Source organism: Triticum urartu, chromosome 6 (assembly GCF_003073215.2).
Source record: "Triticum urartu cultivar G1812 chromosome 6, Tu2.1, whole genome shotgun sequence".
Lineage (NCBI taxonomy): Eukaryota > Viridiplantae > Streptophyta > Magnoliopsida > Poales > Poaceae > Triticum > Triticum urartu.
Genome location: NC_053027.1, coordinates 15082344 through 15143291, shown reverse-complemented (window position 1 = coordinate 15143291; position 60948 = coordinate 15082344). Strand labels below are relative to the sequence as shown.

The 60948-nt window shown below is 43.9% G+C and overlaps 1 pseudogene; it reads right to left on the bottom strand.

The window, feature by feature from the left end:
- Positions 1–6425: 6425 nt before the first annotated feature.
- Positions 6426–7490, bottom strand: LOC125516387 (annotated as a pseudogene).
- Positions 7491–60948: the final 53458 nt, after the last annotated feature.

Here is a 60948-nt window from a genome sequence, read left to right as displayed (position 1 = left end):
AGTTACACTATGGTTATGTTCCAATGTCAGTTAACACTAATTTCAGTTAAACTAGTTGCAAATATTTTCTGCTAACACTACTTACACTTAATAGTGCATTCAGTTAAACTACATTCATTTAAACTATAATACATGTCAAAACAAATTCATTTAACACTAAATTCAGTTAAACTTTAATTTATGTCACACTTAAATTCAGTTAACACTATATTCAGTTACACTATGGTTCTGTTCCAATGTTAGTTAACACTACTTACACTTAAACTATAGTTCAGTTCCAAATAATTTAAAATAACACTACAATGTATATCGAGTACACCTCAAGATAGCTAAGACATACAGGAACAAATAAACATGAACAATTCAGTTAACCCTAATTCCTAAATTCAGTTGGCTAAGAGCAAAGTATAGACTACACGAAAAATTATACAGAGCTAAGCACTCCTAGCCAATTCAGAGAGTTAAGAGGAAGAAGAAGAAGACTCACTCCACACCGCCTAGGCCAGAGGTGAAGTGGTGGCTCTGCGCGGGATTTGCCGTCCAGACCTGGGCCAATGATGCTGCCGCCCGCGAAAAAATGTCGTCGGATGTGGGCTTGAACTTGCTGCCTCCTTGCTCGTCGAGCTCCTCTCCGTCGTCGGTGAAAGATCCACCATTGCCAGCAACCCTAGCAGGGGGGCGGTGGGAGAGCAAGGAAGGGCCGTGGGAGAGAGAGGAAGGGCCGTGGGAGAGCGAGGAAAGGCGGAGCGGGCACCGGATTCGACGAATCTGAGGTCACTGTCGGCACATCCGCCGCCGCCGCCGCCGGTGGCCATGGGGGAGATGTGAGCACGAGCGGGTAGCCAGGGGGAGTCGAGATGCGATTTGGGGGAAAGTGGTGGTAGGGTTCGAGATGGTTAGGTTTAGACCGACGCCGTCTAACGGCGCGTCACGGCCGCCGTCTCGCCCTGGCCACGTGGCACCTGACAAAGGGACCCACCCGTCAGAAATCCACTCAAATGCTCTAAATCACGGTATCAGCGTTTTCTGAAAACTGTCACCCCAATGTTGGTGGTTTTTTGAAAAAAAACTGAATGCTGGCGGTTTTCTGAATTAGGGTCCTCAATTGTGGTGGTTTTTTGCAATTTACTCCCTGAGACACGGCTATCATTACATGTTCCCATTCTACCTCCTGGACAAGGAAAGCGTATCCTGCCTAGAGTATCTGCAACTTAGCTTTGTATGCTTCAAACCTCCTTCGCACTTCATAGGTCTCCAAACCTAAGAAAGCTCGATCTCTATTTACTGAAAGGCACCACTAGGCAGGATCTGGAGAACATCTTGGGCAACTGCTGTAAACTCGAGTGGCTGAGCCTAGTCAGATGCCACCTGAACGATGAGCTGACGGTCGTTCAGCAATTGTCGCACCTGCACTACTTGAAGGTTATTTACTGTGAAATAACCAAGATAGAGTTCCACGCTGCAAGTCTCTCCACCTTTTTGTACCATGGAACATACATACCTATTGCCCTCCGTCATGCTTCCAAACTGGAAAAATGCAAAGATTTCGCTCCGCGGTGCAGTTTTTCAGCATGCTGCCGCGTCACTCCTCGACAGGCTTCCAGATGTACAAAATCTAACACTGGATGTTTTAATTCTACATCTAGAGGTATTTCATTCTGACGATATTCAAGTTAGGGTTTAGCGTGTGCAACTCATTTGTGTAGTAGTAATAATAACCTCTGCTTTTATCTTTCAGACCCGATGGACATTAAATAGTCCTCGCGTGTTTTCTCGGCTCAGGCATGTGCAGATAATGTTGATGATATCTTATGAAGATCATGATAAAATTCTCTACATTGTTTCGTTTCTAAGGGTTGCTCTGCTTATTGAAAGGCTGGAAGTACATGTAAGTAATATTCCCGAACTGGTTCCTCTTTTGCCACATAGTATTATTTTCAACCTGCATGCAGATGGTAATTAACCAGATACCCCATGTTACATGCATCTTGAATGGTATTTCGTTCCAGCATTGTTTCTCTCTGTGCTGAATTCGAATACCATCGTATATGTACTTTTTTTTGCAGTTTCATGGGATTGCTACTATGTGGTTTGCAAATGAGGGACCTTTCAGACAAGAGGTCCCGCCATCTGAATACACGCATCTGAAGAACATCCGTGTCACGGGTTTCAGGGGTGAGAGAGGCCAAGTTGAATTCCTTATGCACGTTGTGGAGAATGCCCCCGCGTTACAGGTTGTGACTATGGATACAACTCAAAGACTGAGTGATGCTTTTTTTAAACCAGGCATTACCCCTTTCCATTACTCTCATAACGGAAATAACATCAGTTGAAAAGATCCAGGAAACCTAGAAAGGGGAAGCGGGTTCAACGCATCACTGGGAAACCCACGATGGGCACCCGTCATCGGGCAGCCCACCATGGGGCGAAAACCCAGTGACACCTACGAAGCTATGACCAGAAAAGTTCAGCCATTACAAGCCTGATTCAGATAGGCCACCCACACAAAAGCTCGCGCAGGAGCATGAACCACTCACATAACCAAACTAGTCTTTCACCAAAACGCCAACTTCATGCGCCATGACCAGGATACAGGAGCCAAAAGAAGCGCATGCGGAGAAGAAGAAGCACTGCCTCCCGCCCTTGGCCACCTGAACTTCAACTTTCACCCGCTCCGCGTCGCATCTCTCGGTGTTGCACAGATTCTCATCATGTTTGTGGCGTTGATCCTCAGCATCTTCAATCCATGCTCCATCGCCTCCCGATCTTCACCCGACAGCAGACCTGCCCAATAATATATGTATTCACAAGCAGAATATATCACCTCAAAAGGAGACTTCAAATCCTTGAATTCGAAGATTCTTTTGTTACGACAGTTCCACATCGCCCAACATAACGCAGCCAGGCCAAACGTGTAAAACCTCTCACCATCAGGGAGGTAACAATGACACCAAGCAAAGTATTGCCACAAGTTGTTAGGGCAACACTCAGTGCCCAAAACACACCCCACTGTTCTCCACATAACTCTAGCGACAGGGCAGGTAAAGAAGAGGTGCTGAGAGGTTTCTCTGCCGTCACAGAAGGCGCACACCGGCCTTCCCAGCCACCCGCGTCTGCACATTACATCCCTGGTCAGGACAGAATCCTGAAACAATTGCCAAAAAAATCTGATTTTTAGGGGAATTTTTGCTCTCCAAATCCATCTAAAGTTGCATCCAGCTAGGGGTCTCTCCAAGTATTCATAAACGGATTTTGTGGTAAATTTCTTCTTCTTCCCCATGGACCAAACAACCTGATCTGGATCGTTAGATAGGGGCCAGCCCCGCACCTTATCTCGCACATCCCTCCATTGTTCGAGAAGTGTGGGGTTGAGACTTCTTCTAAAGAAGTTCACCTCCACATTCTCCCTGAACTTAGCCACCATTATCTCTTGATTATCACATATGCTGAACAGAACAGGAAACTGGACATATAGCGGTTGCTCATCGCCAAAAGGATCCAACCACAATCCGGCAAGATTGCCAGAGTTCAAGATTACTTTGCTGCCAATCATATAGTGCTCCTTAACTTTCATGATAGCTTTTCAGATGTGAGAGTCCCCAAATCTGGTCTTAATGGATGCCACCGTATCCTTTTTGAAATATTTTGCCCGGATCACCTCCTGCCAAAGCCCATTCCGGGTCTCTAACTTCCACCACCACTTGGTGAGCAGACTTATATTCTGTTTACGTAAATCTTTCACCCCTAGGCCCCCTTCTCTTTCGATCGACAAATTCTGGACCATTTGACCAGGTGATACCGCTTGCGTCCATCATGTTCTTGCCAGAAAAAGCGCTTGCGATGTTTATCCAGTTTACTAATCACTCCCTTAGTTAGTAGGAACATGGACATGTAGAAGTACACAATGCTAGTTAAAGAGGAGTTAAGGAGAATGAGACGCCCTCCCGAGGAGGCTGCATTGCCAATCCACGATTCACAACACTTGAGGAATCTTTCATCCACAAAATCCCAATGCTAGTTAAAGACTGAGTGATGCTTGGTATCCAGATGAAGTGAAGCCAGAACTCAATAGTGATGCGCTTGATATTGTTAGAGGCCCTCTGCTCGAGAGACTCCCGTCGGGTGCAAAGCTTTTTCTCGCTTAAGGTAGCGAGAGATCAACGTTCCGAGAGCTGTGGAAGGACATCGTCTTCAACCAGACAGCAGCGGCCTTGGGGAGACCGGCCCATGCATGGTCGTGTTCTTCGGAGCGGAGGCTGGGCTTCTTCGTATCGATCTCGAGGCCTTCTCTTTCGGTCATCGAGCGGGTAGATGTTGTTAGACGAGTTGTTCTATACGAGGTGCACCATTGCTGCGTTTATAGCATGATAACATTTGTGTTGGATGGATTTTGTTCCTGTGCTGTACAAGTAGCAGATTTAATGTTGTTCTTTGGTACACCTTTTCAAGTGTTTGAATTGCCAATTTGGGGACAAATTCGTTTTTGTTTTTACGAGGAAAATACGTCAGGTCCAGAGTGCTTCGTCACCCGGCCGATTACAACACGCACCATCCACCGCTTCAGTCATAACCACATAACCAATCCAATTGCAAATTAACTGTCGCGAAAATTCAGTCATAACCACATAAGAGATCTCATAACAGAAATTAAACTCGTTGCCTTTGGATAGATTCATAGTGTATGAGTCAACCTCTTCCAGTCTCTTCTCTCAAAAGGAGACCTGAAAAATATCATCACATGAACATCGATCCCAAAAACAAATGGAAAGGAAGGGGCCACTCACCAGTGGCAACCACGGCTAGGTCTGGGTTTTGGCGGGCAAAGAGACACTACAAGAGGAAGGAGGTGGACACGGAAAATATGGCGCTTCTCGCTGCCGCCGCCACTGAAAAGGAGCTTGTACGGATGGGTCTTGCATTGCCTTCTCATCTCCACCAACATAGTATCAGCACAACTTCTTCAACAGAAGGCATGTGAGCAGAAGGAACATAGTGAAGGTAAGGTGATTTTACCTGGAATTTGTGCGAAGACCCTCGGCCTCCCTGCATCGATATTCCTACGCACCTGGTACGTTGTCTATGGGTGAAGTATACCTAGCCATCCCTCGGGCCGGGCCAACCAAAGCCCAACGCAAAAAACCCAGGCATGAGCCCGGCCTGGCCCGGCTGTCGGGCCTAAAAATCAGGCCCGAGCCCGGCCCATCATGCTAAAAGCCTGTTGGGCCTCGGGCCATGGGCCGGGCCTCTTACTTAAACGACAAAAACGACGGGCCCAGCCCCGGCCCAGGCTTCGGGCTCAAAACCTAGGCCCAAGCCCGGCCCATGGTCAAGGTCGGGTCGGGCCGACCAGGCCGGGCTGCCCATGGCCAGGACTAGGGTGAAGCCTCGGGCATGGAGAGTTGGGGACACCGTGATGACGTCGAGCAGACCTAGGGCGGACGCTGTAGCAGAGGTCATGATGTGAGAGGAGAGATATGGGGGACTGAAGCAGCAACATTTGCTTCTCCTTCTCTCCATCATCGCACTCGGCAAGCGAGTCCAGTCGGCGGCGAGCGACTGCTCACCCAGTCACCTGGGACTGCCAATAAACACAGAAAGATGGAAAGTTAGGGTTAGTCGTTCCGTTCGTGGGCTTCACACGGAAGAAGGCCCAATCAACCACAAGCTTTAGATTTTTCTACTGTAGCAGCAGCCCCTTAGGACAGCCATCCAACCGCCAAAAATGATCGGGACCCGAGATCTGACGACGAAAATCGCTTAGTGCGTGAGAGGGCTAGCTTTTGGCTCGGTTTTCTACTGTCCTAGATAAGATATAAGAGTAGTAATTGTGTACGTGCACTCATGTCCTATTTGACAGTAATACTATTTCCATGTTTATCTGCAATTAATGTTGATTCCAAGATTAGTTGTGCTTAATGCAAATTAATGTCGTTTTAAAATTACGATCTGTGTAATTAACATATTTCCAAATTATTGATTATGTGATGGATACATCATTCGTGTAGGGTGAGACGCTGGATATAGGTGGTTGGATGGCTCAGTTCATTTGGATTCACCAAACTCAAGCTTTTATAAATAACATTCTCTCCGTTTCTAAATATAGGTCTTTTTAGATATTTCAATACAAACTACATACAGATGTATATAGACATATTTTAGAGTGTGGATTCACTCATTTGCTCCGTATGCAGTCCTTATTGGAATCTCTATAAAAAACTTATATTTAGGAAGGGAGGAAGTAGTAGTGAAATCAAATATAAGAAGACAAATAGAGGGAAATGAGAAATACAATCAATAGTTGTTATAGTAGTTGAGGTAGCGGTGAATCAAATGAAAGAAGACATCATTGGATACATGTGCATTAGTTTGCTTTTTCAGATAGACTCCATTAAATTATTTTCATCATATTATTCCCACGTTTCATACTAATTTTTCACTGGGTAAAACGCTTCCATCAGTATGCCACATAAGCCCTCCTTGGTAGGACCAGCTCCACGTGCCATACAGATGTAGCCATTTTCACCCCATTTTGACCCCCATGAGTTTTTTATGATCCAGTAATCTATGCGTCTCTTGGGGTCATGGTCATCGGTGGTGCCGTAGCCCACCACCAACATTGAGTGGGTCCGATCCGTACCACATGGACCCACAAAGACGCCTCCTCCATAGCGCCTGAAGGCGTTCGGGTCAACCACCACAACAACGGGTTGGGCTGCCACCGCCTGCATCAATGCCACCTCATCCTTTTGCGGCACCTCTTTGATGCCATCGATGGTGACGACAGGGTTACGTTTCGACACCAAGCAATAGCTATGCTTATAGGCAACGTATGGGTAGCTAGCCTCTGTGGTGATGCCGCCGTGGTTATAAATGTATTTTAAGGCCACTAGTGCGCCGCCGCCAACACAACCAGTACTTCCCTTGTCGCAGTCTACGAGTTGTTGCGCAGACAATGACACCAGGTTCCTCGTCCTGATGGAGTTGATGCCCTCCACTACTGCTGCCGCCGCAAAAGCCCAACAAGACCCGCACCCTCCTTGTCTCTTCACACTCGTCACAGCCGACGGACGTTGGTCGTAGCCTGTCATGCGCCAGTCCACATACATTGGTAAGTTGTCACGCGCGACAACAACTCCGTGTGTGAACTGGTCTTGGCTCCGCTTCCCGCCGTCCGGCCTAATGTTGGAGCAGCGACCATACATGTGGTCGACCTCTTCATCAGTCATGTCGCCGAAGAGGTTGAGGCTCAGCTTGTAGGGTGCGTCACCTTGGTTGAATTAATGGATCATGCGAGCGTTCTTCTTAAACACTTTGAAGCGCCGGGCTTTGTCACTGAGGTCGTCTCCCACATTGTGATGCTTGCACCAGCGCTCATATAGTGCCCATAGGGACTCCTCAGACGCCAAGTCCCTATCTTTGATGTCCATGGCGTGTGTCGTCGGCGTAGTGGTAACAAGCACGATGGCCATGAGTAATATCATTACAATTGCTCTTGCCATTGTAAGTACTAAGTGGTTGCTTATAGTGTCTTAGATATCTATTGGGTTGTGTGGAGTGTGCTAGGTAGCTTTGGTCCTCCTTATATAGCAAAATTCTTGTAGTGCACGTGCAGTTTTTGTGTACACCCTTAATTAACTCGGAAATGCTGAAATAGTGGACTGACCCACAGGCAAGGTCGCCACTAGAAGATTTTGAGCTAGACGGTGAATCTAGCAGTAATTATTCGAGATACTTGTGCATATCTAGAACATATATCTTTCTATCTCTATCTCTATCCTATCTCTATATCTATATCTGTATCTATCTATATTTATCTATATCTATCTATACTAGTCGTCAACCCGTGCATCCGCACGACCTAGCTAATTCATGTGCATTTCTTATTGAAATAAATATGTGACAACCTATATTTTGTTTGTAATGATAGAACTATTTTTTTGTGATACACATTTGAATTCATTTTGGGATGCCCGTTTGAAATATTTGGGGAGATGTAATAGCCTGCAGCATTTGAAGGAAAAGGGATAAAATTTCTCCAAAGATTTTGCAAAATATGATTTCCACGTCTTTATGTGTTTCATAGTCTTAAAGGAGCATGCACTTCATAAGTAAACTCAGCACATGAAAAATAATAATCTGTAAACCAAATGTGAAATGTTGCCTCATCAAATTTGCTAAGACAATAATATTGGACAACATTCAGTTACTAATTTATTATATGCAGGATGTTTAGGAAGTATATTGTAGATATGTTTTTTATAAATTAATTCAGATAAAAAAGTTTGTTATATATCTATGACACACTTGTATATGGCATATATAGTCTGCATGTGCATGTGATCTTTGTGACAGATAATACTCAACGTAATATTCTCATGGAATTCCTATACTTGATGATGTTTTAAAAAACACACATCTCTGCTAGTTATAAGTCTAGCATAAGATAAAGACATTGATGGCACTATATTACTTAATGGAATAATTAATTAATGTACAACTCAGATTTTTTTAAGTCTCATCATGAAAATTATGATAATACTAAGAGAATATTATATCCCAAGTATTTAAGTGTAAGTCAGCAAAATTTACGATTATCTGTAAGAAACATCTCATATGAGTTAATTCTCCTCTCTTCGGCTTTCATGCTCCGAGATATAGCTTACGCATATATCAATCGATTTTGCAATCGGAATGTCTCCTTGATGTTAAAGAACTATGTACGCATGTACTTAGGTTATTTCCTACTTCCCTAGAGGACCACTTATGAGGAGTAGTAGGCAACACTCTCGACGGTGCAAAATCTAAACTTTTACAGAGAGACTATCATCTATGTTTAATGGATGATGACAATCATGTTTTCCAAGATTGAGGGAAACATGTTCACAGTAGGAGATGACGGATTGGACTATACCTCCTTTTAGATTTATTCTAGCGGTTGATGGAACACTAAAGGTGGCACCGATGGCCTAAAGAATAGATGATGCGGCAAGGCAGAGGATTAGGAAGAGCTGCCGTAGGGAGGGATTAGATGATGCGCCATTGGGACGGGTGGCAAACTGAAGAAGAATTTTTGCAGCAACATGCTAATGTGTTTTTCTTTCTTTGGATTTGAAATCAATCAGGAGATTTTTTTTTTTTTGGAAAGGAAATCAACCGGGAGAGTTGAGCAGACATAAGTGTGGCTTTCAAGAAAGAAAACGTGCTTGTGGGAGAATATGATAGGTCGTTGTACTTTTTTTTGGCTTGAAGTTGTAGCTTATTTCTTTTTAATTCCACTGTAATTCTTTTAAAGGGACGTTGTTCATCTTTTCTTTTGATACATGTGCGTGTGACCTTTTAAAAGAAACAAAACATGCTTGTGGGAGAACATGATAGGACACTGTACATTTTTTGGATGGGATGTTGTAATTTTATGTTCATGCATGATTTTTCTGTCCATGACATTTGATGTAAATTTTTCTAGTAATGTTACAACAACACGATTTCTCATATTACACAAATAGAATCGGTCTAGGTTTAATGAGGTGATTTCACGTAATAAAAGAATCGACTGTGAATTTATTTCATAAGGTAGGTTTGAATTTTTTTTGAGCATTTAGACACAATTTTTTTTTGTGCTGCCATTGTCTTTTTTTTGTAACATGATGCTCGAACAGTATTTAATTGTACGTGTCTTTTTTTTTCAAGCAACATGTATGTTAATGATTTTTTGAACAGGACCGAGACCCCTTCTTTTATGGTGGGGAAATGGGGACGTGGACTCTTTCCCTTTTTTTAAACGGACGTGCTCTTTCCTTTTATTTTAATCACGTGGACTCTTTCCTGATGGTAAAAATTGTGGTTGTGACGTGGCCTCTTCCCTTTTTTTTTGTTCAAACGGACATGGACTCTTTCGTTTAAGAAAAAACCAGAGGTGGGACTCTTTCCTGATGGTACAAATTGTGGTTCTTGGTGTCGTGTCAGGCTGTCCTTATTTCTTCCAGCAGTGCAACGTAAATCGTAGGGTTAAGATAGATCATTATATAGATTGAATGGTTAAGATATTTTTAATGATGTTGATTAATACGAAGGCTTGTTTGGTGCCCCCAATATATATATATATATATATATATATATATATATATATATATATATATAAGATTTATCTATCACTAGTAGAAAACAGGCTTTGGTTGGGGCCTGGCCAGCCCATTAGTCCCGATTCTGTCACGAACTGGGACCCATGGGAGGCATTTGTCCTGGTTCGTGTGGACCCTTCTGTTCCGGTTCTAGGCACGAACCGGAACCAATGAGCCTCGCTCCTGGCCCACAGCTATTGGTCCCGGTTCGTGTCTAGAACCGGGACAGAAGGGGAGCCTTTAGTCCCGGTTCCAGCCACGAACCGGGACCAATGAGGTGGCTATATATACCCCTTGTTCGCGAGCAAAGCACTCCACACTGCTCTGTTTTTTGGCCGGCGAGGGGAGAGCTTTGTGGTGCTCTAGCTCACCTCCTATGCACAGGTGTTCGATGAAATGCCCGAGCCACACTAGTTAAGCTTTCTCCTCTCGAAGCTCGACCTCCAAACTCCATTTTCCCCGAGATTTGTCTAGGTTTAGCGGTTCGTTATGTCCCGTCCCCATCTTCACCGCCGTCGATCGCCCGTGCCGATATCGTCGCCGGCACCACCGTGGTGAACTTGTTCTTATGCTGGCGGTTTTCTGAATTAGGGTCCTCAATTGTGGTGGTTTTTTGCAATTTACTCCCTGAGACACGGCTATCATTACACGTTCCCATTCGACCTCCTAGACAAGGAAAGCGTATCCTGCCTAGAGTATCTGCAACTTAGCTTTGTATGCTTCAAACCTCCTTCGCACTTCGTAGGTCTCCAAACCTAAGAAAGCTCGATCTCTATTTACTGAAAGGCACCACTAGGCAGGATCTGGAGAACATCTTGGGCAACTGCTGTAAACTCGAGTGGCTGAGCCTAGTCAGATGCCACCTGAACGATGAGCTGACGGTCGTTCAGCAATTGCCGCACCTGCACTACTTGAAGGTTATTTACTGTGAAATAACCAAGATAGAGTTCCACGCTGCAAGTCTCTCCACCTTTTTGTACCATGGAACATACATACCTATTGCCCTCCGTCATGCTTCCAAACTGGAAAAATGCAAAGATTTCGCTCCGCGGTGCAGTTTTTCAGCATGCTGCCGCGTCACTCCTCGACAGGCTTCCAGATGTACAAAATCTAACACTGGATGTTTTAATTCTACATCTAGAGGTATTTCATTCCGACGATATTCAAGTTAGGGCTTAGCGTGTGCAACTCATTTGTGTAGTAGTAATAATAACCTCTGCTTTTATCTTTCAGACCCGATGGACATTAAATAGTCCTCGCGTGTTTTCTCGGCTCAGGCATGTGCAGATAATGTTGATGATATCTTATGAAGATCATGATAAAATTCTCTACATTGTTTCGTTTCTAAGGGTTGCTCTGCTTATTGAAAGGCTGGAAGTACATGTAAGTAATATTCCCGAACTGGTTCCTCTTTTGCCACATAGTATTATTTTCAACCTGCATGCAGATGGTAATTAACCAGATACCCCATGTTACATGCATCTTGAATGGTATTTCGTTCCAGCATTGTTTCTCTCTGTGCTGAATTCGAATACCATCGTATATGTACTTTTTTTTGCAGTTTCATGGGATTGCTACTATGTGGTTTGCAAATGAGGGACCTTTCAGACAAGAGGTCCCGCCATCTGAATACACGCATCTGAAGAACATCCGTGTCACGGGTTTCAGGGGTGAGAGAGGCCAAGTTGAATTCCTTATGCACGTTGTGGAGAATGCCCCCGCGTTACAGGTTGTGACTATGGATACAACTCAAAGACTGAGTGATGCTTTTTTTAAACCAGGCATTACCCCTTTCCATTACTCTCATAACGGAAATAACATCAGTTGAAAAGATCCAGGAAACCTAGAAAGGGGAAGCGGGTTCAACGCATCACTGGGAAACCCACGATGGGCACCCGTCATCGGGCAGCCCACCATGGGGCGAAAACCCAGTGACACCTACGAAGCTATGACCAGAAAAGTTCAGCCATTACAAGCCTGATTCAGATAGGCCACCCACACAAAAGCTCGCGCAGGAGCATGAACCACTCACATAACCAAACTAGTCTTTCACCAAAACGCCAACTTCATGCACCATGACCGGGATACAGGAGCCAAAAGAAGCGCATGCGGAGAAGAAGAAGCACTGCCTCCCGCCCTTGGCCACCTGAACTTCAACTTTCACCCGCTCCGCGTCGCATCTCTTGGTGTTGCACAGATTTTCATCATGTTTGTGGCGTTGATCCTCAGCATCTTCGATCCACGCTCCATCGCCTCCCGATCTTCACCCGACAGCAGACCTGCCCAATAAGATATGTATCCACAAGCAGAATATATCACCTCAAAAGGAGACTTCAAATCCTTGAATTCGAAGATTCTTTTGTTACGACAGTTCCACATCGCCCAACATAACGCAGCCAGGCCAAACGTGTAAAACCTCTCACCATCAGGGAGGTAACAATGACACCAAGCAAAGTATTGCCACAAGTTGTTAGGGCAACACTCAGTGCCCAAAACACACCCCACTGTTCTCCACATAACTCTAGCGACAGGGCAGGTAAAGAAGAGGTGCTGAGAGGTTTCTCTGCCGTCACAGAAGGCGCACACCGGCCTTCCCAGCCACCCGCGTCTGCACATTACATCCCTGGTCAGGACAGAATTCTGAAACAATTGCCAAAAAAAATCTTATTTTTTAGGGGAATTTTTGCTCTCCAAATCCATCTAAAGTTAATACAAGAGAAGCATCACACCCATATAAAGGAAACAAGCCAGTTTTTTGCAACAGTTCACAAGAATGTGATGAGGGAGAACTATGAGAAGATTATGCAGGATAGTGATGTTGAGAAAGCTGTAGTTGAAGCCCAGGAAGAGAAGGCTAGGCTTGAGAAAGAGAATATGGATCTGAAGCTAGCACTTCAAGTTATTAAGCAGAGCAATGATGAACTGATCACCAATTGGAAGAAGGCTGTAGCAGATCAAGGTATGGAAGAGCTGAAGCAAGAGAAGAAAAGGCTGGAGTACATCATAGCTGATTTGCTGAAGGCTGGGGAGCAGAACAAGAGTAAGATCAATAGAATCAAGGATATTTGTGATGAGTAAATGTTGGTGGTTTATGTATTATGTATTATGTATGGTTGTGGTGGCTACTAATGTTAGAAGCAAGAACAATGTGTGGGTGTTGTAGTATGTGAACCTATATCATGTATGGTTGTGGACGATGACAACTATGTGCCCCTTGAATACGGTGATGCCGCAACAGGGGAAGCTGCTGAAGATCAAGAGGAACCAGACGATGTGCCCAGCGATGATGATCTCTGCCGGGTCATTGTTGATGCAAGGACATAGTGCGAAAGTCAAAAGGAGAAGCTGAAGTTCGATCGCATGTTAGAGGATCACAAGAAAGGGTTGTACCCCAATTGCGAAGATGGCAACACAAAGCTCGGTACCGTACTGGAATTGATGCAGTGGAAGGCAGAGAATGATGTGCCTGACAAAGGATTTGAGAAGCTACTGAAAATATTGAAGAAGAAGCTTCCAAATGATAACGAATTGCCCGACAGTACGTACGTAGCAAAGAAGGTCGTATGCACTCTAGGATTGGAGGTGCAGAAGATACATGCATGCCCTAATGACTGCATCCTCTACCGCGGTGCGTACGAGGATTTGAACACATGCCTGGTATGCGGTGCATTGCGGTATAAGATCAGACGAGATGACCCTGGTGATGTTGACGGCGAGCCCCCCAGGAAGAGGGTTCCTGCGAAAGTGATGTGGTATGCTCCTATAATACCACGGTTGAAACGTCTGTTCATAAACGAAGAGCATGCCAAGTTGATGCGATGGCACAGAGAGGACCGTAAGAAAGACGAGAAGTTGAGAGCACCCGCTGATGGGTCGCAGTGGAGAAAAATCGAGAGAAAGTACTGGGCTGATTTTTTAGGTGACCCAAGGAACGTATGGCATTAATCCTTTCGGGGAGCAGAGCAGCAATCACAGCACCTGGCCCATGACTCTATGTATGTATAACCTTCCTCCTTGGATGTGCATGAAGTGGAAGTTCATTATGATGCCAGTTCTCATCCAAGGCCCTAAGTGAAGGAAATATGCCCTAGAGGCAATAATAAAATTGTTATTTATATTTCCTTATATCATGATAAATGTTTATTATTCATGCTAGAATTGTATTAACTGGAAACTTAGTACATGTGTGAATACATAGACAAACATAATGTCACTAGTATGCCTCTACTTAACTAGCTCATTGAATCAATGATGGTTATGTTTCCTAATCTTAGACATGAGTTGTCATTTGATTAACGGGATCACATCATTAGAGAATGATGTGATTGACTTGACCCATCTGTTAGCTTAGCACGATGATCGTTTAGTTTGTTGCTATTGCTTTCTCCATAACTTATACATGTTCGTATGACTATGAGATCATGCAACTCCCGAATACCGGAGGAACACTTTGTGTGCTACCAAACGTCACAACGTAACTGGGTGATTATAAAGGTGCTCTACAGGTGTCTCCAAAGGTGTTTGTTGAGTTGGCATAGATCGAGATTAGGATTTGTCACTCCGATTATCGAAGAGGTATCTCTGGGCCCTCTCGGTAATGTACATCACTATAAGCCTTGCAAGCAATGTAGCTAATGAGTTAGTTATGGGATATAGCATTACGGAACGAGTAAAGAGACTTGCCGGTAATGAGATTGAACTAGGTATGAGGATACCGACGATCGAATCTCGGGCAAGTAACATACCGATGACAAAGGGAACAACGTATATCATTATGCGGTTTGACCGATAAAGATCTTCATAGAATATGTGGGAGCCAATATAAGCATCCAGGTTCCACTATTGGTTATTGACCGAAGATGAGTCTCGGTCATGTCTACATAGTTCTCAAACCCGTAGGGTTCGCACGCTTAACGTTCGATGACGATTAGTATTATGAGTTTATGTGTTTTGGTGTACCGAAGGTTGTTCGGAGTCCCAGATGAGATCACGGACATGACGAGGAGTCTCGGAATGGCCAAGAACTAAAGATTGATATATTGGAAGGTTATATTCGGACACCGGAAAGGTTCTGGGGGTCATCAGATAAATACCGGAGTACCGGGGTGTTACCGGAACCCCCCCCCCCCCGGGGGGGGGGGGGGGTCAATGGGCCTTCATGGGCCTTAGTGGAAATAGAGGGCAGCAAGGGAGCTGTCAGGCGCGCCCCCTATGCCCAAACCGAATTGGTTTAGGGCTTGGGGGGCTGGCCCCCTCTTTCCTTCTCCCCTCCTCCTCTTTCCTTCCCCTCCTAGTTGGACTAGGAAAGGGGGAACCTACTCTTAGTAGGAGTAGGATTTCCCCCTTGGGGCGCACCCTATGAAGCCGCCGGCCCCCTCCCTTTGCTCCTTTATATACGGGGGCAGGGGGAACCCTAGAACACACAAGTTGATCATTGATCTTTTAGCCGTGTGCGGTGCCCCCCTCCACCATAATCCACTTTGGTAATATCGTAGCGGTGCTTAGGCGAAGCCCTGTTCCGACAGCAACATCATCACCGTCATCACCCCGTCGTGCTGACGAAACTCTCCCTCGAAGCTCTACTGGATCGTGAGTTCGCGGGACGTCACCAAGCTGAACGTGTGCAGATCGCAGAGGTGCCGTATCTTCGGTATTAGATTGGTCGATCGTGAAGACGTACGACTACATCAACCGCGTTGTCATAACGCTTCCGCTTACGGTCTACGAGGGTACGTAGACGATACTCTCCCCTCTCGTTGCTATGCATCACCATGATCTTGTGTGTGCGAAGGAATTTTTTTGAAATTACTATGTTCCCCAACACTAAGCAACCTGGCAACGACATTGATGTGTACCTAAGGCAATTAGTTGAAGAGCTTTTACAGTTGTGGAATGGAAACGGTGTACGTGTGTGGGATGGGCACAAACAGGAGGAATTTAACCTGCACGTGTTGCTATTTGTAACCATCAACGATTGACCCGCTCTCAGTAACCTTTCAGGACATACAAACAAGGGATACCACGCATGCACGCACTATTTAGCTGACACCAAAAGTATATACCTGGACAAATGCAGGAAGAATGTGTACTTGGGCCATCGCCGATTTCTTCCGACTAACCATCAATGTCGAAAGAAAGGCAAGCATTTCAAAGGCGAGGCAGATCACCAGAAGATGTTGGAAATATGCCCTAGAGGCAATAATAAAATGGTTATTATTATATTTCCTTGTTCATGATAATTTTCTATTGTTCATGCTATAATTGTATTAACCGGAAACCGTAATACATGTGTGAATACATAGATCGTAATATGTCCCTAGTAAGCCTCTAGTTGACTAGCTCGTTGATCAAGAGATGGTCGTGGTTTCCTGACCATGCACATTGGATGTCATTGATAACGGGATCACATCATTAGGAGAATGATGTGATGGACAAGACCCAATCTTAGCGTAGCACAAGATCGTGTAGTTCGTTTGCTAAAGCTTTTCTAATGTCAAGTATCATTTCCTTGGACCATGAGATTGTGTAACTCCCGGATACCGTAGGAATGCTTTGGGTGTACCAAATGTCACCACATAACTGGGTGGCTATAAAGGTGCACTATAGGTATCTCCGAAAGTGTCTGTTGGGTTGGCACGAATCGAGACTGGGATTTGTCACTCCGTATGACGGAGAGGTATCTCTGGGCCCACTCGGTAATGCATCATCATAATGAGCTCAATGTGACTAAGTAGTTAGTCACGGGATCATGCATTACGGAACGAGTAAAGTGACTTGCCGGTAACGAGATTGAACGAGGTATTGGGATACTGACGATCAAATCTCGGGCACGTAACATACCGATTGACAAAGGTAATTGTATACGGGATTGATTGAATCCCCGACATTGTGGTTCATCCGATGAGATCATCGTGGAACATTGATACGTCTCCAACGTATCTATAATTTTTGATTGCTCCATGCTATATTATCTACTGTTTTGGACATTATTGGGCTTTATTATCCACTTTTATATTATTTTTGGGACTAACCTATTAACCGGAGGCCCAGCCCAGAATTGCTGTTTTTTGCCTGTTTTAGGGTTTCAAAGAAAAGGAATATCAAACGGAGTCCAAACGGAATGAAACCTTCGGGAACGTGATTTTCTCAACGAACAAGACCCGGGAGACTTGGACCCTACGTCAAGAAAGGAAACAGGAGGCCACGAGGTAGGGGGGCGCGCCCACCCCCACCAGGCGCGCCCTCCACCCTCGTGGGCCCCCTGTTGCTCCACCGACGTACTCCTTCCTCCTATATATATCCACGTACCCCCAAACGATCAGATACGGAGCCAAAACCCTAATTCCACTGCCGCAACTTTCTGTATCCACGAGATCCCATCTTGGGGCCTGTTCCGGAGCTCCGCCGGAGGGGGCATCGATCACGGAGGGCTTCTACATCAACACCATAGCCCCTCCGATGAAGTGTGAGTAGTTTACCTCAGACCTACGGGTCCATAGTTAGTAGCTAGTGTTCGAAATATGCCCTAGAGGCAATAATAAATTGGTTATTATTACATTTCCTTGTTCATGATAATCGTTTATTATCCATGCTAGAATTGTATTGGTAGGAAACTCAGATACATGTGTGGATACATAGACAACACCATGTCCCTAGTAAGCCTCTAGTTGACTAGATCGTTGATCAATAGATGGTTACGGTTTCCTGACCATGGACATTGGATGTCGTTGATAACGGGATCGCATCATTAGGAGAACGATGTGATGGACAAGACCCAATCCTAAGCCTAGCACAAGATCGTGTAGTTCGTATGCTAAAGCTTTTCTAATGTCAAGTATCATTTCCTTAGACCATGAGATTGTGCAACTCCCGGATACCGTAGGAGTGCTTTGGGTGTGCCAAACGTCACAATGTAACTGTGTGGCTATAAAGGTGCACTACGGGTATCTCCGAAAGTGTCTGTTGGGTTGGCACGAATCGAGACTGGGATTTGTCACTCCGTGTAACGGAGAGGTATCTCTGGGCCCACTCGGTAGGACATCATCATAATGTGCACAATGTGACCAAGGAGTTGATCACGGGATGATGTGTTACAGAACGAGTAAAGAGACTTGCCGGTAACGAGATTGAACAAGGTATCGGGATACCGACGATCGAATCTCGGGCAAGTATCGTACCGATAGACAAAGGGAATTGTATACGGGATTGATTGAATCCTTGACATCGTGGTTCATCTGATGAGATCATCGTGGAGCATGTGGGAACCAACATGGGTATCCAGATCCCGCTGTTGGTTATTGACCGGAGAGTTGTCTCGGCCATGTCTGCATGACTCCCGAGCCCGTAGGGTCTACACACTTAAGGTTCGATGACGCTAGGGTTATAGGGAAAGTATGTACGCGGTTACCAAATGTTGTTCGGAGTCCCGGATGAGATCCCGGACGTCACGAGGAGTTCCAGAATGGTCCGGAGGTAAAGATTGATATATAGGAAGTATGGTTTTGGCCACCGGAAGTGTTCCGGGCATCACCGGTAGTGTACCGGGACCACCGGAGGGGTCCGGGGGTCCACCAGAAGGGGCCACGGGCCCTGGAGGCATACATGGGCCTATAGTGGGAAGGGACCAGCCCCTAGGTGGGCTGGGGTGCCTCCCACCAAGGCCCAAGGCGCCTCCAAGAGGGGAGGGGGGCAAACCCTAGGGCAGATGGGCCCTAAGGCCCACCCCAGGTGCGCCTCCCCCTCTCCCCCTTGTGGCCGCCACCCTAGATGGGATCAGGGGCTACCGCACCCCTTGGGGTGGGAACCCTAGAAGGGGCGCAGCCCCCTCCCCTCCCCCTATATATACTTGAGGTATGGGGGCTGCCCAACACACGATTCGATCTCTCTCTTGGCGCAGCCCTACCTCTCTCCCTCCTCGTCTCTCGTAGTGCTTGGCGAAGCCCTGCTGGAGTCCCGCGCTCCTCCACCACCACCACGCCGTCATGCTGCTGCTGGACGGAGTCTTCCCTAACCTCTCCTTCTCCCCTTGCTGTATCAAGGCGTAGGAGACGTCACCGGGCTGCACGTGTGTTGAACGCGGAGGCGTCGTTGTTCGGCGCTTAGATCGGAATCAACCGCGATCTGAATCGCTGCGAGTACGACTCCTTCATCCGCGTTCTTGCAACGCTTCCGCTTAGCGATCTACAAGGGTATGTAGATGCACTCTCCTTCCCCATGTTGCTAGATTACTCCATAGATTGATCTTGGTGATGCGTAGAAAATTTTAAATTTCTGCTACGATCCCCAACAGTGGCATCATGAGCTAGGTCTATGCATAGTTTCTATGCACGAGTAGAACACAAAGCAGTTGTGGGCGTCGATATTGTCAATTTACTTGCCGTTACTAGTCTTATCTTGATTCGGCGGCATCGTGGGATGAAGCGGCCCGGACCGACCTTACAGGTACGCTTACGTGAGACTGGTTCCACCGACTAACATGCACTAGTTGCATAAGATGGCTAGCGGGTGTCTGTCTCTCCCACTTTAGTCATATCGGATTCGATGAAAAGGGTCCTTATGAAGGGTAAATATAAATTGGCATATCACGTTGTGGTTTTTGCGTAGGTAAGAAACGTTCTTGCTAGAAACCTATAGCAGCCACGTAAAAACTTGCAACAACAATTAGAGGACGTCTAACTTGTTTTTGCAGCATGTGCCGTGTGATGTGATATGGCCAAAAGGATGTGATGAATGATATATGTGATGTATGAGATTGATCATGTTCTTGTAATAGGAATCATGACTTGCATGTCGATGAGTATGACAACCGGCAGGAGCCATAGGAGTTGTCTTAATTTATTCATGACCTGCGTGTCAACTTAAACGTCATGTAATTACTTTACTTTATTGCTAAAGCGTTAGCCATAGTAGTATAAGTAATAGATGACGAGACAAATTCGAGAAGACACGATGATGGAGATCATGATGATGGAGATCATGGTGTCATGACGGTGACAACGATGATCATGGAGCCCCAAAGATGGAGATCATAAGGAGCAAAATGATATTGGCCATATCATGTCACTATTTGATTGCATGTGATGTTTATCATGTTTTACATCTTATTTGCTTAGAACGACGGTAGCTTAAATAAGATGATCCCTCGTAATAATTTCCAGAAAGTGTTCCCCCTAACTGTGCACCGTTGCGAAGGTTCGTTCTTTCGAAGCACCACGTGATGATCGGGTGTGATAGATTCTAACATTCGAATACAACGGGTGTAAGCCAGATTTACACACGCAATACACTTAGGTTGACTTGACGAGCCTAGCATGTACAGACATGGCCTTGGAACATGGAAGACCGAAAGGTCGAGCATGAGTCGTATAGAAGATACGATCAACATGAAGATGTTCACCGATGTTGACTAGTCCGTCTCACGTGATGATCGGACATGGCCTAGTTGACTCGGATCATGTTTCACTTAGATGACTAGAGGGATGTCTATCTGAGTGGGAGTTCATTAAATAATTTGATTAGATGAACTTAATTATCATAAACATAGTCTAAATTGTATTTGCAAATATGTTATAGATAAATAGCTCACATTGTAGCTCCCTGTTTCAATACGTTCCTAGAGAAAGACCAAGTTAAAAGATATTGTAAGCAATGATGCGGACTGGGTCCGTAGTCCGAGGAGTGTCCTCACTGCTACACAGAAGGCTTACGTCTTTGATGCACCGCTCGATGTGCAAACCCCTACAACGTCGTCTGTGGATGTTGTGAACACCTGACAGACACATCCTGATGACTACTTGATAGTTTGTGCACCATACTTTACGGCTTAGAATCGGGATTCCAATGACGTTTTGAACGCCATAAGACATATGAGATGTTCCAAGAGCTGAAATTGGGATTTCAGGCTCATGCCCGTATTGAGAGGTATGAGACCTCTGACAAGTTCTTTTGCCAACAAGATGGAGGAGAATAGCTCAACTAGTGAGCATGTGCTCAGAATGTCTGAGTGATACAATCACTTAAATCAAGTGGGAGTTAAACTTCCAGATAAGATAGTGATTGATAGAGTTCTCTAGTCACTATCACTAAGGTACTAGATCTTCGTGATGAACTATGACACGCAAGGGATGGAGTTGATCCCGGAGCTGTTTGCGGTGCTTAAGACCGCAAAAGGTAGAAATCAAGATGGAGCATCAAGTGTTGATGGTTTAACAAGACCACTGGTTTCAAGAAGGGCAAGGGCTAGAAGGGAAACTTCATGGATGGCAAACCAGTCGCCGCTCCAGTGAAGGAACCCAAGGTTGAACCCAAACCCGAGACTAAGTGCTTCTATTGTAAGGGGAACGGTCACTGGTAGCGGAATTACCCCAAATGCATGGTAGATAAGAAGGCTGGCAACTTCAACAAAGTATATACGTGTTATTAATGTGTACCTCACTAGTACTCCTGGTAGCACCTGGGTATTGGATACCGGTTCAGTTGCTATTATTGGTGGCTTGAAGCAAAAGCTACGGACTAAACGGAGACTGGCTAAGGGCGAGGTGACGATGTGTGTTGGAAGTGTTTCCAAAGTTGATGAAATCACCATCGCACGCTCCATCTGCCTTCGGGATTAGTATTGAACCTAGATAAATGTTATCAGGTGTCTACGTTGAGCATGAATATGATTAGATCATGTTCATTGCAATACGGTTATTCATTTAAGTTAGAGAATAATGGTTATTCTATTTACATGAATAATACCTTTCATGGTCATGCACCCTATGTGAATGGTTCAGTGAATCTCGGTCGTGGTAATACGCATGTTCACGCCAAAAGATGTAGATAGTACCACTTTCTTGTGGCACTGCCGCTTAGGTCATATTGGCGTAAGATGCATGAAGAAACTCCGTGTCGATGGATGTTTGGAGTCACTTGATTTTGAATCACTTGACACATGCGAGCCATGCCTCATGGGCAGGATGACTAAGACCCCGTTTTCAGGTACAATGAAACAGGCAAGTGACTTGTTGGAAATCATACATGCTGATGCGTGTGATCCAATGAGAATTGAAGCGTGCGGTGGATATCGCTATTTTCTCATCTTCACTGACGATTTGAGTAGATATAGGTATATTTACTTAATGAAGCACAAGTCTGAAACATTTGAAAAGTTCAAGCGGTTTCAGAGTGAAGTTAAGAACCATCATAACAAGATCAAATTCCTACGATCTGATCGATGAGAATTTCTGAGTTATGAGTTTGGCAATCACTTAAGACATCGTGGAATTGTTTCACAGTTGAAGCCACCTGGAACACCACAGGGTAATGGTGTGTCCGGACATCGTAATCGAACCTTATGAGATATGGTGCGATGTATGATGTCTCTTACCGATCTACCATTTTCATTTTGAGGATATGCGTTAGAGACAGCCGCATTCCCTTTAGATAGGACACCATCTAAGTCCGTTGAGACGACGTCGTATGAATATGGTTTGGCAAGAAACCAAAATTTTCGTTTCTTAATGTTTGGGGCTGCGATGCTTAAGGCTTCAGCCGGAGAAGCTCGAACCCAAAAGCGGACAAACACATCTTCATAGGATACCCAAAGGTGACAGTTGGGTATACCTTCTATCTCAGATCCGAGGGCAAATTGTTTGTCGCTAAGAACGGGTCCTTTCTCGAGAAGGAGTTTCTCTCGAAAGAATTGAGTGGGAGGAAGATAGAACTTGATGAGGTTGTCGAACCTTTATTTCAACCAGAAAGTGATGCAACACAGAAAGATGTTTTCTGTGGTGCCTACGTCTGTTGAATAGGAAGTTAATGATAGTGATCACGAAGCTTCAGATCAAGTTGCTATCGAACCTCGTAGGTCGACAAGGATATGTACTACTCCTGAGTGGTACGGTAATCCTGTCTTAGATATCATGTTGTTAGACAACAATGAACCTACGAGCTATGGAGAAGCGATGGTGGGCCCGTATTCCGACAAATGGTTAGAAGCCATGAAATCCGAGATAGGATCCATGTATTAGAACAAAGTATGGACTTTGGTGGACTTGCCCAATGATCAGCAAGCCATTGAGATAAATGGATCTTTAAGAAGAAGACGGACGTGGGTGGTAATGTTACCGTCTATGAAGCTCGACTTGTGGGAAAGAGTCTTTTCACAACTTCAAGGAGTTGACTACGATGAGAATTTCTCACCCGTAGCGATGCTTAAGTCCGTCGGAATCATGTTAGCATTAGCTGTATTTTTCGATTATGAAATCTGACAAATGGATGTCAAAAAACAAGTTTTCTTACCAGTTTTCGTAACAAAAAGTTGTATGTGATACAATCAAAGTTTTGTTGATCCTAAGGATGCTAAAATGTATGATGGCTCCAGCAATCCTTCTATGGACTAGAGCAAGCATCTCGGAGTCGGAATATATGCTTTGATGGAGTAATCAAAGCTTTTAGGTTTATACAATGTTTGCTAGAAACTTGTATTTACAAGAAAGTGAGTGGGAGCACTACAACATTTCTGATAAGTATATGTGGATGACATATTGTTGATCCGAAATAATGTAGAATTTCTGGAAAGCATAAATGGTTGTTTGAAGAGTGTTTTTCAAAGGAAGACCTGGATAAAGCTGCTTACATATTGGGCATCAAGATCTATAGAGATAGATCAAGATGCCTGATGATACTTTCAAAGAACGCACACCTTGACATGTTTTTGAAGGAGTTCAAAATAGATCAGTCAAAGAAGGGGTTCTTACCTGAGTTGTAAGGTGTGAAGTTGAGTAAGACTCAAAGCTTGACCACGGCAGAAGAAAGAGGAAGGACGAAGGTCGTCCCCTATGCTTTTGTCATAGGCTCTATACGGTATGCCATGCTGAAGTACTGCACCTGATGTGTGCCTTGCCACATGTCTGGCAAGAGGGTACAAAGGTGATCTAGGAGAGGATCACCAGATAGCGGTCGAAATTATCCTTAGAGGAATAAGGAAATGTTTCTCGGTTATGGAGATGATAAAGAGTTCGACGTAAAGAGTTACGTCGATGCAAGCTTAACACCTATCCGGATAGCTCTGAGTAGAGATACCGGATACGTATAATGGAGCAACAATTTGGAATAGCTCCAAGTGGAACGTGGTAGCAGCATCTACGATATGACATAAAGTTTTGCGAAATACATAGGGATCTGAATATGGCAAGACCCGTTGACTACAACCTCTCTCACAAGCATAACATGATCAAACCCAGAACTCTTTGACTGTTTATCACATAGTGATGTGAACTAGATCATTGAGTCTAGTAGACTCTTGGATGTTGGTCACATGGCGATGTGACCTGTGAGTGTTAATCACAAGGCGATGTGAACTAGATTATTGACTCTAGTGCAAGTGGGAGATAGTTGGAAATATGCCCTAGAGGCAATAATAAATTAGTTATTATTATATCATATTTCATTGTTCATGATAATCGTTTATTATCCATGCTAGAATTGTATTGATAGGAAACTCAGATACATGTGTGGATAACATAGACAACACCATGTCCCTAGTAAGCCTCTAGTTGACTAGCTCGTTGATCAATAGATGGTTACGGTTTCCTGACCATGGACATTGGATGTCGTTGATAACGGGATCACATCATTAGGAGAATGATGTGATGGACAAGACCCAATCCTAAGCCTAGCACAAGATCGTGTAGTTCGTATGCTAAAGCTTTTCTAATGTCAAGTATCATTTCCTTAGACCATGAGATTGTGCAACTCCCGGATACCGTAGGAGTGCTTTGGGTGTGCCAAACGTCACAACGTAACTGGGTGGCTATAAAGGTGCACTACGGGTATCTCCGAAAGTGTCTGTTGGGTTGGCACGAATCGAGACTGGGATTTGTCACTCCGTGTAACGGAGAGGTATCTCTGGGCCCACTCGTAGGACATCATCATAATGTGCACAATGTGACCAAGGAGTTGATCACGGGATGATGTGTTACGGAACGAGTAAAGAGACTTGCCGGTAACGAGATTGAACAAGGTATGGGGATACCGACGATCGAATCTCGGGCAAGTATCGTACCTAGACAAAGGGAATTGTATACGGGATTGATTGAATCCTTGACATCGTGGTTCATCCGATGAGATCATCGTGGAGCATGTGGGAACCAACATGGGTATCCAGATCCCGTGTTGGTTATTGACCGGAGAGTTGTCTCGGCCATGTCTGCATGACTCCCGAACCCGTAGGGTCTACACACTTAAGGTTCGATGACGCTTAGGGTTATAGGGAAAGTATGTAGCGGTTACCGAATGTTGTTCGGAGTCCCGGATGAGATCCCGGACGTTCACGAGGAGTTCCGGAATGGTCCGGAGGTAAAGATTGATATATAGGAAGTATGGTTTTGGCCACCGGAAGTGTTCCGGGCATCACCGGTAGTGTACCGGACCGGAGGGGGTCCGGGGGTCCACCAGGTGGGGCCACCAGCCCCGGAGGCCTACATGGGCCAATAGTGGGAAGGGACCAGCCCCTAGGTGGGCTGGGGTGCCTCCCACCAAGGCCCAAGGCGCCTCCAAGAGGGGAAGGGGGCAAACCCTAGGGCAGATGGGCCCTAAGGCCCACCCCAGGTGCGCCTCCCCCTCTCCCCCTTGTGGCCGCCACCCTAGATGGGATCAGGGGCTGCCGCACCCCTTGGGGTGGGAACCCTAGAAGGGGCAGCCCCCTCCCCTCCCTATATATACTTGAGGTATGGGGGCTGCCAACACACGATTCGATTCTCCCTCTTGGCGCAGCCCTACCTCTCTCCTCCTCGTCTCTCGTAGTGCTTGGCGAAGCCCTGCTGGAGTCCGCGCTCCTCCACCACCACCACGCCGTCGTGCTGCTGCTGGACGGAGTCTTCCCCAACCTCTCCTTCTCCCCTTGCTGGATCAAGGCGTAGGAGACGTCACCGGGCTGCACGTGTGTTGAACGCGGAGGCGCCGTGTGTTCGGCGCTTAGATCGGAATCAACCGCGATCTGAATCGCTGCGAGTACGACTCCTTCATCCGCGTTCTTGCAACGCTTCCGCTTAGCGATCTACAAGGGTATGTAGATGCACTCTCCTTCCCCTCGTTGCTAGATTACTCCATAGATTGATCTTGGTGATGCGTAGAAAATTTTAAATTTCTGCTACGATCCCCAACAGTGGTATGAGCTAGGTCTATGCGTAGTTTCTATGCACGAGTAGAACACAAAGCAGTTGTGGGCGTCGATATTGTCAATTTACTTGCCGTTAAAGTTTATCTTGATTCGGCGGCATCGTGGGATGAAGCGGCCCGGACCGACCTTACACGTACGCTTACGTGAGACTGGTTCCACCGACTGACATGCACTAGTTGCATAAGGTGGCTAGCGGGTGTCTGTCTCTCCCACTTTAGTCGGATCGGATTCGATGAAAAGGGTCCTTATGAAGGGTAAATAGAAATTGGCATATCACGTTGTGGTTTTGGCGTAGGTAAGAAACGTTCTTGCTAGAAACCTATAGCAGCCACGTAAAAACTTGCAACAACAATTAGAGGACGTCTAACTTGTTTTTGCAGCATGTGCCGTGTGATGTGATATGGCCAAAAGGATGTGATGAATGATATATGTGATGTATGAGATTGATCATGTTCTTGTAATAGGAATCACGACTTGCATGTCGATGAGTATGACAACCGGCAGGAGCCATAGGAGTTGTCTTATTTATTTATGACCTGCGTGTCAACTTAACGTCATGTAATTACTTTACTTTATTGCTAAAGCGTTAGCCATAGTAGTATAAGTAATAGATGACGAGACAAATTCAAGAAGACACGATGATGGAGATCATGATGATGGAGATCATGGTGTCTTGACGGTGACAACGATGATCATGGAGCCCCAAAGATGGAGATCATAAGGAGCAAAATGATATTGGCCATATCATGTCACTATTTGATTGCATGTGATGTTTATCATGTTTTACATCTTATTTGCTTAGAACGACGGTAGCTTAAATAAGATGATCCCTCGTAATAATTTCCAGAAAGTGTTCCCCCTAACTGTGCACCGTTGCGAAGGTTCGTTCTTTCGAAGCACCACGTGATGATCGGGGGTGATAGATTCTAACATTCGAATACAACGGGTGTAAGCCAGATTTACACACGCAATACACTTAGGTTGACTTGACGAGCCTAGCATGTACAGACATGGCCTTGGAACATGGAAGACCGAAAGGTCGAGCATGAGTCGTATAGAAGATACGATCACCATGAAGATGTTCACCGATGTTGACTAGTCCGTCTCACGTGATGATCGGACACGGCCTAGTTGACTCGGATCATGTTTCACTTAGATGACTAGAGGGATGTCTATCTGAGTGGGAGTTCATTAAATAATTTTGATTAGATGAACTTAATTATCATAAACATAGTCTAAATTGTATTTGCAAATATGTTATAGATAAATAGCTCACATTGTAGCTCCCTGTTTCTATACGTTCTAGAGAAGACCAAGTTAAAAGATATTGTTGCAATGATGCGGACTGGGTCCGTAGTCGAGGAGTGTCCTCACTGCTACACAGAGGCTTACGTCTTTGATGCACCTCTCGATGTTGCAACCCCTACACGTCGTCTGTGGATGTGTGAACACTGAACAGACACATCCTGTTGACTACTTGATAGTTTGTCACTCCGTGTAACGAAGAGGTATCTCTGGGCCCACTCGGTAGGACATCATCATAATGTGCACAATGTGACCAAGGAGTTGATCACGGGATGATGTATTACGGAATGAGTAAAGAGACTTGCCGGTAACGAGATTGAACAAGGTATCGGGATACCGACGATCGAATCTCGGGCAAGTATCGTACCGATAGACAAAGGGAATTGTATACGGGATTGATTGAATCCTTGACATCATGGTTCATCCGATGAGATCATCGTGGAGCATGTGGGAACCAACATGGGTATCCAGATCCCGCTGTTGGTTATTGACCGGAGAGTTGTCTCGGCCATGTCTGCATGACTCCCGAGCCCGTAGGGGCTACACCCTTAAGGTTCGATGACGCTAGGGTTATAGGGAAAGGATGTACGCGGTTACCGAATGTTGTTCGGTGTCCCGATTGAGACCCCAGACGTCAGGAGGAGTTCCAGAATGGTTCAGAGGTAAAGATTGATATATAGGAAGTATGGTTTTGGCCACCGGAAGTGTTCCGGGCATCACCGGTAGTGTACTGGGACCACCAAAGGGGTCCGGGAGTCCACCAGAAGGGGCCACGGGCCCCGGAGGCATACATGGGCCTATAGTGGGAAGGGACCAGCCCCTAGGTGGGCTGGGGCGCCTCCCACCAAGGCCCAAGGCGCCTCCAAGAGGGGAGGGGGCAAACCCTAGGGCAGATGGGCCCTAAGGCCCACCCCAGGTGCGCCTCCCCCTCTCCCCCTTGTGGCCGCCACCCTAGATGGGATCTAGGGCTGCTCCGCACCCCTTGGGGTGGAACACCTAGGGGGCGCAGCCCTCCCTCTCCCCCTATATACTAGTGGAGGCAAAGGGGCTGCCCAACACACGATGATCTCTCTCTGTTGGCGCAGCCCTACCTCTCCCTCCTCGTCTCTCGTAGTGCTTGGCGAAGCCCTGCTGGAGTCCCGCGCTCCTCCACCACACGCCGTCGTGCTGCTGCTGGACGGAGTCTTCCCCAACCTCTCCTTCTCCCCTTGCTGGATCAAGGCGTAGGAGACGTCACCGGGCTGCACGTGTGTTGAACGCGGAGGCGCCGTTGTTCGGCGCTTAGATCGGAATCAACCGCGATCTGAATCGCTACGAGTACGACTCCTTCATCCGCGTTCTTGCAACGCTTCCGCTTAGCGATCTACAAGGGTATGTAGATGCACTCTCCCCTCGTTGCTAGATTACTCCATAGATTGATCTTGGTGATGCGTAGAAAATTTTAAATTTCTGCTACGATCCCCAACAGCTAGATGGCTTCTTCTCTCTTTTTGGATCTCAATACAATTCTTCCCCCTCTCTTGTGGAGAACTATTCGATGTAATATTCTTTTTTGCGGTGTGTTTGTTGAGACCGATGAATTGTGGGTTTATGATCAAGTCTATCTATGAACAATATTTGAATCTTCTCTGAATTCTTTTATGTATGATTGGTTATCTTTGCAAGTCTCTTCGAATTATCAGTTTGGTTTGGCCTACTAGATTGGATCTTTCTTGCAATGGGAGAAGTGCTTAGCTTTGGGTTCAATCTTGCGGTGTCCTTTCCCAGTGACAGTAAGGGGCAGCAAGGCACGTATTGTATTGTTGCCATCGAGGATAACAAGATGGGGTTTTTTCATATTGCATGAGCTATCCCTCTACATCATGTCATCTTGCTTAAGGCGTTACTCTGTTTTTAACTTAATACTCTAGATGCATGCTGGATAGCGGTCGATGAGTGGAGTAATAGTAGTAGATGCAGGCAGGAGTCGGTCTACTTGTCTCGGACGTGATGCCTATATACATGATCATACCTAGATATTCTCATAACTATGCTCAATTCTGTCAATTGCTCAACAGTAATTTGTTCACCCACCGTAGAATACTTATGCTATCGAGAGAAGCCACTAGTGAAACCTATGGCCCCCGGGTCTATCTTTATCATATTGATATCCTATTACTTAGTTATTTCCTTTGCTATTTACTTTGCCTTTATTTTACTTTGCATCTTTTATCATAAAAATACCAAAAATATTATCTTATCATATCTATCAGATCTCACTCTCGTAAGTGGCCTTATAGGGATTGACAACCCCTATTTGCGTTGGTTGCGAGGATTTATTTGTTTTGTGCAGGTACGAGGGAATCGCGCGTAGCCTCCTACTGGATTGATACCTTGGTTCTCAAAAACTGAGGGAAATACTTATGCTTCTTTGCTGCATCATCCCTTCCTCTTCGGGGAAAACCAACGCAATGCTCAAGAGGTAGAAAGAAGGATTTCTGGCGCCGTTGCCGGGGAGGTCTACGCAAAAGTCAATATACCAAGTACCCATCACATACCCTTATCTCCCGCATTACATTATTTGCCATTTGCCTCTCGTTTTCCTCTCCCCCACTTCACCCTTGCCGTTTTATTCGCCCTCTCTCTCTCTATCCTCCCTCTCTTTCTCTATTTGCCTCTTTTTGCCCGCTTGCTTTCTGTTTGCTTGTGTGTTAGTTTGCTTGCTTGTCACGATGGCTCTACCTAAATTTGGTGACCTCCACCTTAAAAGATTAGAAGAGATCGAAAGCAATGTCAGGAGTTTCATGGTATTACAATTTGAACATAATAGTTTCTTCAGAAACGAGCTTAAAGAACAGAAACATTTTATGAATAAATAACTTGATGATATGTCTAAAGAATTCGATGGTTTAAGATCCCAAATTGCTCATCTTGAGAAATTAACTGCTGAAATTTCGGATAGGCAGGCTACCTTAGTTAATAAGATGGCCGCTAAACCGGATTGCTACGAAAATAAAGATGAAGATCTAAAAGTTATTGATGTGTCCCCTATTAAATCTTTGTTTGGCAATATGAATCTTGATAATGATGGGACTAAATATGATCCGCCTTTACCTAGAAGGCATTCCAAGAATTCAGAATTTGTTGATCTTGATGCTAAAATTGATAAAAGTGGGATTGAAGAAATTAAAACCCTAGATGTTGCTAAACCCACTATTAAGGATTTCAAGGAATTTAACTATGAAAATTGCTCTTTGATTGATTATATTTCCTTTTTGCAATCCGTGCTAAATTCTCCTCACGCTTATAGTCAAAATAAAGCGTTTACTAAACATATCGTTGATGCCTTGATGCAATCTTATGAAGAAAAACTTGAATCGGAAGTTTCTATCCCTAGAAAACTTTATGATGAGTGGGAACCAACTATTAAAATTAAAATTAAAGATCATGAATGCTATGCTTTATGTGATTTGGGTGCTAGTGTTTCCACGATTCCAAAAACTTTGTGTGATTTGTTAGGTTTCCGTGATTTTGATGATTGCTCTCTAAACTTGCACCTTGCGGATTCCACTATTAAGAAACCTATGGGAAGAATTAATGATGTTCTTATTATTGAAAATAGGAATTATGTTCCCATAGATTTTATTGTTCTTGACATAGATTGCAATCCTTCATGTCCTATTATTCTTGGTAGACCTTTCCTTAGAACGATTGGTGCAATTATTGATATGAAGGAATGAAATATTAGATTCCAATTTTCATTAAGGAAAGACATGGAACACTTTCCTAGAAATAAAATTAAATTACCTTATGAATCTATTATGAGAGACACTTATGGATTGCCTACCAAAGATGGCAATACCTAGATCTATTCTTGCTTGTTATGCCTAGCTAGGGGCGTTAAACGATAGCGCTTGTTGGGAGGCAACCCAATTTTATTTTTATTCCTTTCCTTTTGCTCCTGTTTAGTAATAAATAACTTATCTAGACTCTGTTTTGGTTGTGTTTTTTGTGTTTAATTAGTGTTTGTGCCAAGTAGAACCATTGGGAAGACTTGGGGAAAGTCTTGTTGAACTTGCTGTAAAAAACAGAAACTTTAGCGCTCACGAGAACTACTGCCATTTTTATTTGGAAAGATATATTTAGTTAATTATTTTTGAATATGATTAATAGATAAATTACTAACGTCCATCAATTTATTTTATAATTTTTGGGGCTCCAGATCTTGCGCTAGCTACAGATTAGTATAGACTGCTCTGTTTTTGACAGATTCTGTTTTTCGTGTGTTGTTTGCTTATTTTGATGAATCTATGGCTAGTAAAATAGTTTATGTACCATAGAGAAGTTGGAATACAGTAGGTATAACACCAATATAAATAAATAATTAGTTCATTACAGTACCTTGAAGTGGTCTTTTGTTTTCTTTCGCTAACGGAGCTCACGAGATTTTCTACTTTAAGTTTTGTGTTGTGAAGTTTTCAAGTTTTGGGTAAAGATTGATGGTTTATGGAACAAGGAGTGGCAAGAGCATAAGCTTGGGGATTCCCATGGCACCCCCCAAATAATCTAAGGACACCTAAAAGCCAAAGCTTGGGGATTCCCCGGAAGGCATCCCCTCTTTCGTCTACTTCTATCGGTAACTTTACTTGGAGCTATATTTTATTCGCCACATGATATGTGTTTTGCTTGGAGCGTCTTGTATTATTTGAGTCTTTGCTTTTTAGTTTACCACAATCATCCTTGCTGTACACACCTTTTGAGAGAGCCATACATGATTTGGAATTTGTTAGAATACTCTATGTGCTTCGCTTATATCTTTTGAGTTATATAGTTTTGCTCTAGTACTTCACTTATATCTTTTAGAGCACGGTGGTGGATTTGTTTTATAGAAACTATTGATCTCTCATGCTTCACTTAGATTATTTTGAGAGTCTTAATAGCATGGTAATTTGCTTAAATCCTAATATGCTAGGTATTCAAAGTTAGTAAAATTTTCTTAAGAGTGTTTTGAATACTAAGAGAAGTTTGATGCTTGATGATTGTTTTGAGATATGGAGGTAATAACATCAAAGTCGTGCTAATTGAGTAGTTGTGAAATTGAGAAATACTTGTGTTGAAGTTTGCAAGTCCCGTAGCATGCACGTATGGTAAACGTTATGCAACAAATTTGAAACATGAGGTGTTATTTGATTGTGTTCCTTATGAGTGGCAGTCGGGGACGAGCGATGGTCTTTTCCTACCAATCTATCCCCCTAGGAGCATGCGCGTAGTACCAAGGTTTTTGATGACTTGTAGATTTTTGCAATAAGTATGTGAGTTCTTTATGACTAATGTTGAGTCCATGGATTATACGCACAATCACCCTTCCATCCTTGCTAGCCTCTTCGGTACCGTGCATTGCCCTTTCTCACATTGAGAGTTGGCGCAAACTTCGCCGGTGCATCCAAACCCCGTGATATGATACGCTCTTTCACACATAAACCTCCTTATATCTTCCTCAAAATAGCCACCATACCTACCTATTATGGCATTTCCATAGCCATTCCGAGATATATTGCCATGCAACTTTCCATCATTCCGTTCATCATGACACATTCATTATTGTCATATTGCTTAGCATGATCATGTATTTGACATGGTATTTGTGGCAAAGTCACCATTCATAATTCTTTCATACATGCCACTCTTGGTCCATTGCATATCCCGGTACACCGCCGGAGGCATTCATATAGAGTCATCTTTTGTTCTAGTATCGAGTTGTAATCATTGAGTTGTAAATAAATAGAAGTGTGATGATCATCATTTTCTAGAGCATTGTCCCAAGTGAGGAATAAAATAAAAAGAGAAAGGCCATTAAAAAAAGGGAGAAGGCCCCCCAAAAAAGAGAAAGGCCATAAAAAAAGAAAAGCACCAAAAAAAAAGAAAAAATGAGAGAAAAAGAGAGAAGGGACAATGTTACTATCCTTTGCCACACTTGTGCTTCAAAGTATCATCTTAATCTTCATGTTAGAGAGTCTCTTGTTTTGTCACTTTCATATACTAGTGGGAATTTTTCATTATAGAACTTGACTTGTATATTCCAACAATGGGCCTCCTCAAGTGCCCTAGGTCTTCATGAGCAAGCAAGTTGGATGTACACCCACTAGTTTCTTTTCTTGAGCTTTCATACATTTATAGCTCTAGTGCATCCGTTGCATGGCAATCCCTACTCCTTGCATTAACATCAATCGGTGGGCATCTCCATAGCCCATTGATTAGCCTCGTTGATGTGAGACTTTCTCCTTTTTTGTCTTCTCCACATAACCCCCCTCATTATATTCTATTCCACCCATAGTGCTATGTCCATGTCTCACGCTCATATATTGCGTGAAAGTTTATAGGTTTGAGATTACTAAAGTATGAAACAATTGCTTGGCTTGTCATCGGGGTTGTGCATGATGAGAGCATTCTTGTGTGACGAAAATGAAACATGACTAAACTATATGATTTTGTAGGGATGAACTTTCTTTGGCCATGTTATTTTGAGAAGACATAATTGCTTAGTTAGTATGCTTGAAGTATTATTATTTTTATGTCAATATGAACTTTTGTCTTGACTCTTTCGGATCTGAATATTCATACCACAATTAAGAAGGATTACACTAAAATTATGCCAAGTAGCACTCCGCATCAAAATTTTGTTTTTATCATTTACCTACTCGAGGACGAGCAGGAATTAAGCTTGGGGATGCTTGATACGTCTCCAACGTATCTATAATTTTTGATTGCTCCATGGTATATTATCTACTGTTTTGGACAATATTGGGCTTTATTATCCACTTTTATATTATTTTTGGGACTAACCTATTAACCGGAGGCCCAGCCCAGAATTGCTGTTTTTTGCCTGTTTTAGGGTTTTGAAGAAAAGGAATATCAAACAGAGTCCAAATGGAATGAAACCTTCGGGAACGTGATTTTCTCAATGAACAAGACCCGGGAGACTTGGACCCTACGTCAAGAAAGGAAACAGGAGGCCACGAGGTAGGGGGGCGCGCCCACCCCCACCAGGCGCACCCTCCACCCTCGCGGGCCCCCTGTTGCTCCACCGACGTACTCCTTCCTACTATATATATATCCATGTACCCCCAAACGATCAGGATGGAGCCAAAACCCTAATTCCACCGCCGCAACTTTCTGTATCCACGAGATCCCATCTTGGGGCCTGTTCCGGAGCTCCGCCGGAGGGGGCATCGATCATGGAGGGCTTCTACATCAACACCATAGCCCCTCCGATGAAGTGTGAGTAGTTTACCTCAGACCTACGGCTCCATAGTTAGTAGCTAGATGGCTTCTTCTCTCTTTTTGGATCTCAATACAACGTTCTCCCCCTCCCTTGTGGAGAACTATTCGATGCAATCTTATTTTTGCGGTGTGTTTGTTGAGACCAATGAATTGTGGGTTTATGATCAAGTCTATCTATGAACAATATTTTAATCTTCTCTGAATTCTTTTATGTATGATTGGTTATCTTTGCAAGTCTCTTCGAATTATCAGTTTGGTTTGGCCTACTAAATTGATCTTTCTTGCAATGGGAGAAGTGCTTAGCTTTGGGTTCAATCTTGCGGTGTCCTTTCCTGGTGACCGTAAGGGAGCAAGGCACGTATTGTATTGTTGCCATCGAGGATAACAAGATGGGGTTTTCTTCATATTGCATGAGTCTATCCCTCTACATCATGTCATCTTGCTTAAGGCGTTACTCTGTTTTAAACTTAATACTCTAGATGCATGCTGGATAGCGGTCGATGAGTGGAGTAATAGTAGTAGATGCAGGCAGGAGTCGGTCTACTTGTCTCGGACGTGATGCCTATATACATGATCATACCTAGATATTCTCATAACTATGCTCAATTCTGTCAATTGCTCAACAGTAATTTGTTCACCCACCGTAGAATACTTATGCTATCGAGAGAAGCCACTAGTGAAACCTATGGCCCCCGGGTCTATCTTTATCATATTGATATCCTATTACTTAGTTATTTCCTTTGCTATTTACTTTGCCTTATTTTACTTTGCATCTTTTATCATAAAAATACCAAAAATATTATCTTATCATATCTATCAGATCTCACTCTCGTAAGTGGCCTTATAGGGATTGACAACCCCTATTTGCGTTGGTTGCGAGGATTTATTTGTTTTGTGCAGGTACGAGGGACTCGCGCGTAGCCTCCTACTGGATTGATACCTTGGTTCTCAAAAACTGAGGGAAATACTTATGCTACTTTGCTGCATCATCCCTTCCTCTTCGGGGAAAACCAACGCAATTCTCAAGAGGTAGCAAACATGTGGGAGCCAATATGGGTATCCAGATCCCGCTATTGGTTATTGGCCAAAGAGATGTCTCAGTCATGTCTGCATGGTTCCCGAACCCGTAGGGTCTACACACTTAAGGTTCGGTGACGCTAGAGTTGTTATGGGAAATAGTATGTGGTTACCGAAGGTTGTTCGGAGTCCCGGATGAGATCCCGGATGTGACGATGAGTTCCGGAATGGTCCAGAGGTGAAGATCGATATATTGGACGAAGGTTATTGGAGTCCGGAATTGTTCCGGGGGTATCGGGTGACGACCAGCGTGTCCGAAAGGGGTTTCGGAGGCCCCGACAAGTGTTGGGGGGCCTTATGGGCCAAGGGGAAGGGGCACACCAGCCCACTAAGGGGCTGTGCGCCCCTCCCACCCCATCTCACGTAACCAGGAGAGGTGGGGGCGCCTCCCCTAGGGCAGCCGCCCCTCCTGGCTTGGGGGGCAAGTCTCCCAGGGGTGGGGGCGCCCAAAAGCCATCTAGGGTTCCCTCCCTGGCCGCCGGCCCTCCCCTAGATGGGATCTGAAGGGTCCGGCCCCCTCTCCCCTTCTCCTATAAGTAGTGGGGGTGGGAGGGCTGCCAGACAACCTAGAACCTTCTCCTGGCGCAGCCCCTTCCCCTCTCCTACACCTCCTTCTCCTCCGTAGCGCTTGGTGAAGCCCTGTCGGAGAACCACGAACTCCATCACCACCACGCCATCGTGCTGTCGGAGTTCTCCCTCAACTTCTCCTCTCCCCTTGCTAGATCAAGAAGGAGGAGACGTCCCCGGGCTGTACGTGTGTTGAACGCGGAGGCGCCGTTGTTCGGCGCTTAGATCGGAATCGACCGCGATCTGAATCGCTACGAGTACGACTCCACCAACCGCGTTCTTGTAACGCTTCCGCTTAGCGATCTTCAGGGGCATGAAGATGCACTCCCCCTCTCTCATTGCTAGCATCTCCTAGATTGATCTTGGTGACATGCAGGAAAATTTTGAATTATTACTACGTTCCCCAACAATGGTATCAGAGCTAGGTCTATGCGTAGATTCGATGCACGAGTAGAACACAAAGCAGTTGTGGGCGATGATTTGTTCAATTTGCTTACCATTACTAGTCTTATCTTGATTCGGCGGCATTATGGGATGAAGCGGCCTGGACCGACCTTACACGTACTCTTACGTGAGACAGGTTCCACCGACAGACATGCACTTGATGCATAAGGTGGCTAGCGGGTGTCTGTCTCTCCCACTTTAGTCGGATCAGATTCGATGAAGAGGGTCCTTATGAAGGGTAAATAGCAATTGGCATATCACCGTTGTGGTTTTGCGTAGGTAAGAAACGTTCTTGCTAGAAACCCATAGCAGCCACGTAAAACATGCAACAACAATTAGAGGACGTCTAACTTGTTTTTGCAGGGTATGCTATGTGATGTGATATGGCCAAAAGGATGCGATGAACGATATATGTGATGTATGAGATTGATCATGTTCTTGTAATAGGAATCACGACTTGCATGTCGGTGAGTATGACAACCGGCAGGAGCCATATGAGTTGTCTTAATTTATTTATGACCCGCGTGTCAATGAAAATGCCATGTAATTACTTTACTTTGTTGCTAACCGTTAGCCATAGTAGTAGAAGTAATAGTTGGCGAGGCAACTTCATGAAGACACGATGATGGAGATCATGGTGTCATGCCGGTGACGATGGTGTTCATGCCGCGCCTCAAAGATGGAGATCAAAGGCGCAAGATGATATTGGCCATATCATGTCACTTTATGATTTGCATGTGATGTTTGTCATGTTTACATCTTATTTGCTTAGAACGACGGTAGCATAAATAAGATGACCCCTCTCTAAAATTTCAAGAAAGTATTCCCCCTAACTGTGCACCGTTGCGAAGGTTCGTTGTTTCGAAGCACCACGTGATGATCGGGTGTGATAGATTCTAACGTTCGCATACAACGGGTGTAAGCCAGATTTACACATGCAAACACTTAGGTTGACTTGACGAGCCTAGCATGTACAGACATGGCCTCGGAACACAAGAGACCGAAAGGTCGAACATGAGTCGTATAGTAGATGCGATCAACATGGAGATGTTCACCGTTGATGACTAGTCCGTCTCACATGATGATCGGACACGGCCTAGTCAATTCGATCATGTATCACTTAGATGACTAGAGGGATGTCTATCTGAGTGGGAGTTCATTGAATAATTTGATTAGATGAACTTAATTATCATGAACATAGTCAAAATGTCTTTGCAAATTATGTCATAGCTCACACTTTGGTTCTACTGTTTTAGATATGTTCCTAGAGAAAATTTAGTTGAAAGTTGACAGTAGCAATTATGCAGTCTGGGTCCGTAAACTGAGGATTGTCCTCATTGCTGCGCAGAAGGATTATGTCCTTAATGCACCGCTCAGTGTGCTGAACCTCGAGTGTCGGCTGTGGATGTTGCGAACATCTGACATACACGTTTTGATGACTACATGATAGTTCAGTGCGTAATGCTAAATGGTTTAGAATTGAGGCACCAAAGACGTTTTGAAACATCGCAGAACATATGAGATGTTCCAAGGACTGAAATTGGGATTTCAGGCTAGTGCCCACATCAAGAGGTATGAGACCTCTGACAAGTTTCTTAAGCCTGCAAACGAAGGAGAAAAGCTCAATCATTGAGCATGTGCTCAGATTGTATGAGTACTACAATCGCTTGAATCGAGCGGGAGTTAATCTTCCAGATGAGATAGTGATGGTTCTCCAAAGTCACTGCCACCAAGCTACTAGAACTTCGTGATGAACTATAACATATCAGAGATAGATATGATGATCCTTGAGCTATTCGCGACACCACGAAAGTAGAAATCAAATAGGAGCATCAATTGTTGATGGTTAGTAAAACCACTAGTTTCAAGAAGGGCAAGGGCAAGAAAGGGATACTTCATGAAACGACAAATCAGTTGCTGCTCTAGTGAAGAAACCCAAGGTTGAACCCAAACCCGAGACTAAGTGCTTCTGAAATAAGGGGAACGGTCACTAAAGCAGAACTACCCTAGACACTTGGTAGATGAGAAGCCTGGCAAGGTCGATAGAAATATATTGGATATACATTATAATGTGTACTTTACTAATACTCCTAGTAGCACCAGGGTATTAAAATGGTTCTGTTGCTAAGTGTTAGTAACTCGAAATAAAAAGCTACGGAATGAACAGAGTCTAGCTGAAGGTGAGATGACGATATGTGTTGGAAGTGTTTCCAAGGTTGATGTGATCAAGCATCGCATGCTCCCTCTACCATCGAGATTGGTGTTAAACCTAAATAATTGTTATTTGGTGTTTACGTTGAGCATAGACATGATTGGATTACGTCTATCGCAATACGGTTATTCATTTAAGGAGAATAATGGTTACTCTGTTTATTTGAATAATACATCCAATGGTCTTGCACCTAAAATGAATGGTTTATTGAATCTCGATCGTAGTGATACACATGTTCATGCCAAAAGATATAAGATAGTAATGATAGTACCACATACTTGTGGCACTACCATTTGAGTCATATTGGTATAAAACGCATGAAGAAGCTCCATGTTGATCTGTGGACTCACTCGTTTTTTGAAAAGTTTGAGACATGCGAACCATGGCTATTGGTTTATACGCATGAAGAAACTCCATGCAGATGGATCGTTTGGACTCACTTGATTTTGAATCACTTGAGACATGCAAATCATACCACATGGGCAAGATGACTGGCAGCTAGCTTCATATAATCAACCAGCCTGCTACATCACATAGCTTCATATAATCAAGATGACTAGCAGCTAGCTTCATATAATCAAGACGCTCGACGAGTTTGGCGTCATAATATTATCGAATTTGTTCAAGATAATTTGATCCTTGCATTTAATTCACTCTCGCTTTCCTATTACGGAGTATGAGTAGCATTTGATCCAAGCCGTCATCCATTCATGAGGGCAAATTTGTCAATAAGAACTCGAAAAAAATAGTGACCATAAGAATTTAACTATGACAAGTTTGGTTGCTCGTTATAAACGAGAGTTTGTATGATCTTTCCGGTTCAATCAATGATTACTAGAACACAATTTTACTTCGTACTACATATAACGAACATTATGATACTACGCTTCTCGATCACATTAGTGTCGGTAAGCTTTAAGAGCAACTCCAAGAGCTCCTTTAATAAATGTTTCGTAAAATTTGTTTTACGGGATGTCTGTATAATCTATGGAAAGTTCACATGCTAGAGGAATGTATAAGAACTTAACTTTAGCAACAAATAAGAACTTGATCTTTTTAGCAATAAAAAATAGACATATGTATGTTCATACTTGATATGGTCCCATGTCTCTTTGCCAAATAAAGAAAGAAAGAAAGAAAGAACGAAAGAAAGAAAGAAAGGAGATACAGGAGGTACAGTGCCAAAATATTTTACCCAAGTATTATGTGATCTTAGGAGAGATAATAAATGGAAGAAAATTTAAGTTAGAAAGGCCACTAATGAACTTTTCTTAGAAATGCTAAAAGTCTGACGTCAGATTTTTAGCATGACAAGTTAAACATTTTTTTGGCAATTTATATTGGCGCGAGGATGCCAAATTTAGTTTGCAAGCAAGGCAACTTTCAGACAAAAATATGAACGGAGGCGGATCTACCATGCTCGTGAACTAAACTTGCCATCCCCTACAAATACAATTTACCATGAAAAACATTTGATTTGCCACATCTAAAAATCTCACGTTCACTGATGTCTGGCATTCTTTTTTGCGGGTGACCACCAATTAACTCTATGATTATCTTATCAACTCCGGTATGTTCATGATTTTCCTTTAATAAAACCATTAGCTTCGTTAATTGCAGAGAGTGCACAGTCTATATCAGCCCTGTGTACGTGTTGTCAATCGTGCATGAATTACCTGCAAAAGGGCGCTAATAGTATCATTAGCCTTTTGAACTGCGATAGAACGGGGCAGCAGCTTCTTGCTGGATAAATGTGCGTACCTGGAAGAAGCCAAGCTCCTTGCCGGCGTGGAGCACGGCCTGGCGGACATCGTCGCGGCCGCGGGAGAGGTCGATGACGGGCAGCGACACCAGCGTCGGGGACGCCGCTGCCAGCCGCATGAGGAACCGCTCCGGGACCGCACCCTGCGACGACGACTCTGCGGACCACCGCAGCTTCTCCATGGCCTGCCATCAGCCCACGAGCTGGGTTTTCCATGCATGTAGGCCGCCGTATATAAGCTCCTGATCGAGCTGGGTTTTCCATGGCGGGACGCAACGCCTCGCTCCCCTCCGCTGACCTCGGAGCTGTGCATGTCGCACGCGTGTTGGCAGCCGTTTCCGCCATTGCCGGGTTGCGTCGGAGACGCTGGCTCCTTCCGCCTCTCTGAGATTTGGCAATTGCGCCTTTGCTGGTAACCTAACGCCTAACGGCATGGATGAATGGACGTATCATGCATGTCATGTAGGAGTAGTATATCTTCGTTTGGTGTGGTGAAACGCCAGCCTGCACACAACACACGCCTATGGATGTAGATGGCCGCATCCACAACCCTCTGATCCGTAGATTGGTCGCACGTATCAACCGTAAGTACTCCCTCTCTCTCAGTTTACAGGGTATGCGTGTACCCGTAGGTCGTCAACTTGACCAATCTAATACAAGTCATATATTACAAAAAGTATATCAATATGAACTTCAGATGTTCTATTTTCAAACGATATAATTTTTGTGTCATATAATTTATATTAGGATGATAAAATTGACAACTTAAATATATACACAGTATTTGTAAACTGAAACGGAGGGAGTACAAATTACATTGCTAGAAATAGTCAACTTAAAGGACTGGTATGAAAAGGCAGAGGTAAAGGCATATCTTTAAAGAAAAATGAAGGGCTTCTACATCAAGTGATGCGCACAATCTTTTTATTAAAAGTATAATTATATCACATCTGGATGTGAGATAATACCCACATCTAACACAACGACATCAGGAAAAGATCATCGCCAGACTAGCCCACCACGTGGTTCTCTTATTTGTTTGTCTGTTTTTTTTTTCTCTCGACGCACAGTCATGTTTACTGCCAACAAAGGACGGCGACCCAAGCTGAGCGGCTGGCGGGGCTGCCTAATTACGTGCTCATTCTTTAAAACACATGTACGTGCACTCGTTATTTTCAAAAACAAATGTACAGGCACTCGCTCACTTGTAGTCCTAGACCTAGCAGCTAGCTTCATATAATCAACCAGCCTGCTACATCACATAGCTAATTACCTCCTGTAGTAATTAAGCACGCTACATCTCTCACTCATCTATTAATCAATAAGTAACTTCTTTTTCCTTTTTTGGAACATACCACAATCAAAGCCGCTCACATAAACAAACATACACTCATCCCTATGAACGCATGCACGCACATCCTACCCTTATGAGTATTTTCGACAGATTTAGTCAGCTTAAGTGGCGGAGCCAGGAAAGTTGAATAAGGGGGGCCAAGTGTTGTTTAGCTTTGTTGAGGAGGGCCGGATCGTCAAATTACACCATTTTTAGCAGAATTAATCACCTACTGACATGCATATTAGCTTGAATTCAAGGATGTTAGGGGGGGGGGGGGGCTGCTGGCCCCCCCGTCCCCCCCACTGGTGGGCAAAACATCTTAAGATTGACGAAGTCATCGCAAGCGCCTCATAATCGACGGGAACGTCTCCTTCCACTGAACGAACATCGCGCAACTACTGCGTGTAGGTGTAGCTTGACACGACTCAATTCTTGGCAAAACTTTTTCTTTGCCCTTGTCCGTTGTAGATGTTGTTATTTCCGCTTTGTGTTTTCTTGCCGTCCATCAGTCAAATACAACTAAGGGCAAAACATATATTTTCTATTATTTTTGATTTTTTTGGTGAAATAAAAAAACTGGTTGTAATTTTTTTTAAAGTTCACGGATTAGAAAGGAATTAGAAAATTCAAAAAAGTCAGTGAATAAGTTCATGATTTTTTTACAAGTAACTAAAAACACGACTTTAAAAAAACCAGGATTATCAAAAAAGTTCATAATTTTAAGAAATTGTTAATGACTTTTTACAACAAAGAAAAGAAAAAATCATGAATATTTAAAAATGTGGACATGCACCTGCCCGATAACCTTCCTCCTACCCCTAATTCTAGTCTCATTGTGGGCATGTAGCTGTGCCGAAGGAGAACTTCAACTGAGACAAAAATGAATTTGAGAGGATGAGTTTGCAACTGGGACAAAAATGGGTCGGCACCCAAGTCGTATATTAAGGATGGAGTTGCAACTGGGACAACATGGGTCACTCCCTCCCCCCATTGCATGTCAAAGGTGGACTTGCAACTGAGACAAAAAATTTGGTCGGGCCCTATAGTTGCGTCTCGAGGGAGGACTTGCAGCTAGGAAAAAAAAGACGAACCGCCCCAATTGCATGTCAGGGTGTACATGGACTTGCAACTAGGATCAAAATGGATTGGGGCCCAGTACCTGGCCATTGGTAGCTCACTTTGTGCTCCATGTTGACGGTAGCGATGCATCACTAGGTTATGTGACGCCCGGATAATCAATCTACAGTAAACCTTTGCTAATGATGCCACGTCATCTTAGGTACTGTTGATAAACTCGAGTTAGTTCAAAAATGATTCAAATTAAAATTTAAAATATAGGTAAACATTAAAATTTTCAAATATCAAAACTAAAATGTTCGGGTTGTGTCAAATAAATCGAAAGTAATTATGGTGGAGAAACCAAACTTTGATAAAATGTTTAAAGGCTCTAAAACAATTAAAACAATAGTGAAAACAATTAAACAAATGCCTATTGAATTTATAAAATGCTAAAACTATTTTATTGTGGGTTAAGAGTTAATCTCACAGTAGTTTGTTGATAAATACAAATTTAGGCACTAGTGGTAACTTTTATAAAACTAAAATAAAAGAAACCACAAATAAAAAAAGGAAAATAAGAAAAGTAAAAAATAAAATAAAAGCAAAAGGGGGCAACACCCCCCTTCGGCCCAGCTGTTCACCGGGCCAACCAGGCCACCCGCCGGCCCACCCTACCCCTGCTTAACCACCCACCCGACTGGAACCCTAACTACACCCCCACTCCCTCCCGAACTGCTCGTCTCCACCCCCCCACTCACTCCCTCGATCCCCTAGATCGAGTCGATCCCGTCGCCCCTCACCACCCTGCCGCCCTTGTCACTCGTGGCTTGGTCGCCACCCCGTCCTCGTCCTCCTCCACACCAGACCATCCTGAGCCCGGAGCCGCTCCCGACCCCGTTGCGTGCCGCCGCCGCCCGGAGCGCCTCCGCCTCGGCCACCCGTCGTCGACGCACGCCGCCCTGTAGCTGCACCACCGCCTCGACCCCTTCGTCCTCGTCCCCGTCCTCCTCCCCGCGCCCGCTGCCATTGCCCTACATCATACGTGAGCGCCCCATCCATCCTTCCCCGCCTCCCTGCTCGTGCGTGCTCGCCGCATCACCGCACTCGCGCTCGTCGCGGTTGCTGCGCCCGTAGACGCCGCTCTGACCTCCCCGCGCATCCCCTTCCTGCCGCTGCTGCTTGGCTGCTGGTGCGGCAGCAGTCCGCAGCCGCTCGCCCCGCCGTTGCCAAGCGCGTTCGCTTCCGGTCGGCGACGCCCGCCTCCGGCCGCTCCCGTTGTTGTCGCCCCTGCTACTCCCTCGTGCTGCCCGCCTCTGCTAGCCCGCGCGCCAGCCATCGCCACCGCCCGCACTCCCCAGGAGCTCCGCGCACACTCGAATCTCCGCCGCGGCCCGCTCCTACTTCACCGTGCCCGCCGTTCCCCACTTGCGCCGCCCCGCAGCCCCCGCTCGCATGCTACCTTGCGCCCGCAGGGCCACTCGCCGGCCCGGCCGCGCCACTGCGTCGCCTTGGCCACTGCGGCTGCGCCCGCCAGGGCCGCCGCCGCCCGGGCTCACTTGGCTCCGCCAGCGCCCGTAAACCGCCGCCCGCACGCCCGCTAGGCCCATGGGGCCTATGACAGATGGACCCCATGCCTAGAACGTTTTAAAAGAGGATTTTTAAAAAATAATAACAAATAAAATTAATTAATTAATTTAAAGAATTAATTAAACTAGTTAATCTTGATTAGATTATCCTAATCAATTAACTAAACCCTAATTAACCTAACAGAGTATGACAGGTGGGTCCCACTAGACCCACACGTCAGTTTGACCCAGTCAACCCCTGTTGATTGTTGACGTCAGCATGACATCATGCTGATGTCATAAATCCAATTTCGAATTAAATTAAATAATTAATTGAATTCCAGAAATTAATAAAATCTTTAGAAAATTATATCTTTTAATTCGTAACCCGGATTAAATTATTTTCAACATGAAAGTTGCTCAGAACGACGAGATGAATCCGGATACGCAGCCCGTTCGTCCGCCACGCATCCCTAGCATAGCAAACACGCAACTTTCCCCCTCCGGTTCATCTGTCCGAAAACGCGAAACGCCGGGAATACTTTCCCGGATGTTTCCCCCCTTCACCGGTACCACCTCGTACCGCGTTAGGGCACACCTAGCATCACGCTTTGTCTTGTCATGCATCGCCATGCATTTGTTTGCATTATATTTATTGTTTCTTCCCCCTCTTCTCTCGCTAGACACAGAGACCGACGCTGCTGCTACCCAGTACGACTACGGTGTTGACGACCCCTCTCTCTTGCCAGAGCAACCAGGCAAGCCCCCCCCCCTTGATCACCAGATATCGCCTACTCTCCTCTATACTACTTGCATTAGAATAGTGTAGCATGTTACTGCTTTCCGTTAATCCTATTCTGATGCATAGCCTGTCATTGTTGCTACACCTGTTGATACCTTACATGCAATCCTAAATGCTTAGTATAGGATGCTAGATTATCATCAGTGGCCCTACATTCTTGTATGTTTGCCATGCTATACTATCAGGTCGTGATCACTTGGGAGGTGGTCACGGGTATATACTTATACATAATATATGATACTTGTGGTGATTAAAGTCGGGTCGGCTCGTAGGAGTACCCGCGAGTGATTCCGATGTTGGGGGGCTGAAGGGGCAGGTGGCTCCATCCCGGTAGAGGTGGGCCTGAGTTCCTGAAGGCCCCCGACTGTTACTTTGTGGCGGAGCGACATGGCAAGTAGACACCACCTAGGAGAGAGGTGGGCCTGGCCCTGGTCGGCGTCCGTGGTTATTTCAAAATAACACGCTTAACGAGATCTTGGTATTTGATCTGAGTCTGGCTACTGGCCTATACGCACTAACCATCTACGCGAGAATAGTTATGCGCACTCGACGTCGTGGTATCAGCCGAAGCCTTCGTGACGTCAGCGACTGAGCGACGCGCGCCGGGTTGGACCGCGTAACGCAACTTCCTTTGTAATGGAGGTTGCTAGGTCTGCTCTCTGGCCGCGTACGCAACGTGCAGGTGTGCAACGGGCGATGGGCCCAGACCCCTGCACCATAGGATTTAGACCGGCGTGCTGACCTCTCTATTGTGCCTAGGTAGGGCTGCGACGTGTTGATCTTTCGAGGCCGGGCATGACCCAGAAAAGTGTGTCCAGACAAAGGGGATCGAGCGTGTTGGGAAATGTGGTGCACCCCTCCAGGGAAGTTGATCTATTCGAATAGCCGTGTCCCTCGGTAAAAGGACGACCCGGAGTTGTACCTTGACCTTATGACAACTAGAACCAGATAATTAATAAAACACACCCTTCCAAGTGCCAGATACAACTGGTGATCGCTCTCTCACATGGCGACGAGGGGAGGATCATCGGTTAGGATTATGCTATGCGATGCTACTTGGTGAACTTACCATCTACTCTCTTCTCCTACTGCAAGACGGAGGTTACCAGAAGCGTAGTCTTCGATAGGACTAGCTATCCCCCTCTTATTCCGGCATTCTGCAGTTCAGTCCACCTATGATACCCTTATTCCATTTGATACCAATGCATACATATGTAGTGTAGCTCCTTGCTTGCGAGTACTTTGGATGAGTACTCACGGTTGCTTTGCTCCCTCCTTTCCCCCTTTCTATACCCGATTGCTGCGACCAGACGATGGAGCCCAGGAGCCAGACGCCATTGTCGATGACGACTACTACTACTCGGGAGGTGCCTACTACTACGTGCAGCCCGCTGGCGACGACCAGGAGTAGTTTAGGAGGATCCCAGGCAGGAGGCCTGTGCCTCTTTCGATCTGTATCCCAGTTTGTGCTAGCCTTCTTAAGGCAAACTTGTTTAACTTATGTTTGTACTCAGATATTGTTGCTTCCGCTGACTCGTCTATGATCGAGCTCTTGTATTGAGCCTTCGAGGCCCCTGGCTTGTAATATGATGCTTGTATGACTTATTTTATTTGTAGAGCTGTGTTGTGATATCTTCCTGTGAGTCCCTGATCTTAATCATACACGTTTGCGTGTATGATTAGTGTACGATTGAATCGGGGGCGTCACAAGTTGGTATCAGAGCCGACTGCCTGTAGGAATCCCCCTTGCACACTCCTTGGCCGAAGTCGAGTCTAGACATTGCAAAACTTTTACTAACATGCCTGTGTGTCTTATGGGCCCACGTCGCCATTTGGGTGGTATTAGGATATTTTATTCCTCAACCTATACTTCGGGACCTTGATCTCTCTACTATTTGGGTTATATGAATTTGCTAACTCTGACATTAGGATCTCATGATCACATCCACCTGGAGAGCCCCCCGTTATAGAGGATCGCCTGCTGCATTAGAAGATTTCGAAGATACTCTTTGATGTTCTCTCGAGACTTTGTGCCCGTCGCTTTTGCAATCCCCTACCACCGATACAGCCCTATGGATCAATACTTACACCTGACCTTCTTACTTTCTTTCCCAGTTGCTCTTGTTATTACAAGATGCATCGAGTTATTCTTCGACTTTTAAGAATCCCTTGAGCCACTGCCTTACAGATCTTTTCCGCATGAATACCCCTACGGATAATTCCTTGCACTTATCGAGTATCCGCTCATCCCCAGTTGATTCATGTATTTCACAAAAGCTTTCGAAATGCCATTCGATCTTCCGAAAATCCTCAACAACCTATTGCTCTTGAAATTCTTGCTTGCTTGCATTATGGTTAATCCCATAAGTCTGGTGATCTTATTGACATCCTTTGTCATTATCATTTTGAGTCTGTTGATACAGTATGTTGCGAATGCTCACAATCATTAGTTGATCCTTTGAAATTATCTTTCTGGCTCAGCTGTCATTTTGGAACATGAGCTGGTTCTCGACCAATCTATTTGCCGTCGATTGTACCCTTAGGTCTATTCAACTTATCCACCCTTGATCAGAGCATATGCTTATGATCATTCGTTTTGGAAATCATAATTCCTTTGATATCTAAGCATCGAATTATTCAGATGTTCTATAATCCGATGCCTTTGCATTCTTTCTTCAACTGGTTGTGTGCCGATGCTCACATCAGCTCCGCTATGGACCGTCAGATCCTTTTTTGGATTACTATTCGACAATGTCCTTCATATTTCACCACCTTGTGAATTCTTCCCTGATTCATAATGCTATTGGTAAATAGTATTCTCTGATTTGGCCAACCATGCTCTACTATCGAGCTTGAGTTATTTACCCCTGAGTTTGTGGTATATGGTTCTACGTTGCCCCGATGGGTTGAAACTATGCCTTCCTTAATCTGTGTGAACTCGGAAGATTTCATGGGTCATACTCATCTGGTATTGCACCAGGTAAAACTTTTAACAACTAATGTCATTTTCGAAAAGCAAGAGGTGAATGGAAGGTTATACATTGAAAAAGTGGGAGTCGACCTTGAACTTTGTGTTCATGCCCATGGACATGATGTAGATCCTATCATGGAAGCTTCTTCTAATAATAACTATTTCCTTGATATAATATCCTCTGGTATCGGTGAATTGATCCTTGGCAATCGTGGTTCCGACCATATGTTCTTCTTTGATCCCATTTCTCGGGCAAGTTTAAGCACTTGTCTTCTATGGATCAATACAGCAGTCCAACCTTTACTTTGATATTTCATTGAGTACTACACCCTGGTATCTCGAGATTAACACGGAACTGCATAATTTCTTATGAGTTCTCCATCAGGTACTGCATTCTCACTGATTCCATCTGGTATTACTTATGCTTCTTCCCTCAATTAACCGTCTGATGCTCGATCTTGTTAGAATCCATCCATATAGAGTTTTCCCTTCTTACCCTGTCGTAAGTACGGTGAAGATCCTGAAGAAAGGATGACGACTTCATCATGATGCCCTGAAACAGAGAAATGAAGACATCAACATAATGGATCGACCTCTTCGAGAAGAGCAACCAAGACCGAGGACACCCGTTAGAATTTCGTAACCAGAACTTCCCCCCTTTCTCCCCTCTTAAATCTCGGGACGAGATTTCTTGTAGTGGAGGAGAACTGTGACTACTAATGGTGCCACGTCACCTCAGGTACTGTTGATAAACTCGAGTTAGTTCAAAAATGATTCAAATTAAAATTTAAAATATAGGCAAACATTAAAATTTTCAAATATCAAAACTAAAATGTTCGGGTTGTGTCAAATAAATCGTAAGTAATTATGGTGGAGAAACCAAACTTTGATAAAATGTTTAAAGGCTCTAAAACAATTAAAACAGTAGTGAGAACAATTAAACAAATGCCTATTGAATTTAGAAAATGCTAAAACTATTTTATTGTGGGTTAAGAGTTAATCTCACAGTAGTTTGTTGATAAATACAAATTTAGGCACTAGTGGTAACTTTTATAAAACTAAAATAAAAGAAACTACAAATAAAAAAAGGAAAATAAGAAAAGGAAAAAACAAATAAAAGCAAAAGGGGGCAACACCCCCCTCGCTGGGCTTCGGCCCAGCTGTTCACCGGGCCAACGAGGCCACCCGCCGGCCCACCCTACCCCTGCTTAACCACCCACCCCGACTGGAACCCTAGCTACACCCCCACTCCCTCCCGAACCGCTCGTCTCCACGCCCCACTCACTCCCCTGATCCCCCTGGATCGGGATCGATCCCGTCGCCCCTCACAACCCTGCCGCCCTCGTCGCTGGTGGCTTGGTCGCCACCCCATCCTCGTCCTCCTCCACACCGGACCATTCTGAGCCCGGAGCCGCTCCCTACCCCGTTGCCTGCCACCGCCGCCCGGAGCGCCTTCGCCTCGGCCACCCGTCGTTGACGCACGCCGCCCTGTAGCTGCACCACCGCCTCGACCCCTTCGTCCTCATCCCCGTCCTCCTCCCCGCGCCCGCTGCCATTGCCCTACATCATACGTGAGCGCCCCATCCATCCTTCCCCGTCTCCCTGCTCATGCGTGCTCGCCGCATCACCGCACTCGCGCTCGTCACGGTTGCTGCGCCCGTAGACCCCGCTCTGACCTCCCCGCGCGTCCCCTTCCTGCCGCCGCTGCTTGGCTGCTGGTGCGGCAGCAGTCCGCAGCCGCTTGCCCCGCCGTTGCCAAGCGCGTTCACTTCCGGTCGGCGACGCCCGCCTCCGGCCGCTCCCGTTGTTGTCGCCCCTGCTACTCCCCATGCTGCCCGCTTTGCTAGCCCACGCGCCAGCCATCGCCGCCGCCCGCGCTCCCTAGGAGCCCACGCGCACTCGGATCTCCGCCGCGGCCCGCTCCTACTTCGCCGCGCCCACCGTTCCCCACTCGCGCCGCCCCGCAGCCCCCGCTCGCGTGCTGCCTTGCGCCCACAGGGCCACTCGCCGGCCCGGCCGCGCTGATACGTCTCCAATGTATCTTTAATTTTTGATTGCTCCATGCTGTATTATCTACTGTTTTGGACTATATTGGGCTTTATTTTCCACTTTTATATTATTTTTGGGACTAACCTATTAACCAGAGGCCCAGCCCAGAATTGCTGTTTTTTGCCTATTTCAGTGTTTCGGATAAACAGAATATCAAACGGAGTCCAAACAGAATAAAATCTTCGGAAACGTGATTTTCTCACCGAACGTGATCCAGGAGACTTGGACCCTACTGCAAGGGATCAAAGAGGTGGTCACGAGGGTGGGGGGCGCCCCCCCTAGGGCGCGCCCCCCTGCCTCGTGGGCCCCTTGGTGCTCCACCGATGTACTCCTTCCTCCTATATATATACACACGTACCCCCAAACGATCAGAACAGGAACCAAAAACCTAATTCCACCGCCGCAACTTTCTGTATCCACGAGATCCCATCTTGGGGCCTGTTCCGGAGCTCCGCCGGAAATGGGCCATCATCACGAAGGGCTTGTACATCATCCTAGCCCCTCCGATGAAGTGTGAGTAGTTTACCTCAGACCTTCGGGTCCATAGTTAGTAGCTAGATGGCTTCTTCTCTCTCTTTGAATCTCAATACAAAGTTCTCCCCCTCTCTTATGGAGATCTATTCGATGTAATCTTCCTTTTGCGGTGTGTTTGTTGAGACCAATGAATTGTGGGTTTATGATCAAGTCTATCTATGAATAATATTTGAATCTTCTCTGAATTCTTTTATGCATGATTGGTTATCTTTGCAAGTCTCTTCGAATTATCCGTTTGGTTTGGCCAACTAGATTGGTAGTTCTTGCCATGGGAGAAGTACTTAGCTTTGGGTTCGATCTTGCGGTGTCCTTTCCTAGTGACAGAAGGGGCATCAAGGCACGTATTGTATCGTTGCCATCGAGGATAACAAGATGGGGTTTATTTCATATTGCATGAATTTATCTCTCTACATCATGTCATCTTGCTTAAAGCATTACTCTGTTTTTAACTTAATACTCTAGATGCATGCTGGATAGCGGTCGATGAGTGGAGTAATAGTAGTAGATGCAGAATCATTTCGATCTACTTGTCACGGACGTGATGCCTATATACATGATCATGCCTAGATATTCTCATAATTATGTACAATTCTATCAATTGCTCAACAGTAATTTCTTCACCCACCGTAGAATACTTATGCTCTTGAGAGAAGCCACTAGTGAAACCTATGGCCCCCGGGTCTATTCTCATCATATCAATCTCCATCACTTTTATATTGTTTTGCTATTTACTTTGCCTTTACTTTTTACTTTGCATCTTTATACCAAAAATACCAAAAATATTATATCTATCAAATCTCACTCTCGTAAGTGACGGTGAAGGGCTTGACAACCCCTAATCGCGTTGGTTGCGAGTAGCTATCGCTTTGTGCAGGTACGAGGGACTTGAGCGTGGGATCCTACTGGATTGATACCTTGGTTCTCAAAAACTGAGGGAAATACTTACGCTACTCTGCTGCATCATCCCTTCCTCTTCGGGGAAACCAACACAAGCTCAAGACATAGCAAGAAGGATTTCTGGCGCCGTTGCCGGGGAGTCTACGCAAAAAGTCAACATACCAAGTACCATCACAATCCCTATCTCTCGCATTACATTATTTGCCATTTGCCTCTCGTTTTCCTCTCCCCCCAATTCACCTTTGCCGTTTTATTCGCCCTCTCTCTCCCTATCCTCCCTCTCTATTTGCCTCTTTTTACCCGTTCGCTCTTGTTTGCTTGCCGTCATGACTAGTCTCATATCTTCTCCGTTGTCTCCCGAGAGTGAAGTTCTAAATTTTAAACAAAGAGAGGGAGAAAATCTAAAATATGCTTGGTATAGAATTTGCAATGCTCAAAATAGATCTACCAGGAAGCAATCTACCTTAGTTCTTCTCCGCAATTTTTATGTAGGTGTTAATCCTTGGTATAGATATATCCTTGATACCATTACCGGAGGGAATTTCTTGGGTAGCCATACTTTTGATTCTTATAATGCTATGCTAAATTTATTTGGCTCACCACCTCTTTTGGTTAATGGAACCACGTTAACTTTGGAGCATGTTATGCAAAGACTTGAAATTATCGAAAATAAAGTTGCTACTGTTGAATCAATTGAAAATCTAGATAAAAAGATCCACAATCAAATTACTCAATATGGATCTAAGGTAGGAATGACTTTGAAAAATATTAAGGAAAAAGAACCCATAGGTAATGAGAGAATGAACTTAGATTCTACGAGAATTGATAAACTTGAGGGTATCATTACAAATTTGGGAACCGCTTTTTCTTCCGTAAAGAATACTCCAAGTCTTCCTACTAAAATTGCCAAGCTTATGTATGTTCCTAAAAATAAGGGTGAATCATCTAGTAAGGAAACTGCGGATCTTAAATCTATAAGTGTTCATCCCAATCTTTTTGCTATCATTAAGGAACCATTTATTACAAATGAATTTTTTGATCTTGTGCCTAAAAGTTTGATAATTAATAAAAAGAAAGAAATTCCTAAAGATGGTAGATGTCTAATTGAAGAATTGCCTATCAAAGATGGCAATACCTAGATCTATCCTCGCTTTTATGCCTAGCTAGGGGCATTAAACGATAGCGCTTGTTGGGAGGCAACCCAATTTTATTTTTATTCCTTGCCTTTTGATCCTGTTTAGTAATAAATAAATTATTTAGCCTCTTTTTTGGTTGTTTTTTTGTGTTTAATTAGTGTTTGTGCCAAGTAGAACCGTTGGGATGACTTGGGGAAAGTCTTTTTGAACTTGCTGTAAAAAACAGAAACTTTAGCGCTCACGAGAACTGCTGTCATTTTTATTTGAAGAGTGCTATTTAGTTAATTCTTTTTGAATATGATTAATAGATAAATTCCTCACGTCCAGCAATTTATTTTAAAAATTTTGGGGTTCCAGATCTTGCGCTAGCTACAGATTACTACAGACTGTTCTGTTTTTGACATATTCTGTTTTTCATGTGTTGTTTGCTTATTTTGATGAATCTATGGCTAGTAAAATAGTTTATAATCCATAGAGAAGTTGGAATACAGTAGGTTTAACACCAATATAAATAAATAATGAGTTTATTACAGTACCTTGAAGTGGTCTTTTGTTTTCTTTCACTAACGGAGCTCACGAGTTTTCTATTTTGAGTTTTGTGTTGTGAAGTTTTCAAGTTTTGGGTGAATTCTTTTGATGGATCATGGAACAAGGAGTGGCAAGAGCCTAATCTTGGGGATGCCCATGGCACCCCCAAGATAATCCAAGGACACCAAGAAGTCAAAGCGTGGGGATGCCCCGGAAGGCATCCCCTCTTTCGTCCACTTCCATCGGTAATTTACTTGGAACTATATTTTTATTCACCAACATGATATGTGTTTTTCTTGGAGCGTCTTGTATTATTTGTGTCTTTGTGTCTTAGTATGCCACGATCATCCTTGCTGTACACACCTTTTGAGAGAGCCATACATGAATTAAAATTTGATAGAATACTCTATGTGCTTCACTTATATCTTTTGAGTGTAGTAGTTTTGCTCTATGTGCTTCACTTATATCTTTTGCGCGTTATAATTTTGCTCTATGTGCTTCACTTAGATCTTTTAGAGCACGATGGTGGATTCGTTTTAAAGAAACTATTGATCTCTCATGCTTCACTTAAATTATTTAGAGAGTCTCTTAATAGCATGGTAATTTGCTTAATAATAATATGCTTGGTATTCAAGATTTGTGAAACTTTCTTTTGAGTGTGTTGAATACTAAGAAAAGATTGAAGCATGATAATTGTTTTGAGATATGGAGGTGATAATATTAAAGTCATGCTAGTTGAGTAGTTGTGAATTTAAAGAATACTTGTGTTAAGGTTTGTGATTCCCGTAGCATGCACGTATGGTGAACCGTTATGTGATGAAGTCGGAGCATGATTTATTTATTGATTGTCTTCCTTATGAGTGGCGGTCGGGGACGAGCTATGGTCTTTTCCTACCAATCTATCCCCCTAGGAGCATGCGCGTAATACTTTGCTTTGATAACTTCTAGATTTTTGCAATAAGAATATGAGTTCTTTATGACTAATGTTGAGTCCATAGATTATACGCACTCTTACCCTTCCATCTTTGCTATCCTCTCTAATACCGCGCACCTTTCGCCGGTATCATACACCTACCATATACCTTCCTCAAAACAGCCACCATACCCACCTATTATGGCATTTCCATAGCCATTCCGAGATATATTGCCATGCAACTTTCCACCGCTCCGTTCATGACACATTTATCATTGTCATATTGCATATCCCGGTACACCGCCGGATGCATTCACATAGAGTCATATTTTGTTCCAAGTATCGAATTGTAATTGTTGAGTTATAAGAAAAATAAAAGTGTGATGATCATCATTATTAGAGCATTTTCCCAGTGAGGAAAGAATGATGGAGACTATGATTCCCCCATAAGTCGGGATGAGACTCCGGACGAAAAATAAAAAAAAGAAGAGGCCAAAGAAGCCCAAATAAAAAAAAGAGGCCATAAAAAAAGAGAAAAAATGCCCAAATAAAAAAATGATGATGAGAGAAAAAGGGAGAAGGGACAATGTTACTATCCTTTTTCCACACTTGTGCTTCAAAGTAGCACCATGATCTTCATAATAGAGAGTCTTTCATGTTATCACTTTCATATACTAGTGGGAATTTTTCATTATAGAACTTAGCTTGTATATTCCAATGATGGGCTTCCTCAAAAATTGCCCTAGGTCTTCATGAGCAAGCAAGTTGGATGCACACCCACTTAGTTTCTTTTTGAGCTTTCATATACTTATAGCTCTAGTGCATCTGTTGCATGGCAATCCCTACTCACTCACATTGATATCTATTTATGGGCATCTCATAGCCCGTTGATACGCCTAGTTGATGTGAGACCATCTTCTCGTTTTTGTCTTCTCCACAACCACCATTCTATTCCACCTATAGTGCTATATCCATGGCTCACGCTCATGTATTGCGTGAAGATTGAAAAGGTTTTGAAAAAGTTAGAGTATGAAACAATTGCTTGGCTTGTCATCGGGGTTGTGCATGATTTAAATACTTTGTATGGTGAAGATGGAGCATAGCCAGACGATATGATTTTGTAGGGATAACTTTCTTTGGCCATGTTATTTTGAGAAGACATAATTGCTTTATTAGTATGCTTGAAGTATTATTATTTTTTATGTCAATATAAACTTTTGTCTTGAATCTTTCTAATCTGAATATTCATACCACAATTAAGAAGATTTGCATTGAAATTATGCCAAGTAGCACTCCGCATCAAAAGTTCTCTTTTTATCATTTACCTACTCGAGGACGAGCAGGAATTAAGCTTGGGGATGCCTGATACGTCTCCAACGTATCTATAATTTTTTATTGCTCCATGCTATATTATCTACTGTTTTGGACTATATTGGGCTTTATTTTCCACTTTTATATTATTTTTGGGACTAACCTATTAACCGGAGGCCCAACCCAAAATTGCTGTTTTTTGCCTATTTCAGTGTTTCGGATAAACGGAATATCAAACGGAGTTCAAATGGGATAAAATATTTGGGAACGTGATTTTCTCACCGAACGTGATCCAGAAAACTTGGACCCTGCTCCAAGGAACAAAAGATTGCTCCTCCGGCGTACTTCTTCCTCCTATATATACACACGTACCCCCAAACGATCAGAACAGGAGCCAAAAACCTAATTCCACCGCCGCAACTTTCTGTATCCACGAGATCCCATCTTGGGGCCTATTTCGGAGCTCCGCCGAAAGAGGGCCGTCATCACGGAGGGCTTCTACATCATCATAGCCTCTCCGATGAAGTGTGAGTAGTTTACCTCAGACCTTCGGGTCCATACTTAGTAGCTAGATGGCTTTTTCTCTCTCTTTGAATCTCAATACAAAGTTCTCCCCCTCTCTTGTGGAGATCTATTCGATGTAATCTTCTTTTTGCGGTGTGTTTGTTGAGACCGATGAATTGTGGGTTTATGATCAAGTCTATCTATGAATAATATTTGAATCTTCTCTGAATTTTCTTTTATGTATGATTGGTTATCTTTGCAAGTCTCTTCGAATTATCCGTTTGGTTTGGCCAACTAGATTGGTAGTTCTTGCCATGGGAGAAGTGCTTAGCTTTGGGTTCGATCTTGCGGTGTCCTTACCCAGTGACAAAAGGGGCGGCAAGGCACATATTGTATCGTTGCCATCGAGGATAACAAGATGGGGTTTATTTCATATTGCATGAATTTATCTCTCTACATCATGTCATCTTGCTTAAGGTGTTACTTTGTTTTTAACTTAATACTCTAGATGCATGCTGGATAGCGGTCGATGAGTGGAGTAATAGTAGTAGATGCAGAATCGTTTCGATCTACTTGTCACGGACGTGATGCCTATATACATGATCATGCCTAGATATTCTCATAACTATACTCAATTTTGTCAATTGCTCAACAGTAATTTGTTCACCCACCGTAGAATATTTATGCTCTTGAGAGAAGCCACTAGTGAAACCTATGGCCCCCGGGTCTATTCTCATCATATCAATCTCCATCACTTTAATCTTGCTTTGCTTTTTTACTTTTCCTTTACTTTTTACTTTGCATCTTTATACCAAAAATACCAAAAATATTATATCTATCAAATCTCACTCTCGTAAGTGACGGTGAAGGGCTTGACAACCCCTAATCGCGTTGGTTGCGAGTAGCTATCGCTTTGTGCAGGTACGAGGGACTTGAGCGTGGGATCCTACTGGATTGATACCTTGGTTCTCAAAAACTGAGGGAAATACTTACGCTACTCTGCTGCATCATCCCTTCCTCTTCGGGGAAACCAACACAAGCTCAAGACATAGCAAGAAGGATTTCTGGCGCCGTTGCCGGGGAGTCTACGCAAAAAGTCAACATACCAAGTACCATCACAATCCCTATCTCTCGCATTACATTATTTGCCATTTACCTCTCGTTTTCCTCTCCCCCCAATTCACCTTTGCCGTTTTATTCGCCCTCTCTCTCCCTATCCTCCCTCTCTATTTGCCTCTTTTTACCCGTTCGCTCTTGTTTGCTTGCCGTCATGACTAGTCTCATATCTTCTCCGTTGTCTCCCGAGAGTGAAGTTCTAAATTTTAAACAAAGAGAGGGAGAAAATCTAAAATATGCTTGGTATAGAATTTGCAATGCTCAAAATAGATCTACCAGGAAGCAATCTACCTTAGTTCTTCTCCGCAATTTTTATGTAGGTGTTAATCCTTGGTATAGATATATCCTTGATACCATTACCGGAGGGAATTTCTTGGGTAGCCATACTTTTGATTCTTATAATGCTATGCTAAATTTATTTGGCTCACCACCTCTTTTGGTTAATGGAACCACGTTAACTTTGGAGCATGTTATGCAAAGACTTGAAATTATCGAAAATAAAGTTGCTACTGTTGAATCAATTGAAAATCTAGATAAAAAGATCCACAATCAAATTACTCAATATGGATCTAAGGTAGGAATGACTTTGAAAAATATTAAGGAAAAAGAACCCATAGGTAATGAGAGAATGAACTTAGATTCTACGAGAATTGATAAACTTGAGGGTATCATTACAAATTTGGGAACCGCTTTTTCTTCCGTAAAGAATACTCCAAGTCTTCCTACTAAAATTGCCAAGCTTATGTATGTTCCTAAAAATAAGGGTGAATCATCTAGTAAGGAAACTGCGGATCTTAAATCTATAAGTGTTCATCCCAATCTTTTTGCTATCATTAAGGAACCATTTATTACAAATGAATTTTTTGATCTTGTGCCTAAAAGTTTGATAATTAATAAAAAGAAAGAAATTCCTAAAGATGGTAGATGTCTAATTGAAGAATTGCCTATCAAAGATGGCAATACCTAGATCTATCCTCGCTTTTATGCCTAGCTAGGGGCATTAAACGATAGCGCTTGTTGGGAGGCAACCCAATTTTATTTTTATTCCTTGCCTTTTGATCCTGTTTAGTAATAAATAAATTATTTAGCCTCTTTTTTGGTTGTTTTTTTGTGTTTAATTAGTGTTTGTGCCAAGTAGAACCGTTGGGATGACTTGGGGAAAGTCTTTTTGAACTTGCTGTAAAAAACAGAAACTTTAGCGCTCACGAGAACTGCTGTCATTTTTATTTGAAGAGTGCTATTTAGTTAATTCTTTTTGAATATGATTAATAGATAAATTCCTCACGTCCAGCAATTTATTTTAAAAATTTTGGGGTTCCAGATCTTGCGCTAGCTACAGATTACTACAGACTGTTCTGTTTTTGACATATTCTGTTTTTCATGTGTTGTTTGCTTATTTTGATGAATCTATGGCTAGTAAAATAGTTTATAATCCATAGAGAAGTTGGAATACAGTAGGTTTAACACCAATATAAATAAATAATGAGTTTATTACAGTACCTTGAAGTGGTCTTTTGTTTTCTTTCACTAACGGAGCTCACGAGTTTTCTATTTTGAGTTTTGTGTTGTGAAGTTTTCAAGTTTTGGGTGAATTCTTTTGATGGATCATGGAACAAGGAGTGGCAAGAGCCTAATCTTGGGGATGCCCATGGCACCCCCAAGATAATCCAAGGACACCAAGAAGTCAAAGCGTGGGGATGCCCCGGAAGGCATCCCCTCTTTCGTCCACTTCCATCGGTAATTTACTTGGAACTATATTTTTATTCACCAACATGATATGTGTTTTTCTTGGAGCGTCTTGTATTATTTGTGTCTTTGTGTCTTAGTATGCCACGATCATCCTTGCTGTACACACCTTTTGAGAGAGCCATACATGAATTAAAATTTGATAGAATACTCTATGTGCTTCACTTATATCTTTTGAGTGTAGTAGTTTTGCTCTATGTGCTTCACTTATATCTTTTGCGCGTTATAATTTTGCTCTATGTGCTTCACTTAGATCTTTTAGAGCACGATGGTGGATTCGTTTTAAAGAAACTATTGATCTCTCATGCTTCACTTAAATTATTTAGAGAGTCTCTTAATAGCATGGTAATTTGCTTAATAATAATATGCTTGGTATTCAAGATTTGTGAAACTTTCTTTTGAGTGTGTTGAATACTAAGAAAAGATTGAAGCATGATAATTGTTTTGAGATATGGAGGTGATAATATTAAAGTCATGCTAGTTGAGTAGTTGTGAATTTAAAGAATACTTGTGTTAAGGTTTGTGATTCCCGTAGCATGCACGTATGGTGAACCGTTATGTGATGAAGTCGGAGCATGATTTATTTATTGATTGTCTTCCTTATGAGTGGCGGTCGGGGACGAGCTATGGTCTTTTCCTACCAATCTATCCCCCTAGGAGCATGCGCGTAATACTTTGCTTTGATAACTTCTAGATTTTTGCAATAAGAATATGAGTTCTTTATGACTAATGTTGAGTCCATAGATTATACGCACTCTTACCCTTCCATCTTTGCTATCCTCTCTAATACCGCGCACCTTTCGCCGGTATCATACACCTACCATATACCTTCCTCAAAACAGCCACCATACCCACCTATTATGGCATTTCCATAGCCATTCCGAGATATATTGCCATGCAACTTTCCACCGCTCCGTTCATGACACATTTATCATTGTCATATTGCATATCCCGGTACACCGCCGGATGCATTCACATAGAGTCATATTTTGTTCCAAGTATCGAATTGTAATTGTTGAGTTATAAGAAAAATAAAAGTGTGATGATCATCATTATTAGAGCATTTTCCCAGTGAGGAAAGAATGATGGAGACTATGATTCCCCCATAAGTCGGGATGAGACTCCGGACGAAAAATAAAAAAAAGAAGAGGCCAAAGAAGCCCAAATAAAAAAAAGAGGCCATAAAAAAAGAGAAAAAATGCCCAAATAAAAAAATGATGATGAGAGAAAAAGGGAGAAGGGACAATGTTACTATCCTTTTTCCACACTTGTGCTTCAAAGTAGCACCATGATCTTCATAATAGAGAGTCTTTCATGTTATCACTTTCATATACTAGTGGGAATTTTTCATTATAGAACTTAGCTTGTATATTCCAATGATGGGCTTCCTCAAAAATTGCCCTAGGTCTTCATGAGCAAGCAAGTTGGATGCACACCCACTTAGTTTCTTTTTGAGCTTTCATATACTTATAGCTCTAGTGCATCTGTTGCATGGCAATCCCTACTCACTCACATTGATATCTATTTATGGGCATCTCATAGCCCGTTGATACGCCTAGTTGATGTGAGACCAT